This window comes from Heteronotia binoei, chromosome 5 (genome assembly GCF_032191835.1).
Source record: "Heteronotia binoei isolate CCM8104 ecotype False Entrance Well chromosome 5, APGP_CSIRO_Hbin_v1, whole genome shotgun sequence".
NCBI classification, from domain to species: domain Eukaryota; kingdom Metazoa; phylum Chordata; class Lepidosauria; order Squamata; family Gekkonidae; genus Heteronotia; species Heteronotia binoei.
Window position 1 is genome coordinate 131,907,319 of NC_083227.1, and position 72,089 is coordinate 131,979,407.

Here is a 72,089-nt window from a genome sequence, read left to right on the forward strand (position 1 = left end):
AATGAAACTATATGATCTCAATCCACTTGAAGTCCATTTGGCTGTGATGAGTCAGAGGAAGTTAGCTGGAATTACATGACTTGGTCGGAGCTGTTAGTAGCGATGGATAGTGTTGACATGCTATAAGTGCACAGCAAACATGATTGACTTGCCATTCCTTCTCAAAAGCCATATGTCTTATGCCAAGGATTTAGAACAAAGGCCTATCTGTAAGACAGCTTTTGACCCTATCTAGGTTTACATTTGGCACTAGGCCCTGAATAAATATTTGCATTTCATTGTGACTATTTTGTATTTTCTACCAGACTTCTAAGAGCCAACCCAGAATGGTGGTTTCCTGTATCTGCTACCATTTTGACTGAAGTGGACAGGTCCAGGAAGATCCCTAACCAATGGAGGCAGACAACTGCTGTCCCTCTCTACAAAGCACCCTTAAGAGAGGCCACAGCAGCTTCCTTGATCCTTGCTATCAGAAATAGAATGCAAATACAGAATGCAAAAGTATTGACAACGGTGGTTAATGGACGGAAAATGACTGCTAGTGCTGTTCCTTAAATAGTTGCACAGCTGCTTGCTCAAGTGTTGACCCAGTGCTATACTGAAATAGCTTCTGTAGTAGCTCTCAGGTATTATTTTTTTTAATTTCATTTTTCTTGCACAGTGCTCTACAGCTAGAGGCAAAGAGCTATGTAGAAAGACACCTTTGGAAAGTCTTTACTGCCACAACAGCTGGATCTGATATATTTCTAAAGGAGACAGGTTGAATATGGGAATATATGGGCTGTGTCCAGACCGGTAGTTTAATCCAACACAGGAACGGCTTACAGATGGATTAAAAAATCAAGCCCAAATGTGCATATCTGCCTCCCATCCTGCTCCCATACTCACCCCATCATCCAGCGGCTCTGAGATGGCTCAAAAAGCTACCACTTAGGAAGCGGTAGCAAATTCTTTTGCTGCATGCCATCTGCCTTTCCTGGCATCCGAACACTGGAGAGTGCAAGTGAGGTGGAGTGGCAATGTGAACCTACCAATCTGCTCTAGGCAGTATTTTTTTTCAAACTGCCCTAGGCACATAGGTGCATGAGCGCATGGCCACTAAAAAAATGTAAGGAACAAAAGAAATTCAAACCACACTAATGGGATAGAGAACAATAACCATCTGACTGCGCCAAAGTGTCCCTCATGCGAGATACTGGTGCTTTGTGCAGGAGCATCTGATCACTCTTTGTCCACTCCTGTTTGGGGCATCACAGTTTGGGGTGCCTCCGGTGCGCCTGAAGCTGCCCATCTCTACCCAGCCTGTGAGTTGCTTTTACTTTCTTGCAGTTGCAGGAACAGCTTCCTGCTTAACACAAGATATCTAGAAGAATGATTGGTTAGGTTGTAATGATTTCTGGACTAAAGATGAGTGGAATCCTTCCCTACGCTTAAATGCCTTGGTCTTCAATGTTCAATATCACACAATGCAGAAATTCAGACACTTATTATATTAGTAAACACTCATGTTGTCAGTACAGATGTCGGACAATAAATAGTAGTTATACAAATTCAGTCAATTGAGCCTTGATACCTGCTCTGGATGTGTAGAATTCACTCCTTCTGATGCTGGGAAAGAGTAAAAACATTCAACATATATTCTAGAAAACCCTCCCCCCCCAATCTCAAATTAGCACTGACAGCTAGTGTATTGCACCAGCTTTTGTGGCTCTGATCTTAGGCTGCTGTTTAAAGTCTTCTCTTTTGGCAGTCCAAGTCTTCTTCCATAGCCTTGCTAACTCATATCATAACCATCCTCTGATATAACATAACACAGATGGAACCAGGGCATGCATCTATACTTAAGAACATAAGAACATAAGAGAAGCCATGTTGGATCAGGCCAACGGCCCATCCAGTCCAACACTCTGTGTAACACAGTGGCAAAAAAATTTATATACACACACACACTGTGGCTAGTAGCCACTGATGGACCTCTGCTCCATATTTTTATCTAAACCCCTCTTGAAGGTGACTATACTTGATCTTGTGCATCTGGTGCAGTACCTTGGTCAACTGCTACCTGTCTATACTAAGCAGTAGAAGCTATATAGCTTGAGAGAAAAAAGACATCCACAGGAATGAAAGATATATCTTGTCAGATGTGGGTCAGCTCAGGTTAGCATTTGGATGGAAGACCACAAAGGAATACCAAAGTTGCTACACAGAGGCAGACAATGGCAAACCACCTCTGAAATGGGAATCAGTATCCTAACTGCCGCTGTGCGAATATTTATTTACTTTTATTTACTTGATTTGACTTATATCCCTCCTCGTCGGAGCAGGCTCAGGGTGGCTCACAACAACAAAATGAAAACAATCAATTTAAAAATTGCATAACATTAATATGACAATTTAAAATTCAATAATTAAAACAATTAAAACAATATGTGTGAATATTAACATATTTATATTAAGTTGTTCTCAGACTTCCAAGCTAGATGTCTGTTTTACTTCATGAACTGAAGCTGGCAGAGTGACTTATTTATCGAGTATTAAGAACTCTTGTCCGTCAGTCCCTGTATTTAAAAATGTACATAGATGGGCAACTTGCCTTCCATTTTAATTACAGCTAAGAGCTCCTGCTCTTTAATAATTGTTCATTCTGTTGACTCACTTATAAGTAGGATTGCTTTGATTAAAATTCTGAATTGCTGCTTTTGATTTGCATCCTCTTAAAAATGCAAACCTAAAAATACAAACCCAATACATCAATTTTAAAGGAAAACACTGAAAATGAATATTGTATTTCAGAATTTTATAAGCACAAGTGGGAAACCCACAAGGACTTGAAGGGGGTATCTTATTTTCCCTTTATCCCTTCCTCCAGTTTCCCTTCTCTGGCACCCCCTATGGCCTTTCCTGCTTTCTCTTCTCCTCCCCTCCCACCAGTCAACCTATCTTTATCTGCCTCCCCTCCCCCCACCATCTTCAGCTTACCCTCCTTCTCAACACCTGACAGCCTCTCCCTGGGGAAATTCTGGACCAGAGGGGAGTGGTCACAAGTGCAGAGTCATTTTCAGTGGCAAGGTGACCTCCAGCACTGGCCAGGCAGGGCCCAGTAGCCATGGTGTTTGCTGCCATTGGGTAGTGGCAGGCCCAGTAGTGCAGTGGACACCACTGGGGCAGATTGGGGCTCGTGGTACAGTAGCCTGGCTACTGCAGCTGGGCTTGCTTCTTTCTGTCCTTCCCACTAACTAGACAACCTACCTTTATCTAGGATTCCCAGATAAAATTTGTTGAAATAAATATACACACACACACGCACATACTGTAATAATAGAAAAACATAAGATTGCAACAGGAAGTTCAGACAAATACATACACATGCATACATTCATACACACACTCTGCTTTTAAGAAGTCATAAGACTCCTTTTATTTTCTGCAACAGCCTAAGATAGCTGCTGCTCAGGAAGCTATAGCTGATCAGCACACCAACTCCTTTGACTAATAAAGTGATTATCTATATATGCAACTAGACATTCATTCAGAAGCTGCAAATTTTGATTATATCAGGAAGCTTTTGCACCCAAGCTACCACTTATGTAAAAAGCAAAAGAGTACATTTTGTCAATTTCACTTGATACATCTTAAAATGTCTTTTGTGTACTGCAGTTAAGAAGAATTAGGGCTGTCACAATTCCTTTAATTGGTTTGTGATATTCATTCTTTTATCAGACTTTCTGTCTATTCATTTTCTAAACTCTTCCAGCAGTATACAGATGGCACAGACTTCTGCATATTTTCTTCTTCCTTGATGGAATTGTTATTGTATACTTAATTAGTTGACATAATCCCTGTTACTGGAAGCACTGGATTTTCAATAAGGGGTCTGCATGCTAAAAGAAAAAAAAGAACAGAACTCTAGGGCTGTGATCAGAGGAGCTGTTTGATGTCATTGATGCTACCCCTCAGATTTAAAATGCATGTTGAAACACCATTACAAGTATTGTTCACTTGTTCTTTATTACAATCATCTGACCAGTCATATACACAATTAACATTTCAAAGTTTACAATAAACCACATAAAAACTAAACTAGCTAGTTGGTAGGTAACCGTGGGGTTCTTATCAGATAAAAGATAATCAAGTCTAGCTTTTTCAATGAGACCAGGAATGTTGTCTAATAACATGGTAATAGTCTGGCCTCATGCTTCCTTATGATATGGGATCATTAGTATCCCATTCCGTTGTCATTGCCCCCTCTCCTCACACCACTCTGTGAATTTTTTGACACCAAGGAAAGTCCAGTCTTTACAGATATAGCTGGTTTCACCCCATATTTCCAGATGTCTGAACTTTCCATGGTGATCTCAAGTCATTTGGGAAGTCTGAACCTTCCCTTCCATTTTCACTCCTTTATAAATGGTTAGCAATGTGTGCATCATCAGATTTTCACATCTGGGTTGTGAATCACCACTTGCATGTTTCAGTGCCCAAGTATTCCATCAGGATTGGGAGCCCCTGGGAGGATATTTTAGAATTACAAATTCAAGAAAAATGACCCTTTCTGTCATTTCTTGGGGTGGGATGGTGCTGGAAATACTCCCTATTTGGGCTCCTATATCGGTGGCCAGGATTCCACCCTTGGAACTTTACTCCAAGCCACTTCATAATATTGTTATGGCAGGAAAGCTCAATAGTAAAAATAAAGGTAATCCCTTGTGCAAGCACCAAACTCAATAGGGAGAGAAAAAGGGGAAATTTTCCTATGAAATGAGTGAGAAAGTGAGTAAGATCAGGTGGGGAAAGGATTGGTTTCTGGTAGAGAAATGCAGCTGAATAGACACTAACAATCGCAGTACTTGGCGAAGGGATTGCGGAGCTGTCAAAAAGGAGCCGGTGCTTTGGCTATGTGCTTATGAACATGCATGAAAAACAAATATCGATGCCAACTGAGCTCTCACTCTGTGTTACCAAGCAGCAGTAATCTGAATGGTCAACCATGTGGTGAGTACGCAGTGCAGCAAATTAAGGGTGGATGTTTAGACGAAATTCTCCAGCTCAAAATAATAAGGATCAAATTAGAGATGTGGTCAAAATGCAAAAAGCCTGTCTTCTGACTTCAGCCTAGAAAATAACATGAATGTTCCAATGCCAAAGACATTTTTTAAATGTTTTTTGAGAGTAACACTTTCTCAAACAGCAGAACGTTTAATGTGCCTTGAATTGCGTTTTAGGGGAAAGGTGGGATAGAACTATTTTTAAATGCATCCACAAATGTGAGATCAGTTCTGCTGGAGAAATAGCTGCTTTCATGTGTGGAGTCTATGGCATTACTGCCCATTGAAGTCCCTCCCTGGCCCAAACCCTGCCCTCACCAGGTTCCACCCCACCCTCCCCCCACTCTTCAAGAATTTCCCAACCCACAGCTGGAAACTCTAAGAAGGATGGCAGCTCATTCTCTCATGGCCTCCAGGGTTCTTAAAGGCCAAAGAAACAAAGACTACCTAGGAGTTCATCCATTAAAAAAAAAAGATTTTGACTCAGCCATTGAGGAAGGGGCTCATCTTCTTCTAAACAGGAAAAAAATGGTCAGTTGTGCGTAATAGAGTGTCACTCAAGCATTTTGGAACTGTCCAATTGCTCTGAGTAATTATTTTTTAACAAGGGATCTCTAGGGTATGCACATTGTTTGAATTTAGTTGTAGGGATACAGAAGGTGATACTAGAGTGTTCTGAGTCTTCCTCTTCTTGCTTTGTATTTCCTTTAGGGAAACAACATTGTGTTGGTTCATAATGCGAACTGTAGCACCAGGGCTTTTTTGATGGAAGATAAATGGATGAGACAAAACACTCATCATGTGCCAAGAGAATACTGCCAATACCAGTAGCTCGCCCCAGGCCTCCAGCACCATTTGCTTTGTATGTGACCTGTTTCATCTTTCAGCTTGAACTTCCCAAGGGAATGTCTGTATTGAACTGTAAGAAAAATATGGATGCTAAATGAGTTATAAAAACAGAATGATTGCTTCTGATTATATGCTTAACACACACACACACACACAACCCCCCCCACCTCCACAAGTGATGCTTATCTCCATTCATGTTATCATGGGTGAGATTTTTAAAATATCTTTGCTGCTAAGCGCTTATAAGAACATTACAAAACATCTATTGAATACATGAATGAGTTGGCTTTCCCCTCATGCAGACTGCTCAGGCACAATACAGTTGTATAACTGTAGTCCAGCTTTCAGCTGACTATCAGACATTTTTACACACTTGTGCTAACACTTCAGTTTACAGACAAGATGTCACACTATGTTCTGATTCTGAACTTTAACTAATGTGTGACATCGCTGGCACACCTGTGTTTGTTTCTTTAAGCTAGAGTCGAGCTCACTTTGGTTAAAAGACAAATCCGAAAGACACTGCGCGGAGAAGAGTCATGTGACAGCAGGGTAAGCTGAGTATGAAATCGGTTTTACTGTTGCAACCAACAAACAGAATACCGCCCAAACCAACAGGTGATTGAGCATCCATAATTTAAAAATCCTCAGAGGTTCATAATCATTTCTCTTTTTTTCTAAATGAAAAACACTTTCCCTGCAGGTCATTTCAAAATTTCCAGTCCCACCTCTCAGAATTCAGCTGGTTTTCTTCCCAGCTTATTTCAGATGTAAGTTATATTTTTGGTCTTGCCGAAACCACTTTTCTTAAAATCTTAGTCTCCCAGGCTGCTTTGTCAAAACAAGCTAACACCAGTACTTCATTGTATATGTTTAAGTTGTTTAAGTTGTATTTTCCCACTATCTGCTCTGGAGCTGCAAGAAACATCGCGGTTTTTGCATGGCAAACAGAAACCACTAAAACCCAGTTTCCATTTGCCCCATGAAAACCTTAATGTTTCCTGCAGCTCCGGAGCACATAGTGGGAAATCCGAAGGATGCTGCACGGAGAAGAGGAACGTGACAGCAGGGTAAGCTGAGTGTGAAATCGGTCTAAGTTTGATAGTTCATGGGTTGAGTTGTCAGTGTTTTACAGATTGTTTCACTGTATTATTCTTCCTAATTAGGCAGTACAGCACAATTGGCTTTTCACTCATGTGGCTCTCATACAGCTTGATTGGGTTCTACTACCTTCACATCATTGCTGCAAGACTACTCCACCCAGCAGGAAATTGTTTAAAAAGACAATTAGATCACTCACAAATCATTTAAATTTGTCTTCAATAAATACTGTGTTCCAATCAAATCCTGCCCTTCAGTATTCATCTAAGTATTCCTTACTAATACTAATATCTGCTGATCAGTTTGAATCCACAGTGTCTTTGTGCATATGGAGATTTGTGAAAACGAACTGCAAACCAGTTCAAGCCTGTGTTTGTAGCTTTTTAGCATGAATTGAACAGATGAAGTGATTATCATCTGATCAGCACATTTGTACATCATGGTAAATTTGACTGCTCAATGCATTTGTGGCGAAAACTGTAGAATTTCTAATATACCTTTAACTATAATGTGTCATTTTCTGCTAAATTTGGTTGGACTACAGGTTCAAAGCATAAATAATCTAGAATGATCTGTACTAATGTCTGACCGTTCTCAGTCTTGTATTTAGAAAACTCTGATGATGGATCTGACATGGCAAATAAAAATGACTATTTGATCCATCTTGCATTCCATACTACCAAAATGGTAATATATTTTTAAGCAAATAAACCATAATTGCACTTCTCAGCCTGTGTGGCATTAATTCCAGAGGTTAATACCATTTTTTAAAAACAAAACAAAACAAAACTGAATGTTCCTAGGACATGTGCTGATGAGTGGCTTCTTGAATAGGCAGTGACTTCTTGAATTGCCCCCCCAGTCGGAATGAAGAGGCAGACACAGGAATTGGGTTTAAAACCGGGCCGCTTTATTAAACACATAACACTGTAACTGGCAGGGGGTGAAACCTGAACCAGACAAGCCCTGGGGTCAACACCTGGACCCCGCCTTGTCCAAAGGGCGAGCCACCCTGCCCCCAGCACAAGCCCGCCGTATTCGGGTTGTAGCTGAGCGGCCAGGCCACCAGCCATCACCATCTGGGCTGGCATCGATCCCCATGGAAGGATCCAACCAGGTGAGGCTCCGAGTGATCTGCATCACCGCACTGAGCCGTCTAGCCCATCTACGGTTCCTGCAGACCACCGCACCGACGGTGCTAGGCCATAGGTGCTCCCCTGGAAAACCCTGTGGCCAAACCTCCTCCAGCCACCGCCAATGCCAAGCCTCTGCTTAGGCATTAGCGCCCCACCGGGTGGCCCAGAGCCAACCGAACCCCCCTGCCGAAGCTCCCTTAAAAAAGGCCCGGTTGCCCAACTTGGAAGCAAACACGATCTGGCTGATACAGGTCAGCTTACTAGAACAATAGGGGCGTGATCCGAGGCCAGCACAGCCCCAGACAACCCAACCAATACACGGTAGCCCACGCACTGGGGCCAAGCTGGGTGCCCACCGGAGACCGTCAGGCAAAATGGGCCACCTAGAAAACAGCGCTATGCCCGCAGATGAGAACGCGACATCTCTCACCGCAAGCCCAGCATCTGAAAAGACAAACAGCAGTCAACATATAATAACAACAAAACAACCCAAAAGAGCCCACCACCCACCATTAGGTGACCAGAGGGCCACATAAGCTCGGCAAGCCGCAGACCCAAATACCGGAGGGCGTGTAAATCATCGAGTCTCTGTGGGCCCTCCCAGAGGTATCAGCCGTAGACTGAACTATCAGCCCTCTTACCCCCAAGGCCCCAAGGGCTAACAGCGAGGCAGTGTGAAACAACGCCACCTCAAAGGAGGAACAAACCATGGGCCGACCGCGAGGACAGACGGATATAGGTTGCCTGTCATCCACCCTCCGGGCCTACTCCCGGTCACCATCCTCGCCCAACTTCCTAACCCTAAACACCTGATACTCAGCGCGTCAGCCTTGCACGGGTATATGCTCAACAGCCTATTGAGCGCCATCGGGCGGATGGGGCTGGGGCCCTTTTCCAGGTGGGTACTGCGCGCCACCGCTGCCCCCCGGGGTCTTACTGCCCGGTCTGGATGTAGATCTGCTACAGGCCGAAAGAGCGTGGGCCCCGCTGCAGAGCGGGCACTCATGTCGGAACTTACAAGGTTTCCTGGGGCACGCACCCTTAGATGCGAACTCCCAACATAACAGCCGGGTCTGGACTGACTGGCCCGCGGGATCACAGGCCCCTGTAGTAGACTGATGCTGCAAACGCTGCACTAAATGGCCACTGTCTGACCTATCTCCCGCGTTGGGTTTTGCCGGGGACATCAGCTGCAGCCACAGCTGCTGGTTTATTTGATCCCACGACATCCCCGGATTGACAGCGGCTCTCATACGGAAAGCCTCGTCGTACTGCAGCCATGCTGCACCGACGAAGTCCGTGTAAGCCCTGTAAACAATATCTATATACTGGAAGAGGGCTGCCGCCCGAGCCGGCTGCGCCCTTGCAATGACTCCGGCGTAGATCAGGAATCCAGGCAACCAATTTGCCCAGGACCTGTCAATCTTCCTACGTTTTAGCTTTTCCTTCTCCTTATCATCGAGCTCATCTTTGCTCTTCTTTTCGAGCTCTCGGAAAAGGAGACCGAAAACGTCTACGTATTCACCGCGGAGGATCTTCTCACGCGTGGTAGCTGTCAAATGATCCCCCAGAGGCAAAGAGGTATCGCCATAAGGGAGAACATGGAAAGGGATGCTAGCATACGGGTTGGGGGGGTAAAACCACCCACTACCCTGTGCCACCGGCCAAGCCCCCTGAAACTGCGCCAACTGCTGACCACCCCACGGCAAAATGCCGGGGGTGGACGGTGGGTTAGCAACAGCAGGCGGCATCACTGCGCACGCCTGCTGGCCCACCGATGGGAAAACAGGGCTGGATATCGGGCTTGCTGCGTGAAGACCCCAAGCCCACGGCTGAACAGTACCCGGCTGCTCTATAACAGCCGTCTGCCCCCCCAACACCATCCCGCCACCCCCTGGCGGGGGGGGGAGGAAGTTGAATGGGACCCCATGGCCATCCTTGCACTGGCTGAAGAGGGGGCTTACCACCATCACTCGGGAAGCCACCAGCGCCCCCAGGTGTCTGCTGCATACCGCTACCAGAAGCGCCGCTGCCCAGTGCCGCACCCGACGGGCCTTCCTCTGGATCCTCTTCCTGATCCGGTTCCAGCGGTGCTTCAGGCTCAGCCGGCCCGCCCTGTAAGGCAGATAGACGTGCGAGCACTTCTGAGTCAAACGTCAGCCGCGCAGAGCGGCCGGAGGCACGGCGACGCCCCTCCCAAATAGGGGCGCCCCTAGCCACTCTGTCCTGTTCCAAGGCATCCAGCTGGCTAATAATGGCTAAACGCACCCGCTCACTTTGCCCGGGTTCCTCAACAGGGGGCCCCTGCTGACCCCGCCCACGGGGCTGGCGGGCGGGCTGCTTGCCTTTAGACTTGCCCTGCCCTTTTTTTGGTGCCATGCTTATTTGCCTCCAACAGCTCCCCTGCACCCCAGACAAAGGAAGGGTGGTTGGGGGGGGTAATGGAAAACAAGCCCCAGCACCACGTCACCACCCTAACCGGTTCGGGCGGGCTCGAGGGGGGGGGGTGGAACAGAGAAGGGGGGCAGACAATATACCCCTCCACCAATGCACCCGCGGCCAGAGACCAAACCAAGGAGCAGCGCGTCATTAGCAGGCCAACGTTGAAAACACGCTCAAGGGAGGCCGCCCAACTAAGGCCAGCTGAAGGAGTAGCCTTTGTTTCGTTTTGTTTTGCTGCAGGCCCCTTTAAGGGCCCTAGCAGCGACAACGAGACAACAGCCTCGAATAACCAGCGCCCAATGACAAGAGGGTGGGGTGGGGGTGAGGTGTTAATAGGAACAAGCCTCAGCGCACGTCACCCCAACGGCCTACAAAATGGGCCCAGGCCAAAGAGCCAGAAAAGGAAGAGGGGGGGGCTTAAAACAATTATCCACCCCTCCCCAGGTACACCAAGACAAACTCTACCCCCGCCACAGCTCAGTAATTAATGGTCGCAGATGGCCCAGGGCCCCACCACTTCAAAGCAGCTACCGCGTTATAATTAGCCCCAGCGCTCGCGAACTGCCCCAGGGACTGGGGACCGCTGCGCGTGTCCCTGGACGGCAGGGAAAGAAAGAGAGGCCGCTTCCAGTGCCTGCCGGCTCACGGCCTAGTTCAGCCCTCGCCAAGGGGCTAAGATGCAGAGCGCTGCGCTGGCCTCCGCGCCGGCCGCGCCGGCCGCCAACCGCCCAGCCACGCTACAAGTACCCGGGCCCGCAAGCGCAGCTTCACCCGCTGCACACGCTCCCCGCAGCCCGAAGGGCTGAGGGATGACAGGGCCGCGGCGCTAGCTTCCCCCCGATCAAGCCTCGCAAGCGCGGATCAGCTGTCGCCCGGGGCGACGCCCAGTGGAAGGAAGGAGCCAGGAGCCTCTCCGCTGCGCTAAACAAGCCGCCGCTCGCGTCCTGGCCGCCGCAAACGCGCCACGCAGTCCCGGCCCGATCAGGCCCACAACCAGACCCAACCTGCACGTGGCTCTCACACAGAGAGCCAAAAGAAACTGCGTGCAGGGAGAGCGGGGGCCGGGGCTTAAATAGCCCCGGCTCCGCGCCTGCAGCAAACCCCCGTATGTGGGGTGATGTTGCCCCTCCCTCCTTCCGGGGCGGCAAAGGCGGCCCCCAGCCTGAGCGCCGGCGAGCCGGCTTGGCTGGGAGGGGCCGGACATTCTTCCTTCGCCTATCATTCACTGTTGTCATTTCCCAGCCCTGTTGGATAACTGATTGTTATTGCAGCACATGGTTTGAATTACTAGTTTGCCAGGTCACAGATTACTTTTGCTTTGCTGTCATTTACTTGAAATGAAATACTGCTGTCCTAGTAAATGAAGAGGGGGAGAGAAAAATGCTACAGGTTCTTTCATGCACCAGAACTCATCTCAGCTTGTGCACATTTCTTTCTGTAGTAGACCATAGTACACACAGATGCTGCTCCTATGATCTGTGCACAGTATGGGGAGTTTTACAACACAAATGAAAGCAATTTATTTATTTATTTACATTAGACTTTTATCCCGTCCTCTCCGCAAGTGGACTTAGGGTGGCTTACAACAGTCGTTTACATGATTTAAAACAATAAGTCAATAAAATCTATAAAACATTAATACAATTAAAATTTAAAAACTATTCCACAGTACTGTACCATTACTATGTTGGCGGTTCTGCTTTTCAGACGGTTGGTCACCGGGAACTCTAGCTGATGTCAGGTGGCAGCTCTCTCTCAGTTTAAGCATCAAAGGCCTGTCGAAACAATTGGGTCTTACAGGCCCTTCGGAATGTAGGAAGGTCCCTCAGGGCCCTTATGGCCTCTGGGAGAGAATTCCAAAACTCTGGTGCTGACACTGAGAAGGCCCTGGCTGGTGTCTAATGCAACCTGGCTTCCTTTGGTCCAGGGGTGGACAGCAGATGTTTTGTTCCTGAATGCAGTGCTCTCTGGAGGATATATGGGGAAAGGCGGTCCCGCAGATAAACAGGTCCCTGACCATAAATTTAAAAGTCAATACCAACACCTTGAAGCGGATTCGGAACACAGTAGGTAGCCAGTGCAGCTCTTTCAGCACTGGCTGAATGTGCTCCCATCGTGGGAGCCTCATTAACAGCTGTGCTGCAGCATTCTGCACCAACTGTAGTTTCCAAGTCAGCATCAAGGGTAGCCCCATGTAGAGAGCATTACAGTGATGTATTCTTGAGGTGACTGTAGCATGGATCACCATTGCTAAGTCATTGTGCTCCAGAAAAGGAGCCAGCTGCCACACCCGCCGAAGATGAAAAAAGGCGGATCTAATAGTGGCTGCTACCTGGGCCTCCATTGTAAGGGAGGACTCAAGGAGCACGCCCAAGCTCTTGACCTTAGGGGCCGGTATCAATGGCACCCCATCTAGAGCTGGCAGCTGGACCCCTCCCCTTGGACCACCCCGGCTTAGATAGAGAACCTCCATCTTTGTCGGATTCAATTTCAGCTGACTCAGCCTGAGCCAGGATGCTACGGCTTGAAGAGCCAGGTCCAGATTTTCCGGGGTACAGCTGGACTGGCCACCCATCAATAGATAGAGCTGGGTGCCGTCTGCGTATTGGTGACAACCCAGTCCATACCTCCTGACAATCTGGGCAAGGGGGCGCATATAGATATTAAATAACATCGGGGACAAAACCGCACCCTGAGGCACACCACTTGTGAGTGAGTGCCTCTGGGATGACTCCTCCCCTATCACCACCCTTTGTCCCCGATCTTGGATAAAGGAGGTCAACCACTGTAAGGCGGACCCCTGAATCCCCACATCGGCAAGGCGGCCAGTCAGTAGCTGATGATCAACCATATCAAAAGCGGCTGACAGGTCCAATAATAGCAGCACTGCTGAGCCGCCCTGATCCAGATGTCGCAGAAGGTCATCAATGAGAGCGACCAGAACCGTCTCCATCCCGTGACCTGGTCAAAAGCCAGACTGGAATGGATCCAGTGCAGAAGTGTCCTCCAGGAATCCCTGTAGCTGAATTGCCACTGCCCGCTCTATAACCTTACCCAAAAAGGGAAGGTTTGATACCGGCTGATAGTTCGCCAATAGGCCGGATCTGCAGATGGTTTTTTCAAGAGGGGACGGATGACAGCCTCTTTAAGGGGCATGGGAAAGATCCCTTCTATCAAGGATCTATTGATGATACCTTGCAGTGGTTCACGTAGCATCGCCTGTCTAGCTTTTATAAGCCAGGACAGGCACGGATCCAACCTACAAGTCGTAGGGCATACAGCTAAAAGGATCCTGTCGACTTCCTCCAGGCTGAGAGGACTGAAGGAATCTAGAACTGGACCAGAAGACGTGCTCAGTGCCCCAAGTTCTTTCACTGTATCAAGTATGGCGGGAAGGTCATGTCAGAGTGGCGAGACTTTATCTGCGATAAAGCTCGCAAAAGCCTCACAGCCTATTTCCAATTCTCTAATATTTTGTTTACCATGCGGTAAAATTGTTAGTGACCGAATTATACTAAACAATTGTGCTGGGTGCGAGGTCGCAGATGCAATCTGGGATGCAAAGTAATTCTTCTTTGTGGCCTGGACTGCCATCTCATAGGTCCGCATAAATGACCTATAGGATGTTCTCGTAGCTTCGTTGCGAGTATGTCACCATTGTCTCTCTAGTTGTCTTAATCGCCGTTTCATTGATGGCATTGATGGCAGCTCCAGGGTATACCATGAAGCGGATCGTGAAAGAGGATGAAGAGGATGTCAGGGAGCGATCTCGTCGATGGCCGTGGAGAGCTGGCTATTCCAGTTGTCCGCCAGTTCATCCAACAAGTCGCCAGAGGGCCAGGGATCCCGCATAGCCATTTGAAGCTGCAAAGGGTCCATCTGGCTACGTGGGTGAGCTAAAACTTGCTCACCGCCTAGACGGGGCATAGTATTCACCTTCCTTCATATCATATGTGCGCTGTTGTTTTTTAAATAAAGGCACACACACACACAGTTTTTCTGTAAATTACTTAAATGCTACAGTTATCTCCTGTAGCATTTAAGTAATTGCACAACTCTGTAAAAGGAGATGGAGGATATGAAACTAATCCAACAATAGCATAGTAATGTCCTGTTAACTGATGTTGTTTCTTTCTTCAAGGGTGTGTGCTTCCCTTCCACAGTGTCATGCACATAATGCTGTAGCTACCTTTCCATTACTGGGCACATTCTAAGTGCTGATACTTAAATTTAAGGTCCTCAATGACATAGGAGTGGGGTACCTGAAGGAGTGTCTCTTTCTATACTGTCCATCTCACAAGTTAAGGTAATCACCTCTAGTCTAGCACTACACTTGGTGCTTCCACCCACAGATATGAGGTGGACAGAAACTAGACACAGGGTCTTCTCAGTGGTTGCATCCTGCCCTGCTCTCTGAGACTGATTTTAGACACCAGGACAACATATTTTTGTGTGTCCAAACTTTCAGCCAAATGTTGACTTCTTGCTCTGTGCTCTCCATTTTATATGCTTGTTTTTTTTTACTGCTTTTATGCTGATTATATACCGCTGAATTTACTAGCTGCTGTTTTAAAATATTGCTCATGAGGTTTTTGTTTTGTAACAGTTTTAGTTTATCTTTGTTTACTCTATTTTTAATTGTTTCTGTTTTAAATTACATATTTATTAGTTTATCTATGCTATTAACTGCCTTGGGCACATTCTGGAAAGTGAGAGATGTACATCATATTAAAAAAATCTTCTGTCCATTCATTCATTTTATCATTACAAATATTAGTAGATGATAGCACTATGAACAAAATTGCCCCTCAAGTTGGCCTTAGGTAGCACTCTCTCATATAGCAGTTTTTAGCTGTTTGCTGTGATTGACAGCAGTTTTCCAGGGACTCACATCAGTAGACAACTTTCTCAGTGCTGCTACATGAAATATTTTAATTAACGATTTGGGGATATTATACTAGCTAAATATGTACTCCACCACTGAGCTATGGTATCTCCCCTGATCACAAGGCCTTCTAATGCTATTTATTTTGCTGCAGGAGCAGAGGACAAGCACTTTTAGGTAGTCTAGTCCAAGGGATGAGGAAGATTCTTGTATATTACAGTTTGTAAGTATCTAAAAAGAACTTGTGTTTGTTAGGTCAGACTAATATTAGTTGCACTGCGCTATAGCATGAGGTCAGTTAATCAGACAAATCTATCACCAGTTTAACGTGCCTAAACTTATTACCCAAAGCCCTGGGAAAGTCATCTAAAGCTTCAAAGGCACTTTCATGATTAAAACTACATGATGGAAGCCTGTAATAAAAGCTTCATGGTACAATACAAATAATATATCCCACTGATGCCATAGCTAGCAAGAAACACTCCAGTACATCTGGTTCGATCTAGTAAACTTTCCACAGGGATGCACAAATCATTATATATATATAATATATATAATCATTATATATATATATGCATTATATATATATATATAATCATTATATATATATATATGCACAAATCAGTATATTCTTTATTATTCTTTAATGCTTAATCCCTCCCCAAATTCCTCCCTCCCCACACAAAACCAGTGATTTTTATATAATTATGTGTATGTTGTTTGTTTTATGCTTTGTTTTTTTAAAATCTATGCTTTCAGTTGTCTGGTTTAGGGATCTATTATTTTAATGCATTAGCAGTGCAATATAAGTGCAATATAAGTGAAGTTACACTCTCTTAAGTATAACATATTGTTTATGTGATGTATTGAAAAAAACCTGTCATTGTGAGACACACCCAGGTCACAAAAGATACTGACAGAGAAGGATCTTTTAAAAATACATGACTGGATAAATGAATTCATTTTAAATGCAATAAAATATGTCTTTTTTCCCCTAACTTTGTTTGGGAGTTGAAAGTTGAACTCTGTCCTGTAACTGCAAGGAAGCTACTGATAAACCAAATGATTTCTTTTATATACCCAGTTCATCATTACTTCTTTATTTTTGCATGTGACTTTTTCAAATTTTTTCCCAAGTGTGATAGAAATTCTAATAATAAATTGAAATTTTATTCAAATAAAATATATGGGAGACTTGATTATGGCCAAATTTAGTATAACGTGCAATTAAAATTAAAGCTTTGGCATATTTTCGAAATGAATGTAATCAAAAGCCAAAACACTCTTCAAGTGACTGTAAAATGAATGTACTGATAACCAGACTGATAAGCACTGCTGTACTGGATTTGACAGAAGTCCCTTATGGCATAAAGATTTCATTCGAGCTGTACAAATTAGGTAAATACTGGGCTTGTGCATTTTATTTCTTTTATTATTCTTGCTAATTCCAGACGTTACTGTTTCTTCATTGGATTGGCTTATATGGTTTTGATTTCTTATTGTTTTATTCTTCTAAAGATGAATGGAAGAAATTCTTCACCTTTTCTTGTACCTTCATGTATCTTGGGAGGCTCCTCCTCCCGCTGCCTCAAATAGCCAGCAGCAGCTCCGTGTGTCACTGGCGCCTGCTCCAATGGAGAAGCGGTAGCAGGCCGGGTGAAGAGAGGAGGGCTGGACTCGCTCTCACACCCTTCCTTTGCCAGACAATATGTCATTCTTTCTCCACTCCCTAGCTGCCCACCCACCCGTTTGCTCTTCCTGGGTGCAGATGAGAGTAGCCACCATTGTTGCAGGCTTCCCTCTGCTGCAGAAGGCAATACCAGTTTCTTGGTTTGTTTTGGAGAAGAGGAGGGAGGAAAGTTTGGTGCTTTTTATTATTTGTCCACCTTCCCTCCCCTTCCCACTAGTGGCAAGTGCAGGAGGGCGGGCCACAGAGGGAGACTGGTGGTGCCATGTGGAAGGTGGCCAGGTGTTGGGACAGGTGGTGGGAGCAACAGCAAAGGCGAGTGCTGCATTGAGTCCTGGGGCAACTGAGGTGGTGCGTGTGGGAAGGAGAAGTGGGCACCTGCTGCCCTGTGACCAGATGCCGCCCTAGGTGGCAGCCTATCTGGCCAACTCCTTAGTGCTGGCCCTGGCAGCAATATGCCCTTGAGGCAGATGATACCATTTGGAGAGCAGCAGGATATGCAGACTACAAGGAGAAATTTGACATGGAAGGGCAGGAACTGGGAATAGAGACAAAGGCAAAGTCCCACTCCATATCCTTAAGGATTGGAATAACTCACACACATATATAATCCTAGTGGCTACAATTTGTAGTCAATCAAGTCAATTTGTAGTCAATCAAGAAAACCCAGAGTCTGGCCCATGCCCATGAGCCACAGTAGCCTTTCTTAGTGTGGCCTTCAAGTCCTTCTTCACGCAAACTTTTTTCTGCTCACCAGGTTTCAATTTGCAAACATACAAAAGTCCTGCCTGCCTGCCAGACTTGGGGCTCCCAGAAAGTGAATTTGGGCTCCACTCATTCCATGGCTATGACCAGGCCTCCAACAATTTGTTTGGTTGACTTGAATCAACCTTGGGGCTTTGTATTCTTCATTAGCTACAGTGACCTGGACCCCCCTGATGGCCCGATCATAAAACTGGGTGAGAATGACCTGCAGTGCTAAGACTTCAGCTTAGCACTGCAGACCAAGGCTGATCCACAAGTATTGCACTTCAAGCTTCCAGCTACAACTCTTTTCTGGTCAGACTTTCTAGAGAGATACTCTCGGCATGGCACATTACTCCCAGAAAAAGTAGACATCACCAGGAGAAAGGTCACAAACAGGTTGGGCAAGGTTGTGAAAACCCTGGGAGGTCATTGTATTTGGCACCCAAACATTTAGTATCACCATGAGGCCATGCTCCTCACAAATGGTATCTATTTGGCTGAATGGGACAGAATATATGGTTGCATGGAATTAGTCATGGATTGTGGGTTTGGTTGCAGCTGTAGGAGTTTTGGTGGGAGCTGGTCAAGTTTTGCCTGTCTCTTGTAGCACAGGGCCAGGTTCATTTCAGGGAAAAGGTGGCCTGCACATCCATTTTTCCCAAACTGAAGGATCCCCTTAAGGGATTTTTAAAAAACCTTTAACATATTTAATGAAGCCCAACTCATAAAGATTTCCCCAGAGGATTGAAAACACAAAGCCTTATTTACCTGAAACAAATAATATTTTTATGAGCTCTGACTTTTTCTTAGCTGAGTCTTCTGATTCATGAAGAAACACTTAATCTAGGGTTGCCAACTGCCTGAAGGGGGAAAGTGTGGTGACCCTTTAACACCATGTGTGGTAATGGGATGTATTTGAGGACTTTAACATGGCTGAAGCTCCTGCCATAGTCTGAACATTTTTAACATTTCTTCCTGCTTTGGGTAAAATTTCTGTGCACATTAACATTTTCTACAAGACCTCTTTTAATGGGCTAAGCCATTACATGATTTCTCCTGGTGGAGATTCTTAGACGCTGTGGAAGGTGTCTGTGCCAACTGAATCACTTTCCACGTTCCTCTTGAGGGATTTTGCGGTGAAGATTCAAGGGACATGCCCAGGTTGGGGGCTGTCAAAGGACCCTCATTCCCAAGTGACAGGGGAAACCACACAGTGGCTACCACTGGATTCCATATCCATGTGGATTCCATCATCCTGCCATCCCCTGGCTGGCTGGGGGCAGGGCAGTGTGTTTCATTGACTGGCAAGCAGATAGCTGATGCCAGGATCCATTTGACCCATGCTGTGCCAAGGCTCAAACTGCTGCTGTAACCAGTAAAGTTGTGGCCATTACAGAAGGCGGTACATTGTCTGCTTGCAATAGGCTGGATTTGGGTGGTGCCTTGCTGTCCTCTCCTGCTTTCAAGGACATAGAAATGAGATTGTGTTTGAAAGTCCACTGATTAATAGTGAGATATTGACAACACATCTTCAATTCACCTCTGTACAGGAAGAACTGAAGGCAAAAATCTTATAGCACATAAACAGCAAAGACAAAGATTATCTGTGCTTAGAACAACATTAAAGAAAACTTGCAATTGAAACAATTCCTACAGCAAATACAACTGAAACCAGTCAACTGATGTATAGTGCAGTGGATGTAATAACAAGAGAACTGGGAATAGACATTAACAAAAAGGCAGTTAAAGATTTTGAGGCAAAACCAAACTGGCAAATGAGATTGGAGAAAAAGCACTTTAAATGACTTTAAAGAAAGGAAACTCAACAATGAAAGAAGAAAAGCAAACTTCACGAAGAAATATCAGTTAGATATAAAAACAATAGCTGACATGAAAGTTTGTGTGGTGGCCTTGCACAGTGTTCAGGAACAGAGGGTGACACTATGGGAGATTGTGTCACCTGGGCACAATGGGGACATAATTTTATGTCTACTTTTCATCATCTTTTAGTGATTTGTAGAACTGTCCTTGGTTAGTCTGGAATTAGAAGTTTTGTCTGTTATTACAGGATTTTATTGTTGTACCTCTTGATCTTCTTGGATATTGCAACAATTCTTTGTTTGATTTCTTCTGCTATTATCATTAGATCTTACAGCAGCATTTGACACAGTTGATTACAGCTTCTTGACTCATCACAGCATTGTCCTGTTTTGGACCAACTGACAATGGAGATCATTTGTCAAGGTGACCAACACCATCTCCATCCCATGGCTGGGATGGAAGTCGGACTGGAATGGATCCAGTGCTGATGTGTCATCCAGAATGCTTGGCAATCACTCTCTCAGTTACCTTACCTAGAAATAATAAATTTGAAACTGGGCAGTAATTGGCTGGATTCTTCAGATCTAAAGATGGTTTCTTCAAGAGCAGTACAACCACTACCTCCTTTAAGCGAGGAGGAGGAGGTTCTGGAGTCAGCCCTCTAGTCTCAGACTAGGTTCAAATCCCCACTTAGACATGAAACTCACAGGATGACACTGGGGCAGCCATGTTCAAACTAACCTGTGTGCAAGGGTTGTTGTGAGGCTAAAAAGAAACATTTATATCACCCTGGTCTTCTTAGAATATGGTTGGAATAAAAACATAATGGGTAGATACACCAATAGTGAAATGTCCGAAATAATTTTTTGATGACTGAGAAAACTTGTCTAACTACTTTGTATGAGGAGTTAGTTCCCTTTCTCTTATATCTAATCACAGAACTCCCAAAAATCCTGAGGTGAATTTCTCAGCTACTTAAAAACTTTCAAATTGATGAAATCTTCTGCATTGTGACTTTTAACCCAGTTAAAGAAAACATCTGAGCAAGGTCGGACTTGGATTCTCCCAGGTCCTGTTTGCTGGGCCGCAGGGAGGGGCAAGAGCAGGGACAGCCATAGCAACTCATTGTTGTGCAGAGGGGGAGGGCCAGGGTCAAGTGCAGGAATCTGGAGCCCACCTGACCTGACGCTGGTCCTGTCAGCTGGCCTGGGATGTTTAGGGGTTGGGGGTGCCCAACGGCTACTTGGAACACCATGCTACCCCCGCTCGCCATCTTCGGCCATCGGGCAGCTTGGTTTTTTGCTCACAAGATTCTGCAGCTTAGAGGGAATATTGCTCAGGACCAGTGCAAAGTAGATTCATTTTGCCTGTCGGGGGGGGGGGGGGACTGGAGTTCTGGTATTACCATTAGCAGGTTTGCAAAGCAGATTCACAGTCACAGGTTGCCTATCTCTGAAGGTGATGGTAGTTTTCCAAACATTACTGCGAGGTGAATTAAGTTGGCAAAGTAGGGTTCTTATGTTGTCGATCTCCAGGAAGTGACTGGAGTTCACAGTCAACCTGTGACTGTGAGATGCGGTTCGGCATTGTGCATTGGTCAGGCAACTACGTGAAATTCGGTGGGAATCAATTGGTGTGGTGAGGTATGAAACGGGATGCTCCTCCCCTTGTTTGGCTACTTCTGCTTCTCACCATCTAATGTTGATGCTTACAATTGACTCCTGCAGTTTTGGGGGGACAACTGTTAACAACATCTTATTCAGTTCCAGAGAGATTATACAAAATTGTATGGTTTTGCAGGCACAGCAGCGTGCACAGGGTGGATTACACACTGCCTTTTATGAGTAGGCTGTGGTGCCTCAGTCAGGCTACAAGAGGCTGGACAGGCATGGAGGAGGATGGTTCTGTGGCCTTCAAGTGTATGTGCCATGGGGAGATGACACTGAGGCATACCGGATGTACACCCATCTGCAACTGGCTGCCAATGGTTAACATTAATTCATTCCATTGCAGGGAATAGTTGAGGCCTAACACCAATTCATTCCCTTCCAGGTGGCTAGTGGGAGTCCATTTGGATCTTGGGGCATGACACTGCAGATCTTTGGAGCACGGCATTGTGTATAGGTCAGGCATCTATGCAAAATTGGTTTTAGGAGGACGATGCCAGTTGGCCTGGACTTGTGGGCACAACATTGTGCATTAGGCAAGCATTTACATTACCATTTCTGATTGGGTCAGTGAGGGATTAAGTGGGAAGAGCCCCCTCCACAGGGTGCAGTCCCATTTGGTGAACCATGAGCCTCCTGATATGCTGGTGATTTAACTTGGTGTTACCGACCTGGGTGCCCGCTCTAGTATTGATTTGGTGCACTGGGCCATGGAAGATCTGTGGACATTGAGGGATGAACTCCCAGCTGTGACTTCTTTCTGGTCAAATGGACTGCAGCATTGGCTAGGATTGGACACTATGGGGAGCTGCGGAAGTCAACCTCCTGACATTTCAGCATTCCTGGAAGCCCTGTTTTGCCCTGATGTTCATTTATCTGACTGGGGTATGCATGTCTGGCTGCATAACATTAGAGATACCCTATGAACTTGACTACAGCTGTAGGAGCTTTGGCGGGAGCCAGCATTTGGAGGGCCGGCTCTTGTGGCGGTATCAGCATAGGGCTGGATCCATTCTCAGGAAGCCGGCCTGTGTGCCCATTTCCTGAGTGTGGGGATCCCCCTAAGGGATCTTGCATGAGGGGCAAGTGCTATGCCCAGCCCGGGGGCATGTCCGGGGATTACCCTCATGCTCAGGTGGCAGGGGAGGCCACCTCTGGGCATCCGCCCTAGTGGGATCTAAAAACCTGCCATCCCAAGGTTACCAGCAGATTATCGACTGGCAGGCGGGTCAGTCGATGAGTTGGATCCTTACCCCATGCTATGCCAAGGCTTACTACAGCTGTAACCAATAAAGCTGTGGCCAATTTTATTCCACTCTTTCTGAAAAATGGTGTGTGTGTCTGTTAATTCAACTGAAACTATTTGACTGTTGTTTGTGGTTGTTTGGAGAAACTTGTCTTGGGTGCCCACCTCGGCCCCTCCACTTGGCGCTGGGGCCGCAATACTGAGCAGTCAAGTAAGTATGGATCCTGAGGGCCTGGCAGACATTTAAATAAACCAAATAAACCAAATTCTTACTCATTAGTCAATGCCAGAGAACTGGAGCAACCTTTTATCATGTCTGAGATACCTTTATCTTAACAACAGAGCCAAAGCACAAATAAAATACTTCAGGTCAGCATACAGCTCTACATAGTACAATGTTTTCAAAGGCTATAGACAGGAACATGCTGTAGATTTTTATCCTAATTGGTTCTTGTCAATTAGCACATTTCTACCTGCCTTGAAACAGAGTCTTACCACCAGAGGCAAGCATGTAATGCTATCTCAGCTGAATGGGCTCTCTAAATGTTAAGAGAGTGAGAGAGAGACAGCAATTTGTTTATAATAGAGTATGCTGATATTTAAGCTACTCTCCTCAGATTAGTTATTATCTCATAGATGTTGCAAACAGATGTTCAGTACTATCACCGATAACATTACAGGAGTTGCATGTTCAAAGATCCGATCGCGCATCTCGTTCGCAGAGCAGTATTATGGCTCTTGCATGGTGATCCTAAGCACATTTCTCTGTAGCCATGTTGAGTCCAGTCCGGATGAGCAGATTACATGAATGCAGAAGGACCCCTCCTCCCAATGACTCTCTCTATACCAACTATTCTTTAGTTGGGGATATGGTGATTTCAGCACTTGAAATCTTTCTAGTGCTGCACAGATCATTTGTTACCTCAGAAATGGGACCTGGTTATGACAGTGAATTGTTTTCTGTTTATAGTGGAGGAAGCTCTTCATGTCCTGCTTCTGTCAGAGGAGCCATTCCAGCAAGCTACATCTTTGGGTCACTTGAGTGCTTGGATAGACAATCCACCACATACAAAAAGTAATGCTGTGGAAAATGTAAAACATGGGACATTTTTATCTTCTGAAATGAAATCAAATCCCCTACACACTATAATCCTAAAAATGTTCCCTCAAAAATGTCTATGCCAAATATTCATAGAATATTGTCTGAATTGTGGAGTATCTAACTGTAGATTACTCTGTCCTAGAAGCTTTCTGGGTGACTATGACAGAAGGGGCTGGGTTGCTGAAAGACTGAGAGATCCACATGGGCAGTGGGGGCCATGGATGCTATCTGTAAGGAAGGTATGGCCTGACACCCACTCCACAGGGTGCAGCTGACTAGCAGCATTGGCACCAAGAGTAAACAAGGAGGATTACACCCCCAACTTGGGAGCAGAGGCCACCAGGCTGGGCCTGCTTGAGGGGGGTATGCCTTCAAAGTGGTCATCCAGTGTACATTGGGTGACTGGAAACAAAGATAGAGGAGGGAATGGAGGCCCTGGCTAGGGAAGGGTGAGGAGACCTGCTTCCCAAGGAATGCACATGCCAAATGTATGGCTGTGTGAAATAAAGCACATAGCAACTGTAACCATTTCCTCAAATGTAATCTGTCAGGTGAGAGGGAATACAGTCTTGACTTTTTCTCACTCTGATGCAAGTGCTGATCCTGCAGACATCCCATGAGCCCCCCAGGCCTGCTACAGTGACCTTTGTCCAATCTCATACTCAGCTTCACAGGGCTGTTGTAAATATGAAATGAAGAAGGGTAGAATGTTGAAAGGGATTTTGGGCCCCCTTTGGAAAGAAAAGTGGGGTATAAATGCAGTAAATAAATTAATAAGCTAGTTTAGGGGTCAGTTCACATTCATGTAGGCAGCTGCTAAAATTACTTGAGAGGGAATATAATTTTACTAATATGTCAGTGTCAGAACTTGTAACTTTTACTTTGCTTGCTTGACCAAACTGACTCCATGCTATAATTTAGAGTGCCTGACAACGGTCATTGACCCGTGCCCCTCTGCTATGCCAAGTATTTAGGGCAGCAGGGCAGGCGGCAGATAGTCTCTGCTTAACATCCACAGGTGCCCTTTGAAGACAGGCCGTTTGGCCTTCACAACAGGGGAGCATCCTCCCTTCTGATAACGAAAGCTGGGAAGACGAGACAACTGTTTGAGACCGTGTGAATAATTGTTTTATTATGCTTTGCTGCTGGCATAAAATGTAACCAACTGCCAAGAATCGCCATTACTGTTATTTCGTTACTCTAGTACTGTAGTTCTTCAATAAAGATCCTAACTTGTAACAAGTATTGGACTCGACTGAAGTTCATCCAAGTCCTGACATTATAACAGTAATCCTGCATTTTGGACTTATCTGTACTGGCAACCTGGCCCGATGGCGGCAAAGGCTCCAGACAACGGAGAGCCCAACATCCCGCCCGACGAGGAACCCCTCGACCCGAAGGTAACCAGAGCGAGGAGGAAACTTAAAGTCCCCGCGCCTTTTTCCGTTGACGCCTTCCCTTCCCGGACCTGGAGCCCGAGGAAGTCTACGGCCGCTATGGAGGCCGCGGAGCAACGCTACCGGATCCTCGCTACAGGCGGCGGAGAGGACCAGGGGGACGAGCCAAGAGACGAGGGGCTCGGCACCTACGGCGGGGGGGACCCGATCCGAACGCTGCACAACGAGTTGTTCGATTGGGTAAAGGAGATCCACGACGAGGTCCACGCATCTCGAACCTTGATGGCAGAAGAGATGCAACAGAACCTGGGGGCGATACGCGACCAAATACGAGCGCTCCAAGGCGCAGTACCAGCGGGCCCTCCCGTGGGCCCCCCAGTGGGCCCCCCAGCCAGGCCTCCAGCAGGCCCTCCCGCAGGGCCCCCCGCCGGGCCTCCAGCGGGTCCTCCAGTGGGCCCCCCAGCGGGTCCTCCAGCGGGTCCTCCAGCCGGCCCCCCGGCCGGTCCGCCTGCGGGACCACCGGTTGGCCCCCCAGTGGGTCCTCCGGCTCCGCCACCCGGCGGACCAGTCGCCCCGGTGATGCCGGCCCCTGTTGCCCCGGCCGGGGGCGACGGGGGGGGGGGACCAGGGAACTAAAAATCACGTTCGATGGAGACGGAGACGAGGTGGAGTATTTCACGATCCAGTGCAACACGTTCTTTACGCACTGGGGAGCGGGCTACCCCACAGAAGCAAGCCGAGTCGACCACATCGTCTCAAAACTACGAGGGCCAGCTCGGAAGTGGTACGTGGGGCTCTACACGGGCAGGAAGCCCGAGTTGGCCACGGTGGCCGATTTCCTACAGGCGATGCTCCGGCAGTATGGAGATCCCCTACGAGAGGAGAAAGCCATCGCGGCCCTGCAAAGGATAGAACAGGGCAACCGCACCACCCGCGAGTACGCTACTGAATTCATGGGCCACTGCGCGGCAGCCAGGGGCTGGAACGAAGTAATGAAGTACACCGCGTTCAAGAACGGCCTGAACGCGAACATCCTAGATCGGTGCTACCACCAGGGAAGACCAGATACCCTGGTGGGGTGGATCCAGCTGGCGGGAGAGGTGGAAACTGACCTCCAGCATGTCGGGATGCGGCGCCAGCAACAAGGCAAGAAGGGGGGGAAGCCGAGCCCCTCCCCAAGCAAAGCGGAGGGGAAAAGAGGCCCGGTGACTTCGACCCCCTCGGCTACGGCTCGGAAGTGCTTCAGGTGTGGGGACCCCAATCACTTGGCCACCAACTGCCCGGTGAAGCCAACGGCAACACCGCCGCCGCCCAAACCGGCGTCCACCGCACAGAAAAAGAAAGGCAGCCGCTCGAAGGAGCCCAGTCGGGGCGCCGTCGCCACCTCCTTGGCGATTGACGAGGATGTTACCACCGTAGAAGAGTCCAGCGAGGAGTCCTGGGAGCAGGAGTCGGCGGGAAACGACAACGACCTGCTTTAATCAGTGCCGCAAAGCAGGTCAAGAAAACGCCGGCACTACTAACGGTGAGAGTTACCGGGGGATTATTGTTCATGGCAGTCACCCTCCTGAACCCCAACCTTAAAAGGTTCATGCATACCCGGGCGCTGATCGATTCCGGGTGCACACGAGACATTATCACCCCACGCCTAGTGGAAGCGCTGGGGCTAGCCACGTCCCCCCTGCCCCACCCCATCCAATTCAAACAGATGGATGGGTCAACCATGAGAGGGGAACCTTGTACCCTAGAGACCCAGGCTACCCCTATGGGGACGGAGGAGCACTGGGGGGTAGAAACTTTTGTGATAGCCCCATCCTCCTCATTCGACGTAGTGGTGGGGGCAGGGTGGCTGGCTAGGCACCAACCGGACATTCGATGGGCCGAACAAATTGTGCGATTCCCGGACTGGCGGTGTGAGCACCACCATTGGAAGACCGAGTGGGGCCCGAAAGCACCTCCTCAGAACGAGAGACTCTGCCTCACCCTTGAGGAAGTAAGGTCGATCCTCAAAGAGTACAGGGACTTGAGGAAAGCCTTTAGCGAACGGGAGGCAGACGAGCTCCCCCCGCACCGCCCTATGGACTGTGCTATCGAACTGATCCCAGGGCAGACACTACCGAAGGCAAAACTGTACTCGATGGGGTGGGCAGAGAAAGCCGAGCTGAGGAAATTCATTGACAAAAATTTAAAACGGGGTTTCATCCGGCTGGCCACGGCCCCCCATGCAGCCCCAGTCCTGTTCCGCAAGAAAAAAGATGGGGGGCTTAGGCTTTGCACAGATTTTCGCGGGATAAACGGGATTTCCATGTCCAATGCTTATCCGATCCCGCTGATAAGAGACCTATTGAACACCGTGGCCGAGGGAAAGATCTTCACCAAACTCGATCTCCGGGACGCGTACTTCCGCGTGCGGATAAAAGAGGGGGACGAGTGGAAAACAGCATTCAACACACCCATGGGACAGTTTGAATACTTAGTGATGCCCTTTGGGCTGCAAGGGGCGCCAGGGGTTTTCATGAACTTTATAAATGAAGTGTTGAGAGAATTTTTGTATAAGGGGGTGGTGGTGTACCTTGATGAATCATTATTTATTCGAAAGATCTCGAATTGCATGTGCCCTTAGTGAGGAAAGTGTTGGCTACTTTATGCAAAAACAAACTGTATGCTAAATTGTCTAAATGTGAGTTCCACAAGACGGAACTAGACTACCTGGGATTTCGAGTTTCGGGGGAGGGACTGGCCATGGACCCCGCCAAAATTCAAGCGGTGCTCGATTGGGAACCTCCCCGAACCCGACGGCAGCTACAATCTTTTCTCAGGTTCGCAAATTTTTACCGCGGATTCATTAAGGGGTTCGCCAGGGTGATGCTCCCCCTTACCAAGCTTCTCAAAACGAAGGGAAAAGGGGATGAAGCGAAAAAGCCCGGCGCGCGCCTAACATGGACGCCGGAATGCCATCGAGCCTTTAAGGAGCTTAAACAACTCTTCACCTCTGAACCAATATTGGCTCACCCCAACGAATTAAAACCCTTTGTGGTGCAATGCGACGCTTCCGATGTCGCCGTAGGAGCCATATTGATGCAGAGGAACGAAGAGGGGGAACTACGTCCCTGCGCATATATCTCTCACAAATTCTCAAACGAGCAAAGAAACTGGTCGGTCTGGGACAAAGAGGCGTTTGCAGTAATGTTTGCTCTAAAAACGTGGAGATCCTGGTTGGAAGGAAGCCGAGTCCCCTTCGAAATTTGGACTGATCACAAAAATCTGGAAGCCCTCACCGGCCGCCGCAAACTGATGGCCAAGCAGATCCGATGGGCGGGGTTCTTTGCTAAATTTGACTTCGTGTTAAAATACATCCCCGGCACAAAGAACTTTTTGGCCGATGCGCTATCGCGTCTGCCTCAGCACGAAAGTCAGAGGGAGGAAGTAGTCGATTCTCTGATTCCCCCCTCAGCAGTCGTGGGGGGGGGGGTCACCACCCGCTCGGGGAAACAAACCGGGGCTCCGGAGTTTCCACAAAAGGGGCGCTTTGCCGCAGAAGCAGAATTGGAGGGAGGTGAACGCCCTGAAGGGCTCGAGAAGGGTGAGGGGGGAGTTTGGCTTCACAAGGGGAAAATCTACGTGCCTAAGTCTTTGAGAAAAGAGGTCCTGGAACAATGCCACTCTAACCGACTAGCGGGTCACTTCGGGTATGTGAAAACCCTCAATTTAGTCATCCGACAATTCTGGTGGCCCAAGCTAAAGAAAGACGTCTCTGAGTTTGTGCTCTCATGCCCCACTTGCATCATGTCCAAATGGCGGGGTGGGAAGCCTCCGGGTCATCTCGTTCCCCTCCCCACAGCCAATCGCCCCTGGGCAGTGGTGTCCATGGACTTTATAGTAGAACTCCCTCCTTCCCAAGGGAAGACAGTGATACTGGTGGTGGTTGACACATTTTCCAAACAAGCCCATTTCATCCCCTGCAAAAAACTCCCCACAGCCAAGAAGTTGGCCCAATTATTCTTTAATCACGTGGTCCGACTACACTCATTCCCAGAGAAGGTCATTAGCGACCGCGGACCACAGTTTGTTGCCAACTTCTGGCGGGAGTTTTGCAAACTAGCTGGCATCGAGCAGGGGCTTAGCTCCGCGTACCACCCGCAAACGGACGGACAGACGGAGAGGGTGAACGGGCTTCTCGAGCAATATCTGAGATGCTATATCAACTACCAACAAACAAATTGGGTGGAGCTCCTCCCCTTCGCAGAATATGGGTACAATAACAGCCTCCATAGCTCCACCAAAACCTCCCCGTTCCAAATAGTCAATGGGTATGAGGGGAAACCTTTCCCCAACCTCCCCTTACCATCTGGACCCCAGGAACCCACTTCATGCCAACAATGGTGGGAAGGACTGAGGGAGGGATGGAAAGTGATTCAAGAAAATCTGGAGGAGGCGAAAAAGGAATACAAACGGCACTTTGACAAAAAGCATGCCCCCCAGTGGGAACTGAAGGAGGGAGAGACAGTGTTCCTGTCCACCAAAAACCTGCCTCTCCCGCAAGGGTGCCGCAAACTTGCGCTAAAATATCTGGGTCCGTTCAAAATAAAAAAGGTTATCAACAAAGTGACTGTGGAGCTAGAGTTGCCCAAATCCCTGAGTAAGATCCACCCTGTTTTTCATTGCAGCCTTCTTCGCAAGGATCCTGGAGCTACGCAATTTCATCCTCGCCCCCCGGAACCACCTCCGACCCTAGTGAAGGGTCAGAGTCACCATGAGGTGCTAGAAATCCTGGACTCTAAAGTCCAAAGGGGGGTGCTGTACTACCTCATCAGGTGGAAATACTTCCCCCCTAGCTGTGATGAATGGGTAAAAGCTAGTGATGTGTCTGCCCCGCAACTGCTTAAAAAATTTCACCTACTGTACCCGCACAAGCCCAAGGCGAAGAGCTTAGGGGGGGCAGTATGTCAGAACTTGTAACTTTTACTTTGCTTGCTTGACCAAACTGACTCCATGCTATAATTTAGAGTGCCTGACAACGGTCATTGACCCGTGCCCCTCTGCTATGCCAAGTATTTAGGGCAGCAGGGCAGGCGGCAGATAGTCTCTGCTTAACATCCACAGGTGCCCTTTGAAGACAGGCCGTTTGGCCTTCACAACAGGGGAGCATCCTCCCTTCTGATAACGAAAGCTGGGAAGACGAGACAACTGTTTGAGACCGTGTGAATAATTGTTTTATTATGCTTTGCTGCTGGCATAAAATGTAACCAACTGCCAAGAATCGCCATTACTGTTATTTCGTTACTCTAGTACTGTAGTTCTTCAATAAAGATCCTAACTTGTAACAAGTATTGGACTCGACTGAAGTTCATCCAAGTCCTGACAGTCAGAGGTTGAAGAGAGTAAGATATCTGCTTATACAATATATATGTTCAAATAAAAACAAAATACCATAACTCCTATAGAAACAAACAAGTAGGAGAGTTATTCTGCACCTCAGGGTTTAATGGCAACTAATGTCTAGAAGCTATCTAAATTATCAATAAAGGAAATTTTAGTGTTTCCTTAACCTTTAGTTTATGGCTGTTTTTCTATATTACAACTACATTATTCTTTAAGTTATTATTTAATAATAAATATAAACCCCTCATCTATCTAGGAAGAAAATATGTAGGGACCAATGACTGATTCACTGCTCTATGGAAGCATTGTGAAGAGGGAGATTTTCTTGTACTTTCCCCTAAGTTTAAAATATATCTTTACCTTTTGGCATATAATTGAGGACTATTAGAAAAGAATGAGAATATTTGTTTGAGAAACAACCTACAGAATAGCATTTATTTATTTATTTATTTATTTATTTATTTATTTTTCCAGCTCTCTCAATTTATATAAATGTATTAGATTTTCAGGAAAAAAGGAATGGGAATAGAAGGAAAGGGAAAAGGGTAGGGTACATGAATTAAAAATTTGTAATATTTCTACTTATACATTGTTCATTTCATATTGTCATCAATATCGGTAATCTTATAACATTCTCTGCAAGTACATTTTATAATTCAGTAATTCAATAATCATTAATAAATCTTAACGCTCTTACAAAGACAGGAATATATTTTTACATGGCAATAGTTATCATAAATTACATTATTATCTTATTTTAGAAGTTCATATATTATAACATAACCAGTTATATAATGGTTCCCATATTTTCTTAGTTTCACAGAGATTGGCATCTCTCAGTCCGGCTGATAATATATCTATTTCTGCAAAGTCTAAAAGCTTAGCTAGTAACTCCTCTTTTCTTGGTATTTCGTGTAGTTTCCAGTATTTGGCAAAAATTATTCTGGCTGCAGTCACTGTGTGTATTAAGAACACTTTGGTCTGTCTGGAATGCTCTTCTGGTAATATGTTTAATAAAAAAGTCTCTAGTTGAAATCTAATTTGTATTTTCAGGATCTTTTGTAGTAGATCATGTACCATCTTCCAATAAGATTTATTTATGTCACATAACCACCATATATGGTAAAAAGTTCCAGTTGTATTCTTACACTTCCAACACTTATTTGGCATATTTTGGTACATTTTTGCTAACTTGTCTGGGGTTAAGTGCCATCTATAAAATATTTTGTAAATATTTTCTTTAAAGTCCATCAATCTAGTCATTTTTATATTACATTTCCACACTTTCTCCCAGGCTTCCAAGTCTATATTATGTCCCAAGTTTTGGGCCCACTTAATCATGCAATCTTTTACATTCTCATCTTGCATCTTTAGACTTAAGAGAAAATTATAAAATGTTGTTATTAGTTTGGTTTCTGGTCCAAACACTATCTGGAGTGGACTTGGACTTTGCTCTCACCTGCACCCAGCCAGTGACAGATGTAGGCACTTCACATTTATTTCTGACCCATTTTGTTGATTGTACTGAGTCACTATGGCTGAATTCAGATGGCCAATTTGAGCCAACATAGGGACGGCCACCAGGCAGTTTAAAAAAGTAAGGTTAGACAGGTACAACTGCTGCCTGCCCCACTCCCACACTCACCTCATCCTCTGATGTCTCTGAGATGGATCAAATAGCTACCACTTGGGAAGCGGTAGCAAATTCTTCTGCTGCATTCCATCCATCTTTCTGGGTGTCTGACCACGGGAGCATGCAAGCAAGGTGGATTGGTGGTATGAACCCGCCAATCCGCTCTAAGTGTTCACTGGCATTCTTCTTTTTAAAAACTCCCCAGAGCACATAAGCATATGGCCACTAAAAATGTAAAGGAAAAAGAAAAGAAACCCAAACTGTGCTAAAGGTGTGTAACAACTGTGTCAATGCGCCAAAGCACCCCCTGCGAGATATATGGGTGCATCACACAGGAGCATCTGATTGGGATTTGGTTGCTCCAGTTTCGGGTGGCACAGTTTGGGATTCTTCTGGTGTGCCCAAAGATTCCCATGTGAACCCAGCCAAAGTGTAGTTTGCCTTGACTCCCTGTAAGAAAGGTGGACTATAAAAAACACAAATAAAAAGAAAATAAATAAAACATAGGGCAGCACAGTGCCTGAATGGTTTTCTTTTCTTCCAAGTTCTGAAAGAGCTATCCAAAGCTAACAAATGTTTAAAGAAAACATTTTGAATTTGCACCAAAGATAAACTATTTCTTTTCATTTTTCTGTGAAGTGCTTGCTTCCAAAGCTTTTCCTTCCCCACTTCTTAACATCAGTTTCATTTGTAAAATGGGAGTACTTAGGCTGATCTATTCCCCCCCCCTTATGAATACCCTTCAGTAAGGATCAAAATCACCATTTTGGTTTGCTACTTAAAAATGCTATGCATGTATTTCATGATATCTCTTTGTAGGTTTCTCAGAGATTACCTCCCAACAGTGTACATCATTTTAAAAAAATTAAGACCTTTCCATGAGCCATAAACTTCAGTGCCTAAACTTTAAGTATTTAATCGGAAAGACTCTGCACTGATTGCTCCTTTTATTCCTGGACTCTTTTTCAAGGATCCTTAATATTCTGCAAAGACACTTGCTGCATGGATTGTTCATTCTTTTTTCATCAGCATCTCCGTAAGTTGCAGTTTGTCAGCTTCCTTTTGTCCTGTGCTGCCTTCTCTTCCTTATACACTGTCTCCAATTTTTTTACACATGAATCCTTTTCTTGACCCTCCTTTTTCTTCCAGGCAGTCCTGAATGTACTTCATTAATAAACTGTTTGTATTACCCTCTCCCTTCGCTTCAGTTCCGTCTCCCCAAAATTATTAATCATTTTTCCTGTGCTGCTCATTATTCACAAACAAATCCATGCCACAGTACCGAAAACAGACTATCTGTCTTACTTAAGGCTGCCTTGTATTCAGAAGAAAAGGCTGCCAGATACAGAAGAGCAAAATGCTTGCCATTTCAACAGGCAGTGGGAAGGGCAGTCCAGGGGAGTGAAGGGAGAAAGCCATCAAGTGCTGCATCAAAATGTCCCATTGTAGGGATGACTTGCAAGGAATCACAGAGAACAAAGCCACAAAAGGACTTCATTCTCTTCTTGAAATGAGCCACAGCCTTTCACTCTGATACTTCTCATTTAGAGATGAACAATACACAGAGATCCATTACTGCCCAGAATGATGAATTATAAGAAAAATACTCTTCTTTTTTTGTAATACATTATGAGGTAAAAACTAACAACTTTCGGGAACTCTTTTTGTCTTCTGCTGTTTTTCTTCATTTAGTATCCTATGTAAGTCTATTATAGCAAAACAAAACAGAAGTCCACTGGCACCTTGGAGACTAACAAATGTTAGTCACATTCCGGTATGAATTTCATGAGAAAGTCAGCTCTGACTCATGCAAGCTCAGACTGGAGTGAATGTTGTCAGTCTTTATACAGTATCCATTCCTCCATTGATGTCAACAGGTAAAACCTTCCTCCTCCCTGAATGACAAGCTTTACCAAAATGTATCTGTTTATTTAAAGGATTTCTGGCCTACCTCTCATCTTCTGATGTAGGACCCTAAATTCCAAAAAAATAATTAAAAACACCAATTAAAATGTCATTCAACACAACCATCCTGTCACACTGTCACACCCAGCAATATAAGGTGGGAGGAGAGGCAAACCATATGTAACAGCAAACCCAACCAGTGCTTTGTCCTGGTGCCTGAAAAATGGCAAGATGTGCTAGGTCAGTGTTTATACAGAGGGAGTTCTAACGTCTGGGTGCTACAACAGAGGTGGAATGCCAACTTTGTCTCAGAAGACGCGGGTATACAGAATAAGGTATATTAATTGCTGGACCTCATAGGAATTCTAATATGAACTACCTCTTCTATACAACGATCAAAAAGGATAGGAGCCTGTACTCATCATGTCATCTTAGAACAGATCATCTTAGCCATCAATTAAACTAGCATAACCTGCAGCCAGGACTTACCCCATAGCCACCTTTGTGGGCTCCTTGGCTGGGGAGAGTGATGGGCAGCCATGTAGTCTTTGGCCAGCTGGCCACATAGCCCAGTGCAATGGTGGAGTCCTGAGGAGGTGGGAGCATGGCTCATGAGCTGGGGTTCACATCAGGCAGGGCTGCAGTTGGTCACTGGGGCTTTGCCTGCCTGCCATTCCTCTCTAAAGCAGTGCTGCTGTGGGGACCTCATCCCATATTTTTTCATGGCTTTCCCACCCACCCTCTTTGTGTTTTGGTGGTTACAGACCTTGCTTACTGTTTGATGTTTACTGAATTATTGTCACAGCTTCGGGCAGTTTGGGCATTGGGATGGATCCTTTTGTCTGGGGAGGCAGTACCTGTGTGCCCACATCCTGCATTCTGGGGACTCCCTTAAGGGATCTTGGGGTGGAGTCAGTTCACTGGCGTGCCCAGCTCAGAGGCTGTTATCAGGATTCTCACTCCCCAGTGGCAGGGGAGCCATGTAGTGGCCAACGCCCATATGATTCCTGGGTTTGCCACTTCTCAGTTTCACCCCCAGCAAGCAGGCTGGGTTTAGGGTTCATTTTTCTTATAAGACATTTTTTTTTAAAATTAAGGTTTAGGGTTCATTTGGTGGCAGGTGGGTTGTATCTGCACCAATGCTCCGGTGGTGTACTCTGTAAAGTTGTGGCCTTTTCATTCCCAAATTATCTATAGTCTATTGTATCATTCTTGCCTGCACTCCTTTCTGTGCCCCTGTGTCCACAATGCTTGGGCTCACTCATTCTATCTCCCTAAATCTCACCCATCTTATCTTCCAGAAGAATGCAAGTCTAATAAAATAAATAGATTCATCTACTCAATAGAACAAAAGTTCATTTTAACTTCAGAAACTACCACTTTCAGCAAGCTGTGGCAACTCTGGAATTTCAGGGATGAAGTCCGCACATTCAAGGCAGTCTTTTTGTTCTCTTCTTTCAGGTAGCTTGGGTCAGTGAAGTACTGCCAAAGCCAATCTCTTCCAATAGCAATAATGAGCGAGCCTGAGGATGGATGACCTGTTCTAGGAACCAGTTCCTGGTTGCCTCTAGACTTCCAAGCAAGCCAAAAAAATAAAAGGGTTTTCTCCATGTAAGAAAAACAGTTCTACCATTGGGCAGTGGTTTAGATCCCTTCTTGTGCATGACTACAAACTCCACCTTCAGCTTTAATACAGCCAGCTCCTCAAAATAATTGTAACTATTTGCGCCACTGGGAAAGGCAGTAGGAATATGCATTTCATATATGCCTTTTATACTACAACAGCCAAAGCAGGAATGGGGCAGGAAGAAAAAAAATCTAGCCTATATAGCCCAATTACAGCTTCAGAAGTGGCATGGTTCCCAGAGCTCTACATCTGTTATGAGTCTCATAAACATCTGTGTTACAGGGCAACAGGAAAGAGTTCTTGGGCAAATGCTGTATTGTTTTATAAGGAACAGGCTTCTTGTAGCCCTTTCTATTGGTAGGACTTGGGTAACAATGGGTAACAATGGTTTCTGTGAATGATTTCTCTCTCAATGAAGGATGGTCAACAAGGGGAAATGCAAGCAAAGAAAGAGAGGTTTATTTCACTGATTGTCTCTGGTTGCTCTTTTCTCAGAGAAGTGTTATTTTTCTTTTACTTTTGAGCAAGCAGTGGGAACAGCTTGGGAACTCTGAATGGCTTTCCTGTATCTCATCACCTCTCCTTTCTGCTTCTTGAAAAAGAATTCTGAGATCCAACTGGCAGATCACCATTGCTTCCACTTTTATCTAGCTGCACAGTGACAGGAGAAAATATGCCTGTCATTTGAAGCTGATGTGGGAACATGCTCTTTGACTTCTCTGGATCCAATCTTAGTCTTTGCTCTGTGTTTTTTTGGCAACTTTTATCATAATTTTTACAGGAGGCATCTGACTGAGCCACTTGAGTGACCAAAGAGTTTCTTTTCCGATTCCCATAAGCTCCAGACACCTTGTTGGCAGTGTGAAACAGCATTAGGAGATAGCTTAGGGACAGGGCCTGGACTGTCCCTTAACAGTATATATTTAGATACAGGCTGGTGTTCTCTTGCCAGAAATGACCATTTGTTGTAGATTAAGAGAGAAAATATGTCATTTTATGGTAAGGGCTTAATGCTGATTGGTGCAGCTTTCCTAAGTACTGAAAGTACTTTCCTCAGTACTGAACGAGATGGTTTGTCTAGATCCATCACTACTTCTGAGATGACTGTTTCTTTCCCATTTCTTGTTCTTACTTCCAAATTAATTCCTGATCCAGGGAATTTTATGAATGGGGCTAATTTTTGCTAAGTTAACCATGACTTCAAAGTTGTCAATTATACCACCAGTCAGAATGACTGATCTTTTCAAGGAACTCATAGTTTCACTAGTTCCCTTTCTGTGGACTTAACTGACAGTTATTTGGGTGTGGTTGTCATTAAGAATAACTTTTTTTTGCTTGCAAACAAGGACTTTAATCAAATTAGAGGAATGAAAGAGGATTTCTTATTTAACTGAATGAAATATGCAGCCTTTCTGTGTGATCAAATTAGGTTGCCTGTGTCTGCAGACAGAATATCTATTACTGAATAAAAGGAGATACCCTTAGGATTTTCATTTTTTGTTTGTTTTATTTAATTAGGATTATTACAGCATACTATAATGACAGTGTGGTGTAGTAACTAAATAAACTATGCTTGTTTCTAAACTGCATACAGTTTAATGATCACAGATGACTTTTTTCATTACACTCAGATGAGAAATAGTTGTGCAAGGCAACCCCACCTTTTATCAAAGTAAACAATAGTTGAAACCCCAGATTTTTGTACATGTGAATTTTAATTTAAAAACCAAAGCTAATGAATGACATGTGATTCATGATAATGAAAAATATGTAATGACAACAACAGTTTTGAAGAGTTTGCACTAAAATCATTGGGTTACTGCTATGAAAGAATTACTTTGTGTTATTGTTTATCAAATTCTGTTTAGTTTCTGCCAAGAAAAACCCATTAAGACTCCAAGTTAATAAAATGCTTCTCAAATGTTGCCCTAGTAACATAAGAGCAGTTCACAAGAAATAGCCCTCCTGATATAATGAGGATAATATTTTAATGGATGATACCATGTTTAGGACTCACGGAGTTGGCCCCCAGCCACATGCTTGAGTCGTTTCTAAATTGTCCCAACAGCATGACAACTGCTCAAAGGGAAGCAGCTCTAGTGCTGCAAAAATAATCTTTAATGCCCCCTTAAACCTGGTAGAGCCAGATCCAAAACATTCACCATAAGAAGACAGAAGAACCTCTTTTGTAATACTTCAAGCTACAGTGGAAGCTGTTATGCTTTGGTCTTGATGTCAAAGACTATATCATGTGAAGTAACTATACCATTATTGTATATTGGAAAAAATGTCCCGTACGAAGGGTTATTTGATATATTGGTGTACTTTTTTTGTGGGATATGATAGTATTCTGTTGTCCTTAGCATCAATAGTAAAACCCATACAAAACAATCCAGGCTTCTGAGATAGATGTTCATTTTTAATACATGTCCCTGATACATTATAAATCCAATAGAGAGTGGAGTTTGTTTGTTTTTTTGTTATACTGCTCGAGTTGCATCCGAAGGTTTCTCGAAACCAGTCTTAAAATATGTAAGCTATATGGAATATGAAAAAGGAACTTCATCAATAATATCAAAGAAGTGTAGAGCCATGAAAAAGTCATGCTTTGTGTATATAGCTTCTATCTTTTCTTGCTATATCCACCCATTCAACTACAAATACATCCTTTTCAAGTATAAAGCTACAGCGTCTTGGTATAACTGTAACAGATTTCTAGTGTTGTCAACAAATTCATAATTGTTTAGTTCAGAATCACAGTATATAGCTCATACTGACTATCTGTCCTCATAGCAGAACAAAACTAAGGGTACTAACAAAAAAGCTTTGGGGGCTTCCAACCTGCCAGCGTGAAGTTTTGGGACCTTCAACTAGCCAGCACGAAGCTGGCCAGTGGGGAAGATCCCCACTACAAAGAGCTCTGTTGGTGCCCAACATGATGACATCACCCAGAAGTGATGTCATTGCACCAGGCACATCAGCTGCTGACAGAGCTCTTTGGGCGCTGATGGAGAAGCATTCCCTGCCAGCAGCTGGGTAAGACCCAGCAACCCTACTGCATTTATTTGACTACCCAGGAAGTTTTGCAATCCAGATAGTTTCTTTATTATTTCCACTCCATCAGACCTTTATTATTTTCATGTCTTGGCTCATGATGAAGGGGCAAAATGCATTCATCCTAAAAGCAAATTAAAACACAATTAATTGCCATTTGTCCCCATACCCCAAAATAAAAACATGAAACACTAATTACTGATCAAACTAGGGTTATTAAATTGTGTGTCTGCGCATTACTAAAACAGTGACTTAAATGTGGGTTATGCTGGGGGCACTCAGCCGGCTGCCACCATTCCTGTGCAAGACCACTCTTGACTCCAAATTTCATCTTCACATGCCTCCAGATGCATGCCAGTCATTCTTACCTGCATTTTAGCAACCCATACTACTCCTGCCAGCTTAGTTAGAAGAATAGGTCTCATTTTTATGACCCTTTTTATGATCCTTCAGGTGAAAAAAGCCAATTCCTGCTGGGCTTTTTTTCTTTTTCAGACTGTACTAAAATAAAAAGGCCCTGTTCACCCACTTGTTTAGTTCACATTCTGTTTGCCAGTTATGAGCAGGGAGCTGCCTTTTCAGGAAGCTTTTGAGATGCACCCAAATTAATTTGAATGCATCTGATTGCAAAAGTGCATTGCCTTTTCACATAATGAAACTGCTTTCTTGCAGTCCTAGCCACCGCTTGTTCAGTGTCACCTCTGCTGTGTAAAAAGACACATAGAAAAAAAAGTAATTCTGAGGTTTTTGACTTACTACTTAGGTGCTTCTGTGTACCTTTGGTGCATGCCCATGAGCCCTGCTAAATTCGAACCAGTGTGGTGTAATGGTTAGGAGCAATGAACTCTAATCTGGAGAACCAGGTTTTATTCCCCATAGCTCCTCCACCTGTTAGGTGACCTTGGGTCAATTCTCTCAGAAGTTGTCTATTGGCCCCACCTACCTCACAAGGTGACTGTTGTGGGGAAAGGAAGGTAAGGAGATTGTAAACCACTTCAAGGCTCCTTTGCTGCAACCACTTCTTAAATAGATGCCATAGACTATAAAGAACAGTCAATGCAATATTTAAAATGTCAGTCATTTAGAGAACAGCATTGGTATAAGCATAGATGTTTGACAACATAGGTGTAAGGAAGGGACTGTGTTTTAAAGTATAAATTGGTTAATCCAATGATCCCTAGAGAATGCTTCTTCTTTGCTAAATGAGATTATTTCATTTTCAGACTGTACTAAATCAGTCCTGCAGCATAAATAGCTACTGTGCTAGCACAAAACTGTTCTCAAAGTATCATGCTCAAGATTAACTTCACCAGGAAACATTGAGGTGATTCAATCAGGACCTGATAACACACAGAAAAGAACCTATGTGGTATTCTTTTAAGTTTTCCTAGTTATTTTATTTTTTGTGTTTCCCTTCCCTTTAGCAGGCCTCTAGGGTGTGGCATATACTCCCTTGGCCTGGATGTCGATTATGACATGTCAGCAGCTGGGTGTTAGTAACAATAACAGCTGTGGTTCTTTCTTGATACCAAGATAAGAAAATCCCTGTGCCTTACTGGTTTCTTGCTTGAATGGCTCACAGAGACCCAGTACACCAATGCTCTAGTATTTCCAGTGCTTTCATGATGTCACCCAGGAATGAGTGCTGCTTATCATGCTTTTTCACATATTCTCAAAGAAAATATCCTAGTTTACTTAACTGACTTTTCCCTAGCTCTGCATTCATATCAATGGTTTCCTTAAGTGTCCCTCAAACCCCCTCACAGCCATGGGAAATCAAAAGGCGGGGGGAGGAAATAAGATGCTAAAAACCTTCTATGTATAATTTAAGTCACACAATTGTCAAACTCTGTAAGCAGATGCAAAAAAAGACATGCTGTTAAATTAATTGAAATGTCAAAGTACTCAGAGCCCCATGAAGTTCCTGAAAAAAAAAATCTTTTGCAGCACAGGCTCTTCTTGACAAAGGACTCCTGCTACGTCAAATTTGCCCGCAGTTATATTCAGCAAAATCTAAGTCACCACTCAAAGGTACTGAAATATTCTTGGGAAGCAATGTCCAGTGGTCTTTTCTAGCTAGACATCTTCTTTTTAGAGGTATGTTTTGTAGTTATTCAGAAATGCAGCAGGCACTTTCAAAAACCATAGATTATGGTTATACATCTACAGTCCTATCCAGTGTTACTCAAACTGGACCCAGAGAAGAGGAAATTAGCTTTAAAATTGGTTCCAGAAAGAAATAACACAGTACCTTGTCATCTGTGTATACCAGAGTGGATCTCAATGGGGATAACTTAAAATAAAATTATGAAGAAAGAGAATGAAAGTAATTGTAAATACAAACAAATAATTGTATACAAAATAAAGAAGGAATAAAAATGTAAAGAATATACAGTAGGTAACTGAGAACTAATTCCCTGAGTAATCATGCATAAACACACATACCCCAACAAGAGGACACACATAAAAGGTACAAGGGAGGAAACTGGGAAGTTTTAGGGAAACGACATATGACCTTACATCTGCCACTGAGATGGGGGAGATTGCATTTAATCAGTTTCTATTTCCAGTCAATCATGTCTCTTTTGTTCTGGGATTTTCCAGTGTCAAGGCTATACCCGCCCAGATGCCTTTATGAAAATGCCCAAATTTGATCCCCTTGGCAATTAGACTCTAAAAGGAGGTGCCTTGGCTGTAGGAGATGGGGTTTTCATATCTGGATCTAGTCCCACTTCCCACCTTCTATGGACAGGCATCTCATTTCAGTCATGAGTTTTTGACTCCAGACTGATATTCTTGGAAGATATGTCTCTCTGACTTCCGGGCTATGTCGCCTTGCTCTCAGGCAGATTCACAAGCTCTCCTGCTTGTGACCCCCCTGAATCAGGCAGGGGGAGGGGTGTCACGGATGTGACACCCCCAAAGAGGCCCTGGGGGGTCTCTTTTCAGCATGGGGCTTTTACAGCAGGACAGGGGTGCAACTGCAGTTGCTCCTGTTCTTTCTGTATGCCCTGAAGCTCTCCCCGTCATGATCGCCATTACAGCAGCAAGAGGTGAACGCCCGATTGCTTGCTTTTCTTTTCTTCAATAAGCTTTTGATCTATCACCCCTCTGTCTCAAGCATGACAACTCTACAATGCAAGTAAGTTGGCTTTAAGTTGCCAATGGTTAATGGGTCGTTTTTACATTTCAATGAACTGGTTGTTCAAAGGAAGGGAAAGAGGTCGATACCTCTAATTTCCCTGTGAATGAGGCTGTGAAAAGCTAAAGAACATCTCTAAGTACTGGAAACAATTTGAATTAATCTGAATATGGATACTTAAATTGACCCAGATCATAATTGGATATTTGTTAGAGAGACTATTATTCAGCTGCTATACAGTCTGAACAAAATGAGATACCTGTTAGAGGGATTTCTCCTTGTCTGATTTAGAATTCATACGCTAACATCTAAAACTCCAGTTGGAGGAGACTGGGAAGGATGAGCTATCTGGGACTCTGGGCTACTTTTCAGTCTGGATTAATGGACTGAGTTTGCTGACAGAGAAAAATGGCTTTGCTAAGCGAATCTTTTTATAAAAAAGATATTTTAAGCAGTTCGAAGTCTCTGAGGCAAGATATTGGTTTATTGACAGACTTGGTTAAGAAGCACATGGGAGCTTTTTTGCTGAAAGCTAGCAAAATCTCAAATCTACATGAGCAGAGTGCTAAAGAGAACCCGGTGATGTCTGTGGAATTGAAATGGGAGAGTGACCTGTTGGGAAACGAACAAAAGAAAATTAAAATGGAATCCTATGGCGAAGTTAAAAAAAGAAGACCGGAAATGGAGACTGATTCAAGTTAGGTTGAGAGGAACAAAGGCTGTGGAATTTTCCTCACTTTCTTCGAGAAGGATGACTGCATTAAGAAATAAGAAGATACATTTTAACCAGAAAATCATGATATGGAAATCTTTCAGAAAGAAGAGCCTCCTGAACTAGATTTTTCTCAGTGGATAGCTGGACATGGACTTTGTAAGAAAATCTGATATGTGAAATTAGAAGCCTAAGTGAGATTTCTTTTTCCTTTGGGGGCTATAATAAATTGTCTTGTTTAAAACAGTATGGATATAAAAGTTAAAGGACTAAAAAGTCTTTGAAAAGAATTTTATGTAAAAATAGTTAACTTAGATTAACTTTTAAGAAGGCAGATAGAGTAATTACTTGATAAATTGGTGAACTTGTCTTTAACAGATAATGATATTAGTTTTTTATGCTTGTTATTGATTTGGGTAATTCTACAAGTTAATCTATAACTGTTAAGAAGGTAGATATTGTAATTATTTCGTTAATTAGTAGATCTCCTTCTAATATGTTTGTTTGAAGAAATTGTCTATATTAAGATAGATAAATTATTGTGCTCTATTTCTAATATGTCAAGGATAAATATATTGGTCACAGACCGTGTTAAGGAGAGAGAAGGTGCATATTAGTTACAAATCAGGAGATAGATTTCTTTTTAGTAAGAAGGGTTTCTTGAAATGTTCTTATCTTGGTGGGTAGTTGAGTATGGAACTCTCAATAAGAACAGGCATGGGATTTTTATTTTGGGTCATAATAAGTTGTTTTTCCTAACCCAATAGGGATATAAGAGGTGGACTAATTGTTAAAAAGGTAGTCAGCACAGTTGTTATGTAAACTGGCAGATTTGTTTTTAGTATGTCTCCCAGGAGAAACTGTTTATATTGAGATAGACAAAATACTATGTTGTATTTTTCTTTTAGCCTCTTAAGGATAAATATATGATTTTTTTTGTGTCTTTGTTAATGAGGGTAGCGTTACACTAACAAACTAGTCTGTGTTTTTAACATGGTTAAGCCAAAGCAGTTAGTTCTGTGTTGAGACTGCTCTGACTTGTTTATACTTATGTGTGTTGAAGAACTGTTCAGACTTGTATTGCAAATAATAGTTTAGTAAAAATGTTTTATAATGAAAGATAAAGATGGTAAAATATATGGAGAACTCTATACATGCAGGTAGAACGAATTGGATATTTTATGTGGAGGTAGATTTAAAACTGATATATTTGTATTTTTCTTTCCCCCCCTGCTTTTCCCATTCTGTATATGCCCTCCCCCATTCCCCATTCTGTATATGCCCTCCCTCCGCCATATCTATGCATATGCTTCTTTCTTTTGTAGTTAAAACCAATAAAATTATAAAATCTAAAAAGGAAGATGTGCCTCTCTGTTCAGTTGAATTTGCTGGACAAAATCTAAATCACAATAGGCAATAAATACAAAGCAAATGTACATTGTGAATTGGATTGGATGCAGTAGAAAATTTCCTTTAATGGAAGGGGTGGTTTCTCCAGTTCCCCTTCTATGGCACATTTCTAATTGCCCCCTGCTTATCTGTAGAGGGCCCTCTGTCCGTCTGGAGTAGCATAGACATTTGGGGCTATGGTGGGATAGAAGGGGTAAGGACGTCTCATTCTATTGAAAAGCCCTTCCATCAGCAGACATTTTCTGTAGAGTTCTACAGAATTTACATTTAATTCCATTAAATCTACTGCTCTATCTATAAGGCTTGGTCTTCCAAACTATCAAATGAAAGAGCCACAAATTGTGGCCCTTCTGCATTAAAGTTAGATCTGACACCAGCTGTCTGTAGAATGTTCCCCACCAGAGCTGGAAAGCAGTTGATGGATCTGGCAGATATCCTGCTTGTGTTGCCAAGAGTTTCTGAATTGCATAATACTTAAGTGGTGTTAAAACACAGACACAGAGAAATTGCTTATTGCCAGTTGTAAAAGCTTCTCCTTAAAACCTCTGACTTTTTCTTGAGCAAAAAATGAAAACATTTTGGATTATTGGACATTCAAAGAAATCCACCTGTGATTTATAAAGGAACATTAGGAAATCTGAATATATTCTGAGTAAAATGAATGTATCAGTTACTCTTTGAAGTAAGAGTAACTTACTCCAACTGCCTTGGAGACACTCTTTGGGTGGAAAGGTAGCATAAAAATATTTATGCCTCCCTGGGTCCGTTTGGGGGGGGGCAGGATATAAATCTGATAAAATAAAATTAAAAATTAAAATAAATTAAAATAAATATTCTTAATTTTGAGATTACATTGTGCAGCGTTTCCCAACCTTTGGGTCAGAACCCCAAAATGAGTTACATTTACATATATATATTCTATTTTGGAAATGCACATATATGTTTTACGCTCTCATTATCAGACATCCTCCTGGTATACTACAGAACTCAAATGGGTGGAATGAGATCTTAGACAATTTGAGCTAGTGTGGCGGCATAATTGTGATGAAGCCACAAGAGCATTTTATAGGACACTTATAAATCCTATAAAATCGCAGTGAAGGCTGTGACGATGGAATTCTACTCAGTCTCCATTGCATCTGCTAGCTCTCACCTAACACAATTGTTTAGGATTATTCGGTCCTTGATGTCCCTTATTAAGAGGGACCAAAACAGATATAGAAATTTGACCATTAGCACTAAGGCATTCGCAGCCTTTGTAGAGAAACTCTTGTGATTTACCTGCCAATGTTGATACAGTAAGTGAACTGGAGGCCCCTTGGCTATTCTTGGATTCAGTTTTTGATCCCCTCAGCCTGCTCTCCTCTGCTAATGTTGACAGGATCATGGGTGCTATTAGGCTGACTATATGCCTCCTTGATCCATTTTCCTCATGGGTGTTCAAGATTGATGGTGAGAAGATAGAAGGCTCTCTGATAGACCTTTATAATCTGACCCGGGAAACAGGGGTTTATCCAGAGGGTGTTAAGAAGGTCACTGGATCCATCAAATCCAGCCAATTACCACCCATTTTCAAATTTGTTGTTTCTGGGTAGGGTAATTGAGAGCAGTAGCTGAGCAGCTCCAGGCTTTCCTGGATGACACATTGGCATTGTTCCTTTTGAATTAATTTGCTAATACCTTGTCCTACTCTGGCATTAAAATCTCCCACTATCAATATGTCAACATTTGGATACAGCTCTTCAGCTTTCTCCAAAATACTTTGAAGGGAGTTCTAAGCTTGGGTCCATAGCAGGGAATGCTTGCAGAAGGGCATATAAACATTAATGCCAAGAATGCAGCCCAAAATTTTGTTGAAAATTAAAATAACCTGAAAATAAAAAAAAATGTTGAAAATTAAAATAACCTTGCTATCAGACCAAGGTAGAAGCTGGGGTTCTCCTTCTAGGGCAGTAGAAATAAAAGTCATTAAACCATCACTAGTTCTCCCAAAGGGGCCAGATTTTATGGCTGGTGAAATGAATGTCTGAAAACCTTTCAGGGAGGGTGGTGAAGAATTCAAGCACCATGTTTCCTGAAAAAAGATTACCGTATATCAAAATTCCTTAGGTATTGTTCAAGGTTGTTGTCCACCAATTTAGAGTGCCACCCTGCTACATTCCAAGAAATGTCTCAGATGTTTCTGGTGGCTTCTGCTAGTCAGATATTGTTTTTGTGGGGAGCTGATGGAGCTATTCCATTTTGGGGCTCTTTATTCATCTCACAGAATGGCATTGATTGTTGAACTATCAACTGGTAGACTTGAGTATTCTGTTGATCTTGTCTCTCTGAGGCAGAAGCCGCTGGTCATTTCTCTGGAGAGCTGGCAGAGACTTCAGTTATTGTGTTTAATTCAGGTATATCTGAGGCCGCCGCTAAATTACTATGGCTGCTCCTCTTGTTTATTTTAATAGTAGGTTCAAAAGGGTATCCTCTTGCTTCAAGAGATGACATATCCATTCCTCTAAGTGGCTCTTGCAGAAGTTTAACAAAATTAGGACTAGAACTCATTTCCATTTCACAGACCTCTGGTTTCTGTCTTAAATCTTTTAAGGCATTTGTAAAATTGACAAGGCAGTTTATCAGAAAGCCCTGTCTGCACAGTGGGAGTGAAGTAAAAGAAAAAAAGGAGGCTAGCTTCCACCTCCTCTTCTGAGCAACTGGAATGAAGATTTTCTTTTTCCAAATTTATTTTCAGGAGCTAAAGGAGTCAGGTTTTTTGACTTAAGAGCTGGTGCCGAAGAAAGAATTTTTGAGTTCAAGATACTCTTCTTCAGGGGTCATTTTGTAGAAAAATAAATGGCAGAGCTCATTAGCATAACTCATTAGCATATGCCACCTGGGGCATTCCTTGGCTGTACCTCCCACAGTCAAAAAGCCAGCAAGCCACCCGCCACCCAAAATCACATAAGAAGTGGAGAAAGGGTGGTGCGGGCTTCTCCAGAGGTTAATGAGGGCTGCTGGTGTGGCAAAGCCCCTGGTGGCTGGCTGGCTGCCTGCTCTCTTAATCCAGGGATTGTTATGCAGCTGCACCCACTATTCAATAGACAAGGTAGGTGGGGAGGAAGAGAAGGAACCCTCAGAAAGGTTCAGGAGCTGTGCTCCTGTGAGCTTCTGCTTAATCTGAGGCCTGCCCTTCTTAGTTGGACCATACTTTGGTAATAGTCTCAAAAATTCAGAATTTCTAAAATGTCTTTGAAGCTTGATACCTAATGTTGAAAGCTTAGAAGTTTGTGGAAACCAAAGAGCAGGAATTCTTTTTGTATTAAAATGGAGAAGAAAATGTTCAAAATGCAACATTCCAGCAAGTTTTTCCAGACTAATAAAATCAATGGATTTTAGAATAACTTTAAGTAAGGCAGCTAGATGGAATCTAGTGTTCCCTTTTGCATTTACTCAAGCCCGTTTCCAAACCATGCCATCCCTGTACCTTCAGGGTAGATTTAAAAAAATACCCATGGACCAGCATCTTTGTTCCTGTGGTACCAATCAGAATACAATTGTTCATTGTATTCTATCCTGTCCATTTTATGGGGCCATTTGAAACAAACTGCTGAATCAATCAAGTTTAGATCAGAAGAGGAATGTATTAAATTTTTATTGGCTGATGCCATTCCAGATGTTACCCTTAAGGTGTCTACTTTCATCTTTCTAGCAATAAAAATAAGGAAGAAGATAATTGCAGTCACCCATACAAGAATTTTGGCCAAGTTTGGCCAAGTCTCATTCTGTCACATTGTTTTATCATATATGTTTTAAATCTTGTTCATAGTACTGTATTTTGCTATGTATTTTTTATGTTTAATTTTTATGGTTAGAAGCAAACTGTATACTTTGGGAGTTTTGCTGGGTTGTTATGGCCTATAGTTACAACAATAAAATACATTGACTTTGACCCTACACATTGCCACTGGATCTGTTCCAGTTTGGCTTCTGCCCCTGGCCACAGGATGGAGACAGTTGATCTCTGACAGATTATCTCTGTAAATAGGTGGATCGAGGTGGGTCTGTGCTGTTGTTGCTGCTTGACCTCACAGCATTCAACACAGTCAATTACATTCTGCTGGCTCACTGCCTTGCTGATGTGGGAATTTGTGGGGTGGCCTTTAGTTGCTTTCCTCATTTCTCCATGGTTGGGGACAGAGGGTAGCACTGGGAGAGGATGTGTTCTCCAGTAAACCCTTGCTTTGAGGGGTCCCACAGGGGGCACTTTTCTATGTTATCTCACCTATATTATTATACATGCCCCCTTGCCCAGCTGGTGTGGAGGTTTGGGCTTGGGCGTCACCAGTATGCAGCTGTATCAGTTATTGGATGGCAACCCATCTGCCACCCTGCTAAATTTGGCCAAGGGTTTGGAGGCCATGGTGGAATGGTTAAAAAACAGAAGACTGAGACTCAATCCAACAAAGACAGAGGTTCTGTGGTTCTGTGGGGGCCCCCTCAAGGTTGGAACCCAGACTTTCAACTCTTGACAGGGTGTCATTAATGCCGGCACCATCTGTCAAGACCCTGGTTGTGAATTTGGATGACTCCCTTACTATGGAGACCCAGGTCACACACATTGTCAAGCTTGCGTTTTTCTATCTCCATCAAACTTGGCAATTTGTCGCACCCTGACTTAGTAATCCATGCAATGGTCACCTCCAGATTAGACTACTGTAACCCACTCTATACTGATCAGCCCTTGAGGCTGACCAGGAAACTCCAGCTGATCCAGAATGCAGCAGCGTGAGTCATGACGGGAACACCATGGATGGCACATATTCAGTCTGTGCTGCACCAGCTGCACTGGCTTCCAGTGGAGTACTGAGTTATGTTCAAGGTCTTGATATTGTCCTTTAAGGTCTTCAGCAGTCTTGATATTAACCTTTAAGGCCTTCAGCAGTCTGGGACCAAAGTATCTGATATGTTCCTGGGAGAGCTTTATGCTCTGCAAACAACAACTTGCTGGTGATCCCTAGCCCTTAAGAAGTCTGGCTGTCCTTGATCAGACAGCCAGACCTCTTAAGGGCTAGGGATCAACCTGGTTGAACTCTCTGCCTAATACTGTCAGAGCCTAGTGGGACCTTATGCAATTCCACAGGGCCTGTAAGACAGAGATCTTCCACCAGGCTTTTGGTTAAGGACAGTGGCAGTTGTCAAACTGGCTGGCACCCATCTCATCTCACCCCCCTAACTCTGGTACATGTTTCTTCCCCCCCCCCCCCACACCACCACACACACGAGACCAAAAGTTCCAGAATTCCAATTTTTGTAATATTGTATATGTTAGAAATGCCATTTGAACCTATTGAATTTATTTAAATTGTAAATTATCTTTCATTCATTCATTTATTCGGCTTATATCCCACCCTCCCCACCGAAGCAGGCTCAGGGCGGCTTACATTCACATAGTCATAAAATCAGTATTGATATAAACCATAGACATAAAAATATAAAAATACATAATGAATAAAACCATGAAACAATATCAGGTGCTATTATGATCTTAAAATAGACTATATTAATGTGTTGGTAATGGCAGCTAGCTGCCAATTCAATCCATGTTAAGTGTTGTTATTTGGCTGTTAAGTGTTGTTATTTTAACTTTATTAAGTCAATTATATCTTAATGTTTTGTGTATCTGTTTTTATGGCTTATGTCACACTGTACATCACCAAAAGCCTGGCTCAAGTTGGGAGAGCCAGTTTGGTGTAGTGGTTAAGTGTGTGGACTCTTATCTGGGAGAACCGGGTTTGATTCCCCACTCCTCCACTTGCACCTGCTGGGATGGCCTTGGGTCAGCCATAGCTCTAGCAGAGGTTGTCCTTGAAAGGGCAGCTTCTGTGAGAGCCCTCTCCAGCCCCACCCACCTCACAGGGTGTCTGTTGTGGGGGAGGAAGGTAAAGGAGATTGTGAGCCGCTCTGAGATTCTTCGGAGTGGAGGGCGGGATATAAATCCAATATCTTCTTCTTCTTCATAAATTTAACAAATAATAATAGTAATAATGTTGATCACATAAAACGTGTCCTGATGGTTACTAGAGCAAGTTTCCTAGGATCTTAGAGGGATTAGAGTGAGTAATGGATTAGAGGGTGGTCATAGGCTGGAATATAACCTGCATATGCAAAGGCTGTATATATTGGAATGCCACTTGCTTGAGTTTCACAGTGAGGTCAGCTGCACTCTTTATGCAATGTTTATTGGTTTCTCAAAAATATCTGGTTAGCCACCATAGAAAATGAAATGCCATAGCTTGCCTAGGTTGACACACACACACAAAACAAACCTTCGGGCCAGCACTGAATGAGTCACCATGCCAAGTATATTTGGACGTGGGTCATCATATCAAAAAGGTTGAGTACCACTGATGGTGTGGATATTTCTGACTTTTTAACAATATCCTGTTTTCTTTTTGTACCTTACCATAACAGTTTCAGCAAAGCTTGAGTCCTCTGCTTTAACCTAAACTATGACTCACAACAGACAAAATTAATTCAGACTAATGTTCTAAGACTATCTATAGACTCAGTCCACAAGCTAAAAAATGTTTTTAGTTGTGTGCGAACATATCAACATATGCACGTGCTGGAATGGGCTTGGGTTAGCCATAGCTGTCATAGGACTTGTCCTTGAAAGGGCAGCTGCTGTGAAAGGGCAGTCCCACCCACCTCACAGGGTGTCTGTTGTGGGGGGAGAAGACACAGGAGATTGTAAACCACTCTGAGTCTCTGATTCAGAGAGAAGGGCCGGGTATAAATCTGCAGTTCTTCTTTTACTTAGCTCCTGGAATCACAGCTCTTCCATGTGCAACAAATGCTCCCCCAAAGCAGAGACGGATAACATTGCTCTTCCCATAAGACCAACAAAGTTTTATTGAGATGTTTCGCCGATTTATTGAGAATATTTTGGATTTAAAGGTACTACTGGACTCCAACTTAATTCTGTTGCTTCAGACCAACATGGCTGCCCACCTGGATCTAATTGCTTTTCCCAGAAAGTTTTTGTTGTTCAGTCACACAGTTAAGTCCAACTCAAAACCCCCCAAACACCTGTCCAACAAACCATGAGACCAAGTGGGGCTGGTGATCTATCTCTGACCCCTCCGCAATCTACTAGTAGATCGCGATCTACCTGTTGGACATACCTGTTCTATTCCCTTTTCAGTTTGATTCCATTTGAATGTAAGAGATAAGAGCTGCATGTGTGATTACATGAGCATATAGTGTATGTTGTTCATACATATCTAGACAAACATAGACACAGAGATTTTTTAAATGTTAAGAAAAACATTTGGGTGTCTGGGTGGCTGCTGGATTTAGCAGGTGTCCACTTGCTGCTTTTTAAAGGGCTTCTAAACTGTGGCCTTCTTGCTAGTCACTGCTCATCCCCCTTACAGGTTGTGAGATTCTCAGGCAAGCATGCCCAGGATTTGCAGGAGCAGTCAGCTTCCCTCCCACTCTCTGCATTGCTGTTCCTGCTGGGGGGTTGCTCCTTTGTTCACCCTCCTACACTACAAACATAGATGCAGAGTTATGAACTTTTTGTCACAGCTAGGCATATTCACAAGGCTTGCACATTTTAGAAGAAGAATTGCAGATTTATACCCCGCCCTTCTCTCTGAATCAGAGACTCAGAGCAGCTTACAACCTCCTATATCTTCTCCCCCCACAACAGACACCCTGTGACGTGGATGGGGCTGAGAGAGCTCTCACAGCAGCTGCCCTTTCAAGGACAACTCCTATGAGAGCTATGGCTGACCAAGGCCATTCCAGCAGCTGCAAGTAGAGGAGTGGGGAATCAAACTCGGTTCTCCCAGAAAAGAGTCTGCGCACTTAACCACTACACCAAACTGGCTCTCTTAGGATGGCTCTTATTCTGTTTTTGTTAATCATAGGTGGTTCTCAGCTGTATCTAACAGGGGTTGATCTGGTTGGATTAATAACTGAATAGGTTAATCAAGTCATTAGTTAAGTGTTATATATGGAGTTCATAATTCAGTCATAGGCATTTGGTAATTAATTTAAGCATATGGTGGCCATAGGTAAGGCATAGGTCACAGATATAAAACCATATATATATATTTAATAAATAGATTTAGTAAGGCTGCTAGCAATCATAATAAGGGCATGGATGTTCATTGATAAGGTTATAGTGGGCATAATTGTAAAATAGTTCATACATTATCAGGAAGAACTGAACAAATGCATAAATGGAGTTTCATAGGAAGGGCAGTTTGTTTTGTATAGTTTGCTTTGTATAGTTGAGTTTGTTGTTACCATGCTGCTCATGTGTAAATATATCATGCCACCCAAAACCATTAATGGAGGGGTTAAGCGAGTAACCAGCTCCCAACCTTGCCCTTCAGTGGAAAAATGAGTTTGTCCTCTCTCCTGTCTGCTGGCGATGGAATCCAGGGGTTAGCCTTGCAGTGGCTTTCCTCCTTTCTCCAGGGTCGGGGACAGAGGGTGGCACTAGGGAGAGAACTATCCTGGTGACATCCACTTATTTGTGGAGTGCCGCAGGGAGCGGTTCTTTCTCCGATGTTATTTAACATCTACATGCTCCCCCTCACCCAGGTTGCCGTTGCCCAGAGGCATGGGCTGGGTTGTCACCAGTATGCTGATGACACCCAGCTCTACCTGTTGTTAGGTGGCCAGTCTGATTCCACCCTAGAAGATCTGTCCGCAGCATTACAAGCTGTGGCGGGGTGGCTCAGGCTGAGTGGACTGAAATTAAATCCAATGAAGATGGAGGTCCTATACCTAAGTCGCCGCGGTCTGGGACCAGAGGTCCATTTACCAACCTTCGATGGGGCGCAGCTTATGCCCAAGGTTAAAAGCCTAGGAGTGCTCTTGGATGCCTCCTTAACAATGGAGGCCCAAGTAGCTGCTACTGCCAGGTCAGCTTTTTACCATCTGCGGACGGTAAGGCAGTTGGTTCCCTTTCTTGATCGCAACTACTTGGCTACTGTGATCTACAGTCACCTCGAGATTAGATTACTCTACAGTCACCTCGAGATTAGATTACTGCAATGCCCTCTACATGGGGCTGCCCTTGTCCCAAATCTGGCGACTCCAGCTAATGCAGAATGCTGCAGCCAGGTTGCTAGTGGGAGTTTCTTTACGGGAGCACATTCAGCCTGTGCTGAAAGCACTGCATTGGCTACTGATAGTGTACCAGATTTGCTTCAAGGTGCTGGTTATCACCTTTAAAGCCCTATATGGCCAGGGTCCTGCATACCTTAGGGACCGCTTTTCCCCATATATGCCCCAGTGAGCACTTCGGTCTGGAACCCAAAACCGGTTGATGGTCCCCAGCATCAAAGAAGCTAGGCTTGCATCAACAAGAGCCAGGGCCTTTTCCAAAACAGCACTTTTCCACCATGCTTTTTCATAATGACATCTACAGCGATGGATTGGGCCCAGAAACACCACCTGTGGCTTGTCTGGGACCTCCAGAAGTTTAAAAATCAACCAGTCTGATTACCACCACTAATATCTTGTTGTCTGAATACATCAAATTAGCACCAGATGTTTTAAATGTTTTAACGTTTTTATATTTAATGTTGTTTGTATTTACTGTTAAATGGCTGGGCATGCTGTTGCTGACCCTCATGTTGTTAGCCGCCCTGAGCCTGCCTTGGTGGGGAGGGTGGGATATAAAATAAATAAATAAATATCTCATGCCAAGTCCTTTGCCTGGGACCTCCAGATTGTACTGTCCCACTTCATAGCCACAGATCTGGAAGTCCTTCACTTCATGCTTCCTAATACTTTTCTCTTCTGTTCTGGACACTTGGAATGTCATGAGTGATGCAGGGCTATATCACCACAGTGGACTTGTCAAGGAGGAAAGTTTGCAAGGCAACAGCATATCATGTGGAATCCTTTGGTAGGCTTGTAATCAGCGACCCAGACAGCAACCACTATACCACACTGGATCTCTAGAGACATGTCCAGCTTAGGGGTTGTCTGCAGGGCTCTCACTTCCAACCCTCTATAGGACAGATAGGGTCCATCTGTCCAAATGGAGGGTGGACATTTGATTAGATGGTGTATGGGAGAGATTGGTTTATGGGATGCACATGTAGGCGCATTGGTGGGAGCAGGGATAGGGAATCACCGCCCTGCTCTTATGGTGGTTTGGGCTTTGGGATGGATCCTTTAGGAGGGAGGCAGTGCCTGCAGACTTGCTTCCCTCATTTTGGGCCTCCTGTAATGAGGAGAGCCAATTCAGAAGAAGAGTTGGTTTTTATATTTTCACTACCCAAAGGAGTCTCAGAGTGGCTTACACTTGCTTTCCCTTCCTCTCCCTACAACAGACACTCTGTGAGGTAGGTGGGGCTGAGAGAGTTCTAAGAGAGAACTGTGACTGACCAAAGCTGGCTTCATGCAGAGGAGTGGGGAATCAAATTCAGTTCTCCAGATTAGAATCCACCACTCTTAACCACTATACCACACTGGATCTCAATTTAGTGACATGCCCAGCTCTGGGGCTGTCTGCAGGGCTCTCACTTTCAGGTGGCAAGGGAACCATACAGTGGCCAGTATCCACATGGATCCTGGAGGTTGCCACTTCATGTTTTCACCCCCCTCAGGCGGGCTGGGGGTAGTGTATATCAGGTGGCAAGTTGGTTGTCCAATGGCTGGATCTACCAGCATGCTGTGCAAAAGCTCCTGCAATGCATCTAATAAAACTGTGACCTCCTTCTTTTCCAATATGGTTGTCTTGCCTTCATTTCCTCTATGTCCCTGGGTCTGCAACTGTTCTATCAAGACCAGTATAGTCTACTTTAGCTCTTAGCAGGTCTTTCTCATCACCTAGTACCTGATCATATTAAGTGGAGGTGGCAGGAGCTAAACCTGGAACCTTCTCCACGCAAACCAGATTTCTTATTACTAAGCCATGCCCCCATTCCCATAAACTTTAACCATCATGTCTTGCCTACAGGCTTCCAAAACTTTAGGCTGGCACTTCAGCTAAGTACACTTTTGGTCTTGATCTAGAAAAGTCCCATAACATCTACAGTCTTATTTGAAAACAGAATTCGTTACAATGAGTAGGAGCAGTTTTCAGGTGATTGTACCAAAGGTCAGACTTGGTGTTATTAAACTTGCTTTGATAAATGGTGTTAAAATATAATTATAAAATAACTTAGAGGTACTTGACACTTTCCTAGAGGAAATTTTATCCTTTCATTTCCTTCAAAATACCTGAGATGTTTCACATAAGAAGGAATATTTGCTTAAGAGTTGGGCATACTTTACACAAAAATGTAAGTCTGCATTTTTCTGAAAGCCTGCTAGTAGTAGTAAGAGCTGAAGGGAGGAAGGCAGCCGCTTGTCTCTTCGCTCCTACTAACGCTAAATTGTTTTAATCTTTTAACTTTTATCTTGCCTTGATAGAAGGAATTGTTTTTAAATAATCTTATCCTATCACCTCACTTTTAATATTTGGTGCCTCTGTTTTGTCTTTCCCAAGCTCTGGCTGTTTAATTAGTCAATAAGCCTCTGCTTTCGTTTTCTGAATCAGAAGCTGCTGCAGCTAACGACCTACAGCTGAAGTTTTATAAAGTTTTATAAAGTTTTACATAGTCTTAGCCTGTCTCTCAAAGACAGGGTTTTGTTTTTTGCTTTTTTGTTTTTAGAATCTTTTAATCTGAACTGAAGGTTGAAATTAAGTCAACTCCTGCAAAGCAACAAGGCAGAGTGCAGTCGGCTACAGAGTTGGCTCTGACAAATTTGGCTTTTAAAGATATTTTACGATATTCTTATCAGATGTTGCGGCTTTTATCTGTAAGTTTTAAGACATTAGTTGTTTGGTATTTGTTTTATTTTTTTATTTTTTTATTCATTTTTATCAGGACAGGGCTAATTGCCACCCAATAGAACCCTTTTAATGGCATCGGGCAAGCGGCCAAGAGAAGTGGACGAGGAATCTGCTTCTTTGCCACTTTGCAAACAGTTCAGGATAGAGGACTTTTTTACCCTAAACAATAAGTCCAAATCTGCTCTGCCGTCATTTGCTATTGAAACATCGAATCGTTTCTCCCCTCTAGAAGACAAGGTAGAGCCTGCTGAAAAGGAGGAACCGACTAATGAATTGACTAATGAGTCTGACCACGAAGATGGCGTTGACTCTCAACTCCTGTCTGGGGTGGGGGCTTTAAAGGTGCAGCAGAGTCAGCATGATAATGAAGAAAGATCCATGTCTTCTGACGAGCTTGCCCCAATTACCCTGATTGCAAGCACAGTGGATTGTATCTTTAAAAAGTTAAAGGGTTTAGAAGACCAAATTCTTGACCTTTCTTTGGAACTAAAGAGACTATCAGTGTCAATGGATAAAGTCTACTTAGCCCAGCTGGATGATACCTCTATTGGAGCTCTAGCCCCTTTAAAGCGATGTCCGTCTGCAACTCAGGAGGTTGATCCCCGGAGCTCCTTTACGGAGTCTAAGGTCAGCGTGGGCCTTAAAAGGAACGTGCAACAATTGGTTCTACAGCCCAATAAGGTATGCATCACTGTTTGTCCTTATGGCAGGAAGACCCCATGCTGGAGAAGTAAACTTTTAGCTAAATCCCATCTCTGTGAACTTCTTCATCTGAACTATCACAAAATTGACTTGATTACCATTGAATCTCTTAATGATCAGTCTCAAAAGCAGAGGATTCTGCTTACCTTTCAATCCCCCAACATTCCCTCACTAATTTTGAGGCGAAAGAATTACTTATGGTCAAAGGGGTTTTTCCCCGTACGGTCTTTTATTAACTCTCAAACTAATGCTCTGCTGCCTAACCTGTCCGCAGGGGTCAGTACGCGAAGTAATCCCCATCTCTTGAAGAACGCATCATCTTCAGCGGCAAAATATAAGGCTGCGATGTGTGTTAAGGTATCCAGATCTGGTCAGTCCCAAGCAAACCCCGAGTTGCACAATGAGTCATCAGTGCAGCCCTCTATGGATGTGATGCATAGTCCCCTTAATGTCTCATTAGAAGATGACCTTTTGCAGTCATTTGGGAGTCTTCCAGCAAAAGATCAACAGGCGATACTCGTAAGACTTGAAGGTACTAAGCTGCAGCTGCAAAGGTCTTTAGAGCCGGGGAAATCAGTTCCTTCAATCAACCTGGATCCTGCTGGCAACCCCCTGTCCCCTTCTCCTCCATCAGCTGACTTAATTGATCTGTCTATGGAACTCTCCTTAACTGGCTCAAGGGCACCCCAACATAACGGTTGTATTTTCACTGATGACTCCAGGGTGCTAGAAAGGATATCCATTATTGATTGACTACCAGCTAGGGAAGCCACAAGGAAGATCCACATCATCTCCTGGAACATTGCTGGGTGGAAGAGCAAAGTGAATGACTCAGATTTTTTGGACTTTTTGAAATCCTTTGATTGTGTCTTCCTTCAGGAAACATGGGCAGAAGACAGTTTTAGACTGACGGATTTTAAAGTTTTTAATCTCCCCGCTTATAGATCTCACTCTAAAGGTCGCAGTAAAGCAGGCCTGGCTGCTTTGGTGAAATCCAGCTTACCATTTAAGGTGATCCTCTTGGACCCTTGCCCGCCAATTGCCCAGGCTTTATTGCTGTCCTCCCCAGCACTGACCCTAATAATGATTAATGTTTATTTAGCCCCTTCTAATGGTGAGCTGTCTGGGAGAAATTTTTTGACTATGTGATGTCTTTGTCTAGGAAATTCCATACTGCTCAGCTCATGATTTTTGGTGATTTTAATGCTCGGATAGGCAGTAACAATCAGAAATGGATCTCTCATTTTGGCTTTGAAGCAGCTGAATCCCTTCCACTACAATTATGTTTACCCCGTTGTTCTAAAGATACTTTAACCAACAAGGCGGGTCTTAGATTAATTGAATTCTGCATAGCGCACAATGTTATAATATTTAATGGTCTCTCCAAATTTCCGGCTGCAACTGACTTTACTTTTTTTTCCACAAGGGGTTGCAGTGTGATAGATTTTTGTGTGGGTTCACCCAACCTTTTGTCATCTATCGATAACTTTTACATCGATCCGTGCAAGGAAAGTGACCACCTGCCCCTAACTCTATCCCTAAGATTGGATCTGGAGGTTAATATGGTATCACCTTCCCAATCCGTGAAGGCCCCTGAGAATGTTCTAAAAAAAATCAATTGGTCCCCGGCCCTAGAAAGGGAGTTTTCTTCCCTCTTTGACTCTGAAGCGCTATGCAGATTAAGGGATTCAATCATAAATTCCAATTCAGACGATTCAATCCTCTCTGGATTCTCATTATTAATTGATTATTGTAGTGCCAAAGCTAAACCTGTGATCTTGTCTAGGTCTAGTTTCTCCAGCTGGTTCGATACAGATTGTTTAGCATGGAAACAAGAACTGAGAGCTCATTTTAAAGAGGCTTGTCACTCCTGAGACAAAACCCTGAATTGCAGTGTTTAAATTCTGGCTCAAAATTCATTTTAGAACAGATCCCAACAGCCTTCTTGATTGTATGAAAAGAGACCCATATATTTCATCCTGGACAGCAGTGCTTCTGTCTAAACTCAATCAATTGGGGTTAGAGGTAGATGATTTTTCTACCGCTGATGAGTCATATATCTTCAGATGTATTAAACTGAGACTATGGGAATCAGAGGAAACAAAATTACGGCCAACTGACCCTTATATTTGCTCTCCAGCTTCCTTAGGTCTTTATGCTTTTTGTGGCAAAATGCCCAATTATCTATCAGACCTAACCACTCCAAGTCATCGCAGGGCATTTATGTTGGCTAGACTAAACGCGTTTCCCTCCAAAGTTTTACAAGGGAGATATCAGCGAGTCCCTTTAGCCGACAGACTTTGCTCCTGTGGAGCAAATACCCCTGACTCAATCCAGCATATATTGCTTGATTGTTCTTTATACCATAACCTCCGTAAAGATTTATTTGGCAAGCTTTCTTTTTCTCCAGATTTGTCTATTCTGCCACCCTGTTATTATTTATTGAGTGATACTGAGGGGGTGGTTAGTGAGGCTGTGGCAAAATTTCTGGCTGACATCCTTAAATTTAATTCTGACCATGTTTGAATGCATCTGTAAGCTCGGTTTCATTTTGATTTTATCTCCAATGTTTAAATTTTTATATTCTGTGTATTTTTATCTGAATCTATTATGCCATTAAAGGTTTTGTATGGTATGGAGTAAGAGCTGAAATTGTAAGAGCATGGGCAAAAGATGCATAGTTTAGTTACAGCTGCCATATAGAAAAATATTAATTATAAGGCAGTATTAAAGAAGTGAATTTTAATGTTTTAATGAAGACTTAAAGCAACATCAATGAAATAGCCTAAAATGAAGCATTCATGGTTGTTGTTTAATGAAAATTTTCATACTTAATTCTCAGTCTGATCCGATAGCCTGTCTTTCAACTACATCTACATAGCCATATTCAGCATGGGAAAACAAGCAGCTATCAGACATACGATGTGACCAACCTGGGGTTGCAACACAGGATAAGCAAGTAGAACCAAACAACAAAGAGAATGAAAGCAAACTTGGGAAAGTGATTAATTATTAGAATGCAAAAAGGACTGTACCAGCATTCACAGTTCTGACTAGCCAAAATTAGGTGGCATAATTGCAGTGTAACTTGTTCACAAATGATCTGTAGTCAGGAGCAGGGTTTTTTTTTCTAGACAAAGAGGTGCTGGAACTCTCAACAGAGAATGAAGGAGAGACACATGGATGCCCCTCATGAACTTCTAAAGATTTTTTGAGAAATTTGTTTCCACAAAGAGGTTCTGGAACTCCATTCCACCATGTTTCTCCAGAGGAAAGAAAAAAAAACCCTCATCAAGAGTGAGCAGCGAGGTATCCACGTGCAAGGCAGCCCTGAGGAGGGAGTAATATAACTGTACCAGTGTTGCTATTATGCTTGTGCTAGAGGCAGAGGTTGTGTGACATGCAACACATGGTTTGGTCCTGAGACCTTCTCTCCTGATTCCAGAAGCCTTTTTGTCTGGAGTTGCTCATGGGACTGGCTCATAATGGTCTTGTCTAATTGCTTTTGTGGAAGCAGGTTTTTTTTTAAAAAAACAGATACTCTTTTCTGAAGGGGTTTGTCTTAGTTTTCTCAAAATTGCTAATTCAGTGGAACAGTGCAAAGATCTGAATGAATATTCCCAGGTGTAAGAGCAGCTGAGCCTGACAAATGAGAAAAGGTCATTACAATTTGTCCTTTGCCCAGGCTTGTTCTCATTCCATTCTGTTCTTTTCCTATTCAAAGAAGGTTAATTTCACAGGGAGGAAAAAGAAGGATAAATGAAGCAGGTCTGCTCCTGATATTGCAGATCATTAATTTGTTTCAGTACTGTATTTTGCCAACTGCTCCACTCTTTAAAGCTTAACCAACAACAGTTTTTATTCTATTTTTTTAAAAAATCTGTAAGCATTCATATGATTTTCTACACTGAAAAGAAAGCCCACTTCCTCATACAAGTTCATGCACCAGTTTCGAAACAGGGATTATCTACTATGGTCAAAGTTATATGATATTAGTTTGGGCCACAATATCTATTCTGTAATCCACTCTGAGGCCTCTCTAATTGGACACATAATATATATATTTTTTTAATAAAACCCCTCCTGAAGTGGTTCAGGCACTGAATGTTCATAGTGATCAGCACAATTTAACTCAGTAAACTTATCTTCTGTAGACAGGAGTGAGCAATCAGCTTTGTAGACAGCCCTAAATTACTTACAATAGTTAAAACCCAAGCAGTCTATGAAAACTTTCCATCAAATGGAATGAATGAGCAAGAAAATGGCATATGAAATTCAGTATTAAAAAGTGTAAAAATGATGCACAGGGGCACAGAAAATCATGTGCACGCATACACTTACAGGATACGAATAGTCCAGAAAGCATAACCTTGGGTTCATTGTGGCTGACTCCATGAAAATGTCAGCTCAGGGCTGTAACCCGCTCTAAGCCCATTCGTGGGAAGGACAGGATACAGGGATGTCGAACGCATTTGTTATGAGGGTCAGATCTGACATAAATGGGCTTTGTGGGGCGGGGCTGGGCCTTGTTGAGCTGGGCCATGTGTGTACCTATTTAAGATTAGGTAGGCAGAGATATAAAGTTTTTAAAGGACACAGACAAACATGACTAAAGATTTTTTAAAAACATTAGCACTCATTCGTCTTAAAGGTGATTTCTTTTTATTTCTCCCATGCAATCCAGGAAATTGAGCAAAGGAAGCTTTGGTTCTTTCCCTCTCTCCCCAGGGGACCAGGAGGGGGAGCAGCCTCAACCAATGGAGAAAATAAAGGTTTTGCTTTGTAGCTTCTGTGTGATTGAGCAAGCCTAGCGAAGCAAGTTGAGATGCGGAAGTAAGCAAGAGAGAGGCAGAAGGAAACAGAAAAAAGCCAGTTGCTCAGGGGCGTGATAGGAGCCCTCCAGGGCCTGATTTGGCAACCGGGCCATATGTTTGACACCCCTGGGATATAAATCTAAATAAATAAATAATAAAACCCATTGTGCAGTGGCAATGGAAAAAGTGGGGAAAGGAAAAGGCAGTGGGAAAAGGCCAGTTCTACAATACGGATTGTTAGGAAATTGTGGTGGCCTATGAGCAGGGGCAGCGAGAGGAGGTTGTGATCTTGTGGATTTTCTGGTAACATCTGGGTGTCGCTGACACAAATGGGATGCTGTACAAAAATGGATCTTGGTCTGATCCATCAGGGTTCTTCTCATATTCTTGAGTTCACTTATATTGGTATTATGCCAGAGCCTTTTGTGAAAGGGATTGTATAAGCATAAGTGATTATTATACTTCTAATCAATTGTATGCTTGTTTTCTTGAAATTAATTATCAAAATTTTGCAGGGCCTGTAAGACAGAGCTCTTCCGCCAGACTTTTAATTGATCCAGTGGGCATCCTTTGAAAGTCATCACTTCCTGCAGCATTTCACCATTATGGTGTTATAGTATGCTGTTAGCCATCAGCCGCATGCTGTTTACTGCCTATGCCTATAATATTGTTTTTGTGCTGCTCCTGTTTTGTAATGGTTTATGACATTATTTTAACTCTGTTGTTTTATTGTTGTAAGATGCCCGGAGCCCACTTGTGGGATAGGGCGGGATATAAATCTAAAAACAAAATTAAATTATCTGGACACATTCAGACAATCAATGCTTTGGTTGTCCCTAGCCTCTTCACGTGATCAAAGCATAAATCAGAGTCAAACTTTAATTAAAAAAGAAGCCCTGAGAAACTTGGGGCTTTTCATAAGCCCCTGCTAAACTTCAGGGGAAACTAGGGATGACAAATCCTCCTGACAACCGGCAGGGGATGGCAGAGGACTTATCAGGAGCAACAGGGAGGCCCATCTGATGTACAGCAATGCGTTCACATCATTGCCCACATGACCCAGAAATGATGTCATCATGTCTGGGACATCAGAGCAATGATCTGACATTTGGGCAAAAATCTATGGTGAATTTGTCCCAGATGTGATGATGTAATTTCTTGGTCACATGGGCAGTGATGTAGAGATGTTACTGCATGTCAGATGGATCTTCCTCTTTTTTCCTCCCTGCCAGCCAGCTGATTGGTGGAAAGGAGGTAGGCCCTGCAGTTGAAGGGGTCTGGCAACCCTGGGAGGAATTCTTACATAAACAGCAGAATTATCATTATTTCAGCTTCCACTGACATCAGTGGAATTTTTCTCAACGTGTCAGATACATCTCAATCCCATTGATTTTTATTTAGATTGCACATTAAGTAATGCAAAAATAAAATTGGAGCCCCAGTATGAAATATTTTCATTGGCATATCTGCATGTGACCTAAGTGTAATACTGCTACAGTGTTTGATGATGCAAGTGTTAACATGCCAATTATCTGTATGTATAATCTTCTGACTACTTAAGATTTAGTGCTGAGCTGTTATCTGGCAGACATCAATGTAAAAAAAAAATGGTTGAATACATCATAAATACATTATGCCCCAACTCTAACCCTGTAGAAAATGTGACAGCTGAAAAATGTTTTATCGGCTGTTTTTACGAAAGGACCAGCTTTTCTCTATCAAAACCTTTCCAGTAAAGACTGATCATAAATAATGTTGTAAGATTATACTAGATATTCCTATTTTCATTGATGTTTAGAATATATTTCTAGTCCTGGAATGTATGTGCTCCCAAGTGATGGGTTCACTTTATAGACATGGAGATGCAGAGTACTAAAGATCCGGTTAAATTTATTATGGCACCAAAATTTTATCATAAATTTTTAGGCTGGCATGGGGATAAAAAATGTTGGCAAAGTATCAAGTATTGCAGCATTATATTTAAATGTTAGCCAATGAATCTTTTGTAAAATGTCATCATCATGTGTTTTGTAAAATGCCATCAAGTCACAGCCAAATTATGGTGATCCCATAGGATCTAAAGGCAAAACAATTGTTGAGAGAAACTGCACTTTTTGAGAGTTGACTCAAAAACATACAATAGGTCTTTTTATAAGAAGTCAACCTCTATTCGGAATATAATAAACCTGCCTTTCCCGCTTTATAGATGTTGATATGTTTAAAAGGTCTGCAAGTGTGTGCTCTTTTATTATGACTTTAGGCCACTGAAGAAGACAAATTAAGCCAAAATGCATTTGGCCTGTTGGTTTTATGTATATAATCCTTTTGGTTTATAGTAAAGTTTTGACAAATTGATATTCCTATTTAACAATTGTGTTTCATTTTCTATGTATTTTTCACATTTTAATTGTCATAGAGTGGAATAAATAACTATACTATGTTTTAATTGTTAAACTCAACTTTTGAGTACCCACCTGTTTTAGTGGTTGGGTTTTTCTTCCCCTTTGGTTTGTTTGGTATACCCACAAAGGTCCCAGTTAGCAGTGCCTGTTAAGCTACTGGTGTCTTGAAGGCTGCAGAATTCTGCCTTTCCTGTTGTTTTGAAGTTTGGTAAATATTTTGATTGAGTGGAGACATGCAGAGACAGTCTGTCTGGAAATGTATCCATTCATGGACTGCCACAATCCATCACAAACCACTTGAAAGTTCATGGAAAGTTTGTACTGATTGACCTACTGCAGACTTTAGTTCACAAACCATGAACTGGCCAAGATGCATCACAAATGTTCATTTGTGAGACAGTTCGTGTGAGACTACCTGCCCTCCTGGCTATTTTTCTGAGATATCACCAAAATAAAGTGAAGAGGACCTCAGGCAGGCCTTGGATTCAGTGGGAGCTCACAGGAGGACAGCTCCTGAACCTTTCTGAGAGTTCCACCTCCTCCTTCCCACCTTGTCCATTGAATAGTAGGTGCAGCTGCATAGCAATCCTTGAATGAGCTCCACCACCTATTTTTCTACAAAACAACCCCTGACTTCAGGTATGTGTCCTACTTCATGTCACACATGACATCCAGTTTGGCTCTTATTCTGTGTTGACTAGGAAAGTGATATTGTTGGAGGGGGGGTTGTATTTTTCAAACAACATTTTTATACATTTGGTCTTTATGTAATCACAGTAAGAATTACTCACTAACTTTCATTGTTTACAGAATCCGAGGTTCAGCTCTATGAGCCAAGGAAATTATTACTTGCATTCCACAGAGAAAGGCCATGATGATTTACTGAAAGGTAGTCTCCAAAAGTAAAAATGTCAAAATGGTTTAGTTGAGGATAAAAGAAATGTAAGAACACTACAGAAAAAAATACCGTTGAAACAAGTACAAAAGAACATGCACTGCAAATATTTAAACACCCACAGCAACTCATATTAGTATTTCAGAAGAGCATTCTATAATTACTTTGCTTTTTAAAAAGAACTCTGAAGTGTACTTTAAAAATATTTATTTTATATTTATTTTTAGAAACAACAAAAATTATATGAAGACACAATAAGACAGTCATACCAAAAAATGAACAGACTTTATAATAGTCAAATAAAATGATCCACTTTTACTATTAGAACCAATTACGTACTCCCATCCATTAAGATTTCCCATGACAGAGAAAGATTTAGTGGAAAGAAATCTTGGAATGGAGTGTTATTAGAATGGAGTCAATGGATCCCATCAACCATTTCCTGCATATGTATTTTCCCCTCAAATTTATACTGATAATGGTTTGTGGGATAGCTTGCTCCCAAAATTTGTGTAATTTAAAAGGGTGTTTTGTAGATTTAATATTTCTACATCCACATAGTATTTGGCACAGTAAATAAAAAGCTCTAACATAAAAGGCTGCAATAATCATAATTCAGCTCTATTAAAACAGCACAGCATGGGCAGCTAAGGGAAAGTGCTGTGGTAATAACACTGCCTTTCAATAGGCTTCCCATCAACAAAGCAAGGGACTTTCTGAAAAGAGGTACTTAATCATTACAATCACACTGTGTAGCACTCAGATGATTATTGCAAATGTACGCCCTCCAACTGGTATGATACTAGCTGTCTGTTTCTAGCGGGATCTCAAAACATTGCTTCCTACTTGTTGAAACAACAACAATGATCAGAGTCAGAAAAGCAAAAACATTTCATAACATAAGCTTGCAGACATGTAACTGTGGATGTAATTTCTGAGCCTCTGGCTATTATTTTTGAGAATTCTTGGAGAACAGGAGAGGTGCCAGAAGACTGGAGGTGGGCAAATGTTGTCCCCATCTTCAAGAAAGGGAAAAAACATGATCTGCGTAACTATCGACCCATCAGCTTGACATCTATACCTGGAAAAGTTTTAGAACAAATCATCAAACAGTCGGTCCTGGAACATTTAGAAAGAATGGATGTGATTACTAAGAGCCAGCATGGTTTTCTCAAGAACAAGTCATGTCAGACTAACCTGATCTCTTTTTTTGAGAAAGTGACTACCTTGCTGGATCAGGGGAATGCTGTAAACATCGTTTATTTTGATTGCAGTAAGGCTTTTGATAAGGTTTTACGTACTATCCCTCTTGAGATGTTGGTAAAATGTGGTTTTGATCCTGCTACCGTTAGGTGGATCTGTAACTGGTTGACAGCTCACACCCAAAGAGTGCTTGTGAATGGTTCCTCATCCTCTTGGAGAGGAGTGACAAGTGGAGTGCCTCAAGGATCTGTCCTGGAACCTGTTTTGTTAAACATCTTTATCAATTATTTGGATGAAGGAATAGAGAGAATGCTTATTAAATTTGCTGATAATACTAAATTGGGAGGGGTTACAAACACAGAAGAAGACAGAAACAGGATACAGGATGACGACAGGCTGGAAAACTGGACTAAAATCAATAAAATGAATTTTAACAGGGATAAATGTAAAGTTCTGCATTTAGCTAGGAAAATTCCAATGCATGGTTATAGGATGGGGGAGACTTATCTTAGCAGTAGTATGTATGAAAAGGATCTAGGGGTCTTAGTAGATCATACACTGAACATGAGTCAACAGTGTGATGTGGTGGCTAAAATGGCAAATGCAATTTTGGGCTGTATCAACAGAAGTATAGTGTCCAGATCACGTGATGTGATGATATCGCTTTACTCTGCTCTGATAAGACCTCACCTGGAGTATTGTGTTCAGTTTTGGGCACCACATTTTAAGAAGGATATAGACAAGCTGGAATGGGTCTAGAGGAGGGCATGGTGAGGGATCTGGAGACCAAGTCCTATGAGGAAAGGTTGAAGGAGCTGGGCATGTTTAACTTGGAGAAGAGGTGGCTGAGAGGTGATATAATCACCATCTTCAAGTACTTGAAGGGCTGTCATCTAGAGGATGGTTATAGCAGCGCCCGCCTCACGGCCTCACTGGATCTCTTTATTTCAGTCTCTTCGGGGTATTTTACTTGTTTATTTGATGGGACCACAGCAGCTTTGTTTGTTCTTCCCACAAAATATAGGCTCTTGAGAACTTTAACTTAAACCACAGACTTATTGTAACACAAAGTTCTTAACTTGGGGATATGGGAGATATTTACACAGGCTAAAACGTTGCTCAGTTGTTTCAGGCTTTACAATCACTTTTACTTTCTTGGAGTCTCTCACAGTTACACAGTTCACAGTTTCCCTTTAACTCACTCTCCACCTCTAGCCAAGGTCTGGCCTCTTGGGATGGATGTGTCAAGTCTCACCCCTCAACTGGAGTCTCTCCTCTCAGCCCTCTTGGTGTCTCAGACCCACATCCACTCCCTCAACCACCTCACTAGATCTTCAGAGTTGTCTCTTGGTGTCTGTGACCATTCAGGTCTTAACTGACTCACACACACACAGCCCTCTTGGCTGGTTTTGTCGAGCTTGCAGTCTCTGGAAGACTTCCCCGTCTCCGCCTCAAGCTCCTTCACAGGATCAGCTGCCCTCTCAGCCCTTCTGGCAGGCTTGAACTGACCCTCTCAGTCTCTGTCAGGTCCCCACTGACAGACTTCTCTGACAGGCCTCCACTCTGTCAGACATCAACTTGACTGCACCCTGCCTCAGCAGTTTCTCTCCCTCCACTTCTTTTCCCTCCCTGAGAGCTCTGAGCACTTTGCCCCCACCCTCAGGTCACCTGACGCAGCCCTGTGCGTCTTCAGTTTATGGGTAACCCATTGCTTTCCGTCACATGTCCCTCCCCCTTTTGAGACATTGCGCAAGACAAAAGGTCTCAGCCTTTTGCTGAGCAATGGGACATGGGCACACTTGCTTGGGTTACACTATATTATAACACCACACTTTTGTTATAACACCAACCTCAAAACTATATACATTCTTCATCAGTTATACAGACTATTATCTTCTTTAACATTACTATACAGACAGACTTTTAAAATTTACATTCTTCTTGATAGTGCATCTGCAATCACATTTTGCTTCCCAGGGATATGCTGTATATCAAAGTTGTAATCTTGGAGCTGTAAACTCCATCTTATCAGTTTGCTGTTCGTATCTTTTACCTGGTTCAACCATTTCAGGGGAGAATGATCTGTACACAGTGTAAACTTCCTTCCCCATAGGTATGGTTTCAATTTACCTATTGCCCACACAATCGCTAAACACTCTTTTTCAATTACTGAGAGGTGTTGCTCTCGGTCCAATAACTTTCTACTTAAATATAGAACTGGATGATACAGTCCTTCCTCTCCTTGCTGACTTAATGTTGCTCCTACCCCAACATTAGATGTGTCAGTAAAGAGGGTAAACTCCTTTGAAAACTCTGGAGTTCTCAACACTGGTTCAGTGGTCAGAACCACTTTCAGATGTTCATAAGCTTTTTGACACTCTGCATTCCAGTTTACTGGATCAGGGTTCTTCTTCTTGGTGCACTCACATAGCGGTGCTGCTATTGTGCTAAACTCAGGTATAAACCTTCTGTAGTTTCCTACTACGCCCAAAAATGCTCGAATTTGTTTCTTGGTTTTGGGTCTGGGCCACTCATGTATGGCTTGCACCTTTCCCCAATCTGCTTTGATCTTACCTCCTCCTAGCACATGCCCTAAATACTTAACCTCGGCCATGGCTAGTTGACACTTAGATGCTTTGATGGTGAGACCCGCATCTTTCACTCGTTGTAACACAATGGCCACATGCTGCAAATGTTCCTTCCATGTAGCACTGTAAATAGCAATATCGTCAATATAGGCAAGAGCAAATTCTTTCAGTCCCACTAACATCTTATCAATTAATCTTTGGAACGTGGAGGGAGCGTTCCTTAACCCAAATGGTAATACAGTAAACTCAAAGAGTCCCTCTTTGGTTACAAAAGCTGTTTTCTGCTGATCTTTAGGATCCATAGCCACCTGCCAATAACCTTTTGTCAAATCTAAGGTGGTAATAAAATTGGCACCTGTCGCATCAACCATCACCAGTGGTCTGACCTAGCCTCAGATCGCAAAGCATGGAGACACACCATCCACCAGGCTGTCTCTTCCTTTGAGAACGCACGCATAGCTGGTCTTGAGGACAAAAGGAGATTGAGGAAGAATCGCACTGCTACAGCACCAATCCTAAATCAGACTTTTCCCTGCAGCCACTGTGGCCGGACCTGCCTGTCCCGCATTGGTCTTGTCAGCCACCAGTGAGCCTGCAGCAGACGTGGACTATTGCACCCTTCTTAAATCTTCGTTCGCGAAGCCAAGCCGAGAGAATAAAATTGGCAGCTCCAATTGTCTCAACCAACTCATCTATGCGAGGCATTGGATACACATCCGGTACTGTGATCTTATTCAGTCTTCTGTAGTCCACACAAAACCTTATGGTTTTGTCCGGTTTGGGTACTAGGACTACAGGTGAGGCCCACGGACTTTCTGATGGTACAATCAAACCCAATTTCAACATTTCTTCTACCTCCTGCTGTACATACTTGGCATTCGGGCCGGTCACTCTATACGGTTGGAGTGCCACAGGCCTCGAATCCCCTGTGTCAATCTTGTGACACGCTAGGTTTGTCTTACCTGGTACATCTGAAAAAATTGTTTTGTACCTTCCCAATATTGTTTGTAATTGGCCTCTTTGTTCTCCATTAAGAGAACTGAACCTCATTAATGGTATCTTCCTGGGATATTTTCCCCCAACCCGACAATTCAGTTCCTGCACTCACTCCCTTCTTAGCAATTAAAACCAAACTACCCCTATCAAAATAAGGTTTTAACATGTTTACATGGAACACTTTACATTGTTCACCATCTTCACTTAAGTTCACTACATAGTTCACGTTGGAGACCTTATGGGCGATGGTATAAGGTCCCTCCCAGGCCACATCTAACTTGTTCTTCTTCCTGGGCTTCAAAACCAGTACTCTGTCTCCTGGCTTGAACTCTCTGTCTCTGGACTTGGAGTCGTACCACTGCTTCTGCCGTCGTTGCGATCTTCTCATGTTGTCTGCAGTCTCCATCATCTGCTTGGCAATTCTTCCGGCGGTGCATTGTTCTTGCTTCTGCTGAATGAGCCACTGCAGTTCTGTTTCACAAGTGGTGACGCATAGCTGGTATGTGGATGGGGAAGCTATACTGCTCAAAACTTGCACGGTTGGTTTCCTAGCTTGGACAACAGTTCCATTAGTTGTCTTGGGAGAGGATGACAAAGGAGCACACATGCCAACTGACGACTCTGATCGAAGAGGCTTGCTGGTCTGGACGATTTCTTGCTCTGTTGCTTGGCTGTGTCCTCTGCTCACTGGTTGGGCCGTCTTGGAGGGTTCCAAAGAGCCAAACATGCTCTCCCACTCTTCTTCTGTCATCTCCCCAGTTCTCTGCCATAGTTCCTTCAGGCTGTCATCCTGTGCTGTTCTCTGAGGAATTCTGCAGCAGGGATGGTCTGCAACATTGTTTCCTCTTCTTCTGCTGGTTGCTGTACCAACACCTCAGGCACCGGCTGGGGTCTGCTTCTTGTAACAATGTTTACAGGATTAGCTTGCTGTCTCTTTAATTCAGAAGCTAAATCATTGCCCAATAAAAGCGATGTTCCTATGTCACTCAGGACTCCCACAATCCAATCACCTTGGAACTCTCTATACTTGATAGGAACTTCTGCTAGGGCCACTTCAAATGTAGGTCCTTTAATGCCTTTTATGGTGTAAGATTTCCCAGGCAAATACTGATGACTTTTTACTAATCCTGGCTGTATTAGGGTAACCTGCGCCCCTGTGTCCCTATAAGCTTTGACTTCCTTGTCATTTACTGTCACAGTCTCAGTATACTCCTCACTCAAGCTTTCCTGTACTTTCCACACCTTCAGAACACTATTGGGTCTTTCTGGTGGTGTGTTCTCTGGAAGTGAGGGGTTTGTTTCTACTTCTTTCTGTTGACCTTGTACCATTTTAACTGTCTTAGCTGGTGGGGTCTTTTTTCCTTTTTCTGGGCAAAATCTGGCATAGTGCCCTATTCCCCCACATTGGAAACAAGCAGCCTGAGTCTTTCTGTATGGAGGTGGACTGTACTGCTTTGCAGGGTTGTTGTTACCCGCCCCAGACTTCTCTGGAGAGTTCCAGACTCGGGGTTTTTTAGTTGGAGCAGTCCACATTGATCTCCCTAGATCTGATTCAATCTCATCTAGAATCACAGCTGCTTCTTCTACTGTTTTCAATTTCTTGTCCCTCAGAACCCACCTATACTGAGGGGGGACTTGGTTATAAAACTGTTCCAAGCCCACTAAGTTTTTCAGGTCTTCTAAAGTGGAAACTTTACTCCCTTCAACCCATCTGTTAAGGGCTCTGTCTAACCGACAACCTAGTTGAGAGTATGTTTCTCCAGGCTTTCTTCTGATTTCTCTAAATTTTTTCCTGCTTTGCTCTGCTGTTAAGCCAAAGCGGACTCTGACCCTTTCCTTGTACAATTGATAGTCAGAGGTCTCCTCATCCCTCAGTTCAGAGTATATTTCACTCAACTCTCCACAGATCTGAGGTCTCAAATAAATCATTCTGTCCTCATCAGCAACTCTTAAATCCTTACAGGTTCTTTCAAAATTAAACAAAAAAGCTTCTACATCATCCCCTTTTTGGTACTTGGGGAATTTCTTTTGTTCTACTGTGAGGCGCCTTTCATTTCTAGTATCACGTTGAAATTCTGGCTTTCCCTGAGTCTCCTGGAGTTTCAAACTGTACAATTTTTCCTCATGTTCTCTCTCTCTATTTTCTGATTCCAGCCTAGCCATTTGCAATTCTTTCTCTGCTTCCCTTTCTCTGTGTTCTCTCTCTCTATTTTCGCTCTCTGATTCCAGCCTAGCCATCTGCAATTCTTTCTCTCTTTCTGCTTCCCTTTCTCTGTTTTCTCTTTCTGCTTGAATCTTGGCCATCTGAATTTCTTTTTCTGCCTCTATTCTGGCCAATTCCAACTGTATTTTCATAGCCTCTATGCTCTGACTAGTATTCTCCTCAGGAATCTCTTCTTGTGTCTGCCCATCCCCCGTGGCTGTGGTAGTTCTCTTAGGAGGAGCCATTTCTGACAGGATTTTTTCACAAAACTGACTTAATTCCTTTACTGCAGTGTCCCTCTACTTTCTGTGTGTCTTAGTGACACTTATTTTGGGGTGTTCCTTCGAAATCGCGATGCTGGCAACCAATTATAGCAGCGCCCGCCTCACGGCCTCACTGGATCTCTTTATTTCAGTCTCTTCGGGGTATTTTACTTGTTTAT